General features: G+C 39.3%; 4 protein-coding genes and 1 pseudogene across 5 annotated transcripts in view; 2 read left to right on the forward strand and 3 right to left on the reverse strand.

The window, feature by feature from the left end:
- The window catches only part of LOC123791073 (butyrophilin-like protein 1), an 8,461-nt gene extending 6,228 nt beyond the window's left edge, over positions 1–2,233 (reverse strand). The window contains exons 1-2 of the mRNA XM_045795738.2: positions 2,153–2,233; positions 1–91 (exon numbers count right to left, since the gene is read on the reverse strand). The exon at positions 1–91 is cut by the window's left edge and continues 260 nt beyond it. Of these exons, the coding sequence (XP_045651694.2) occupies positions 1–53 (53 nt within the window). The 5' untranslated portion in view covers positions 54–91; positions 2,153–2,233. The remainder of the gene's footprint in view (positions 92–2,152) is intronic.
- Positions 2,234–8,564: 6,331 nt separating this feature from the next.
- On the forward strand, positions 8,565–26,181 carry LOC123791072 (butyrophilin subfamily 1 member A1-like). Its single transcript, XM_045795737.1, is given in 11 exon segments — positions 8,565–8,643; positions 9,159–9,449; positions 9,452–9,493; positions 22,010–22,214; positions 22,216–22,289; positions 22,407–22,574; positions 22,906–22,926; positions 23,020–23,046; positions 23,845–23,871; positions 24,079–24,105; positions 25,529–26,181. Coding segments are annotated over 11 exon segments (1,614 nt in total).
- A 2,895-nt stretch (positions 26,182–29,076) lies between these two features.
- On the reverse strand, positions 29,077–31,953 carry LOC123791056 (peptidyl-prolyl cis-trans isomerase FKBP1A-like; annotated as a pseudogene).
- On the reverse strand, positions 31,844–50,512 carry BTNL2 (butyrophilin like 2). 2 transcript variants are annotated; one of them, XM_087858118.1, is made up of 9 exons: positions 50,235–50,512; positions 47,374–47,457; positions 45,347–45,694; positions 43,170–43,451; positions 41,794–41,814; positions 36,083–36,430; positions 34,777–35,058; positions 33,975–34,067; positions 31,844–33,413 (listed from the first exon to the last, which is right to left on the reverse strand). In XM_087858118.1, exons 2-9 carry the CDS (start codon positions 47,450–47,452, stop codon positions 33,193–33,195), a joined length of 1,674 nt encoding a protein of 557 aa, XP_087714244.1. In that variant the 5' UTR covers positions 47,453–47,457; positions 50,235–50,512; the 3' UTR covers positions 31,844–33,192. The 2 variants fall into 2 exon arrangements, with proteins under 2 accessions (XP_087714244.1, XP_087714245.1); XM_087858119.1 differs by lacking the exons at positions 31,844–33,413; positions 33,975–34,067 and having other exon boundaries at positions 34,769–35,058.
- A 21,176-nt stretch (positions 50,513–71,688) lies between these two features.
- Positions 71,689–72,089, forward strand: part of LOC123790954 (HLA class II histocompatibility antigen, DR alpha chain) — a 4,545-nt gene continuing 4,144 nt past the window's right edge. The window contains exon 1 of the mRNA XM_045795562.2: positions 71,689–71,848. Coding sequence (XP_045651518.2) covers positions 71,767–71,848 — 82 coding nt within the window. The 5' untranslated portion in view covers positions 71,689–71,766. The remainder of the gene's footprint in view (positions 71,849–72,089) is intronic.

Here is a 72,089-nt window from a genome sequence, read left to right on the forward strand (position 1 = left end):
TGCTCAGGGGACAGCTGGCAGGGCAGAGTGGCATCTGCCCCTAGCAGAACCATGATGGGCTCAGCCGGTCCCTTCACAGAAAACCCGGACACTGCATGAAAATCAAAGACAGATTGGGGAAATGAGTGAGGGAGGATGAAACAAGAGACCCATCTGCATTTCTTTCTTATTTGCATTGTTTTCCAAAAAAATTGTATATGCCTTAAAATATGTATCTATGTAATCTAACTTCTTCAACTATATTCTCCAGAGGTAACAACTGCTGATAATTTGGAATTTGAAATGACAGTTTTTCTATGCATTTACAAATAATATTTATGTGTAAATTATGTAAAACCTAAATAAAAGAGACTTACTTAGAATTAAATGTGGCAAAGGAACTTATTAAGCAATTATCCCTTCTTTTGGTAGGAGAGGAGTAGAAGGTGTTTCTCTCCACACTCATCCATTTCTCTCCCAACGAACTGCTCCTAAGAGGATAAGTAGCCATTTCTGGTTTAAAGATTTAGTTTACTCTGTGTTGAGGGGTGAGGGAAAAGATTAACAGTGTTTTATATCAAAGTGAAATGTAAAATTTATAAGGTTTGGTTGCCTTTTTTTTTTTTTTAGTAACACTGAATGCTTGGAATCATAAAGAAAAGTTTTTCATAATAATTATTTTCTTGAGAGGACTTGGAAGCCAGTGGTTCCAGGTGGCAAGAGCAGGGCAGTCTTTACCAGAGAGGATGGTTGGATTCCCTGGGGCAGGGAAGGAGGCTGCTGCAAACAAAAAATGGGGACTTTGCTTAATTATGAAATAAGCTCCTTTGTCAAGTCACTTAAGCCATCTACTTGAAACTTACTTTAGTATAAAAATCAATGATAACTAAAAGGAGACTGATGCCCCCTGGGCAAAACTCGCACTGGCAGAGGCCAAGGGTATTGTGGCTCTTTTGAATGGTTAAAGTTTAAGCGCCCACAAATGTAGTGACCCTGGAGTGGGAAGAATTCAAAAAGGCATGGCTGTGAGGGGGCCCAGGAGTGTTAACACAAATGACAAGGCCACATGGGCTTAAAGGAAATATCCCATGGCCAGACTGTCCCAGAGAATGTGGATCAGGCAGTCTTGGGCAAGGAGCATGACACTGGCCATTAGGCTGGATGAGAGCCGTGGTCTCCCTTCCTTTCCATTCCTGTGTAAAACCCAGAGTACGCAACAGATAGGTTTTCTTAGTTAACCGAAACAGGACTACTGGCTATACATGTTATATGAGTCATTTTAATTTAGGAAAAGATATTTGACATTACTTATATCCACAGTGTAGTGTAAAAGTTATTCTATTTCACATAAATGGAATCATTATACATCAATTTCTACAATAAGGAACATCCAACCATTTTAGTACATATAATTTAACTCTACCTCTTGTTTTTGACATTGCCTATAACATCGTGTTTAAGCTTTTCCTGTATCAGGGTAAATATTTATATTGCTTCCAATTTATTATTACTACAAACAGTCCCACAATAGACATTTAATATATTATACATATACATGAGAGAGATTTTCTTTATGATAAATTCTTGCAGAATTGCTGAGTCAACATGTATAGAAAGCAAACATTTTAATATTCCCTGACTAACTGACATCAAATTAAAGAGATTTTAATTTAAAAAATGTAATCTCAGAGTTGAGGTCCCATTATTGAGATCTCATCCTGAGGCCCCTTTCTATTTTATGAAAGAAGGACTCAAGTCCCAGAGGGGGGGAAAAAAAGATTTGTCAAAGATCATAACCAGGGATTCCAAATACTTTGTACTCGGGCTTAGGTTATCTTGGCAATGTGATCATTATAAAGTATATTTTCACTGATACTGTTACATTGAAATTAATCAGGATAAAACCACTCATACTCAATTTAGCTAAACATTAGAGCTATGAGTTTTATGAAATCTATCCAAAGTAATAATGGGAGTTGATATAAAGATCAGTCCTTCTTGGCCAGAACCTTCCAGTCTTCAGTTGGCATGAACACAATCACAGTTCCTCCCCAGTATAACTGCCTTTAGAGGAGGTATAACGACGACTGATGGATGATCGAGTTTTTTCATCATCTGAGAAGAGCCATTAAAAACAAGCCAATAAATAAAGAGAAGGAGAGAGAACACTGACCTGCTGAGTACCATGTAGACGCCTGGAGAAGAAGGAGAAGGAGGAGGAAGCCAGCAGGAGAATAGTCAGGAGAACCCACCATCTTCTTCAGAGCAGAAAGTGAAAGCATGAAATGTTCACCCTGACAAGGAAGTACTCTGTAAGAGAAGGTGGTGAGAAAGCCACCAGAGTGAAAACTTTCAGGAAAAAAAAAAATCCCCTGTTCAAAGATTTACTTTTATACACAGTTTTTTGACTGTTCTTCCTCACAGACTGCCACCAACTCCAACCCCTCCCCAGTGGATTTTCCTTCCCTCTCTTCTTTCTGAAAACCAACTGTTTCCCCAGCAGGTGTAGAAAGCTGTAAACCACTCTCTTGTGTCCTGTGGGCTTTCTTGAAATTGAAAAACCCTGAGTTCATTTTAAGAAGTGAAGGCAGACACAAAATTAGTCCACTCCTATTGGCCAATCTTATTCCCTCCTTCTTGCCTTCATGTATTGATGCATTCATACTTTTACATATTTATTTTTACTGCAAGCACTCTTGTGGCTTAACTCCAGAAGGAGAAGGGAGTTTTCTCACTAGTGACCCAGAGCTCAACCCCTTTTGTTTTTAGGACCCACATCTCCCCCAGACACACCTCCACATCACCACATATTTCTCTCTCACCATCCAGATTGAGCCAGGAGGCTACCTGGAAGCTCCTGATCTCCTCAAACTACAAGGCCCAGCTCCAGAGACAGTTGGTACCTGTTTATTCTTGTGGTCCGCATCCAAAGGTGTGGCTGCAGGGGCTGGGAAGAGTAGGTTTCTAATCCATCCCCAGACTGGAAACATATTCTTAGGAAGGGGGACAAACAGGGCTACCAAAAGGCACTGACATGTGAATGCCTCTCCTAGAACGGGTCCAATAAGAAAGTCACAGCCTGCCTGCAGCGCTTGCAGCTACTTTGAAAATAGAGATAATAAAAGTCATCCTGGGGGACTTTGGATTGGGTGCAGCTCTGGAACAGGAACTCTAAAGTGTGCTTTGGTCAAAAATGCTCAGTGTAGCTTCCTCCTTTTACCTGCAAAAAGCTGAAATACCATTATTTAGGGAGGGAGAATCCTCTTCCTGTGTGATATTCAAGAATACTGGTCATCCCAATGTTTAACCTAAAAAGTTAACTGATTTGGAGAACAAGAACAAGAGATTCAGGCTTCCTCCTACCACACTCTAACTGGTATTGGAAGCTGTGCAGGGGAAAATGAGAGGTCAGAAAAGAAGGGCTCTGTGCTCTGAGAAGCATAGGGCTGTATTTCCAAAACCTTAGGGCTCCCAAAAGTAAAGTGGGAATAATAACACAATTTTAATTTATTTAAATTTGAGCATATTTAGAATATGCTCAAAAGGCATTGCTTTCCACTTCACATTCTTTTCAAGTCCAAGTCATGTTTTTTCATGTCACACAAGATTTACGGATAAGTACACAAATACCAATTGCATAAATATTAGTATGTAAGCCACTAACAGTCTGGCCAAAAGGATACCAAGATCTTAAATAAATATTCTCTAGAGACAGTGTGGTACATTCGACTTTTTAGAAATCAAATTTATGAAGATATAATTTGCATACAATGGAATGCATGGCTTTGAAATGTACATTTAAATGAAGTTTACAAATCTTTACACTCATGTAACTACCACCTCCCTCAAAATATGGACTATGTCTGTCTCTTGAAAAGTTCCTTCATCTCCATTGCCAGTCAATTCATTCCAGGAAAAACAAACAGTATTCTGATATAAATCATGATAGCTTAATCTTGCCTATTCTAAAACTTCAAAAACAATAAAAAAGAAATTTTATAGTATGTCCACTTCTGTGTTTGACTTCTTTGGATAAACAAAATGTTTTTTGAGATTCAACCATGTTGTGTTTATCAGTACATTTTAAATTTTTTATTGTTGCATAATATGGCATTGTTTGACTATAGTACAATATATTCTTCTGCAGTTCTCTTCAGGGCTGCCTCCCCACCTCACTCATACCCTGCTCGCCCACTCAAGCCCTCTCCCACCATGGTGGTGGGCTGCCCTCCCCACTGAGGTCCTTTAGTCTCACTTGGGCTCTGACATCCACCTGATAGTTTTGGTCTGAAGTATTTGGGAATGGGAGGGAAACACTGAAAGAGAAATGTAAAGGTTAATGTTACTACTTGCCTCTTGTTTACTTTGAAACTTGTGAATAGGCTTGTGTGTGTGTTCTATTTGAAAATGTAAATAAATATACATTTCCAACAAAGCTAGAAAAATACATGTGAAAGAGTCACATAAATATCTTAGATATTTTTCCCAACAATAGAGAATTGTTTGAGGAAAGTCAGTTAATCTATGGAGAATATTTTAAGGGAATTACATCGTAAGAGTGTTCATGTGTTTAAGGAGAAAGGTGAGGGGGAAGGGAAAAGGAGCACTACAAGATCTTACTGACTTCAAAAAGCAGTTTTAAAACAGCATGAATAGTGTAATCTTATTTGCTTAAGAAATATGGTAGGTTAGATTCAAAATCACACAAAAAAATGATAAGGTATTTATGTCTGAGTGATACAAATAGGGGTATTTCTATCTGTTGTTTTTGCTTATCTCGAATTTTCAGATTTCTCTCACATGAAAAAGTAAAGAATAAAACATATATAAAGATTTTTTAAATTCAAATGTGAAGCACAATAAGAAGGACTCATTTGTAGGAAATTTAAGACTAAAGAAATAATTCACATTCTTGGGAGTGGAAAGCTGACTTAAAATAGAAACCAGCTAGAAGGGTCAGATACCAGAGTAGACACCTCTACAGGTCAAAATATTGGGCTAGAGCACTGGGTGTTGCATGAAAGTGTTGAATCACTAAATTGTACACCTGAAACTCATATTACACTGTATGTTAACTAAGTGGACTGTAAATTAAAACTTAAAAATATATATTGGGCTAGAAAAATGGGTTTACTGGATTCTTCCAGAATATGATACTTTAAATCAAAGAGATAAAACCTAAGAGACATAAGTTAAATTGAGGACAATGGATCCAGACCTTCAATATTCATCTAATAGGTTTTCTAAACTGGGAAGCAGATTAGGGGCCAGAATCAGAAGAAAGGGCACTTCATAAAGCGTTAAATTATTGGAGGAAAAAAATGTCATTTATACAACAAATTTTTTTAAAGTTTTAAAACTACATTATCTCCTCCAGTGGTGTTATATGCCAACTAATGAATCATCGAACTTTACATCAAAAACCAGGGATGTACTGTATGGTGACTAACATAATATAATTTAAAAAATATTATTATAATAAAAAAAATAAATAAAAATGTAGATAATAATTGTACCCATTAAAAAATAAATAAATAAATAAAGTTTTAAAACTACAAACAAGTGAAAACCTTAAAGCTTCTACAGTCCAGAAAACCCATTATGCACAAAAGAGAAAGAATCAGCTTCCATCATACATCTGTCATGTTGAATTCATTGCTAGAAAACAAATGTAGTCTTTACATTCCTGAGTAGAAATTAAAATTATCTAAGCTACAAAATGAACATCTAAATGTAAGGGCAAAAGAAAGAAGTTCCTAGACAAAGAATCAGAAGTTTCTGCATCACAAAACTCTTATGTAAAGAGTGAAAGCTACAGGGGCGCCTGGGTGGCACAGCGGTTGGGCGTCTGCCTTCGGCTCAGGGCGTGATCCCGGCGTTATGGGATTGAGCCCCACATTGGGCTCCTCCGCTGTGAGCCTGCTTCTTCCTCTCCCACTCCCACTGCTTGTGTTCCCTCCCTCGCTGGCTGTCTCTATCTCTGTCAAATAAATAAATAAATAAATAAATAAATAAATAAATAAATAAATCTTAAAAAAAAAAGAGTGAAAGCTATAGGGTTTGAACACAGGGGCTTGGAGCAGGGAGAAGGTTTGGAGATACACCCCAAGTTCCGTTTATTCCACTTTGGGTGGCCGCTGTTACTTGAGTTGGAGTAAGATGGAAGGATAAGAGATTTGGTACATGTTGTCTGTTGAAGTTAGCTACCTAGGAATGGAGGAGCTACATGAAGACTCTATCTGTGTTTTTCTTTTTCTGGTAGACTCTCCCAATAGAGTAGGTGCCTGCAAGGGAGACTGTGGCCTTCATGTTTATGTGGTAGTGACTTATTTCATAAATTTAAATTCAAGTATCATTCACATGCATGTCAAATCCCTGACTGTTTAGAAAATGTAAATCCAAATTTCTATTGAGATTGGATACTTAAGCAAGTTCCAAAAATAATCCTTGAAATAAGCAGATATTTTGGTGTTTGTTTAGATAAGAACACCTGGGAAAGATCTGGCACTCCCAGCACAGTGGAGGAAGGGGTTAGATAAATGTCACACTGGGTCATTTCTACTAATCCACCGTAATAGCCTGCAGTGGATTTATATTAATCAAAAATTAAGAGAAATTAGTGGATCTTACAAAGTCAGAAAGATTTGTTACAGCATAGTTTATATAATTTAAAACTTCCGTAACTTCATTAAATGTTCTATAATGGTTCTGTTCTTTTCTATGACTATAAATTCCTTTTTGAGTTCCAAACTGTTTTCGCTTTTTTAAATCCAGCTGTATGTTATTAGCACCATGCAATACTTGAAAGTCCATGTTATTAATAAATGTATCTATTTGAAAGGGCAATTTTGTTTCTTTGAATGATTTCTCTCTGAATGTCATTTTTATTTTAAAATTAATAGTGCCATATCTATAATTGTGTTAGAACATGTCTGGTTTGTATTCATTCATTTCTTGTTTTGCTATGTCTCTTATAAACCATATATAGATGTTCAATCTTAGATATAGAATTTCAAAAATGTAGATTCGCATTTAAAAAATTTTTTTAGTCTCTAACTCAGAATTTCTTTCTGTGATTCTAAGCAAGAAACAATTGTTCTAGAATTCATAGAACTTGAAGGATCTTCAAAACTAAAATGATTGATATAGGTAGGGGACAGTAATATCCTTATCACTTCCATTATTTATAGCATTGAAGAAGATGAAAGTCTCAGAGAATCGGTTGGGGAATTTTATACTGTTTTTCTTTTACCCTGGTTGAGATGGATAAAATCCAGATGTCAGTGGAGAACATTTCTGTCTGGGAGAAGAGTCAGAGAGTGTGAATGTGCCCATGTCTTCTCAATTTCCTGCCTAATATAATGAAGGGTCCCACTGGAAGATGAAAATTCGTCGCCAGAATGGCAGATATACTGTGGTGAGTGAGCAAGACGTTAAAATAAAAATTGCTAACAATCTACACATAATTTATAAGCTATTGACACTCTTCTAAATGTTTAAATACATTCATGTACTCTTCACCCAAAACTTAGCATAGATACTATTATTTAACACACTATCACATGAGGAAACTGAGGCATGGAGAGGTTGTATAACTAACTCACTCAAAATCATAAGTTGCAAATAGTCTCACCAGCATTTTAACTCAGGTCATCAAGTTCTAATATCTATGCTACTAACCTAGACAATATACTTCTCAGAAAGAAAGAAATCACTTGCTTTTGATCCCCTCTATACTTTGTAAGTATGTAATCATTAGATAGACTCATTATACATGACAGGTCAAAGTTTGCTTTCTTTATCTTATTTTACTTTCAGTTTTGAGTGTGTTAGTGTGGCCAAAGAGAAGTGTACTTCTGAGAGATCCCCTGCAGGGGCCTTCTTTCTCTCAGTTGTCTGAACCCCCTTAAAAAACCTGGCCCCATGTTTTATAAAGTCTGATATCCTCTTGGCATTTTGGGGAAAGTCTCACAGGAGAGACCTGTGGGCAGCCAAGAGCAGGTAACTAGGAGGAATGGCAGAGAGCGCCTGTGGCCATGAGTCTGAGAAGTTTCTGGATGCCTTCATCTCTGTAAGAAGAACTTAAAAGATGTGAGTGTTGCCTCTTGTGGGTGATGGGCAAGAGAGAGGAAACTGAGAGCATTTGGGCAAGGATCCTAGGGGTTGGTAGGGGACAGGCCAAGTTATATATGCTCCTCTGTCCTATAGGAATGTGGGGAGGGGGTGGAATTCATTGAGGCGTAATTAATGTGTGTGCTAAAGCCATTTCTTTCTGTGGTTGCTCATTGCCTCCTCTCCGTCTCTTTGTCCACTGGACAAGATGCAGAACATGGTTGTTGAGATGAAAACTGTTTCCTTGGAAAAGGGAAAAAGGGTCTTTTTTGTGAGTGTTAAAGGCTTCCCTGATGTTCCCTGAGAGAAAAAACGCTCTGCAGCTGTTGGAGAGCTTCTGGAGGCCATTTCTTAGAATTTCTGTGAACTGCCTTAGCTTTGATTATTTTTACCTTATGGAATCCATTTTTATCTTTACTCCAGCTATTTTCAGGACCTTACTCTGTGTGATACTGTTGTTTGCTCTGAGAAAGATGGTGGGTGCCCTGAACTTCTCTCTGCTAAGAGGCCTCTTCTCTATTCTACTTCACCAGATGTCCATGTGGGGCTCAGGTAACAATACTTTGTATTTTATATTCTTAGATGCTCTTATTCTCTGAACGGAAGTATTGAATTACTCCATCACTACTCAATATATACCTGGGCGAATTCTAAATCCTTTATTTTGATATAATGATTTATCTGCCCATACATAAGGGCAAATAAGTCATCATATTATTAGAGAGAAGAATCAGTTCGAATTATTTCACTAATTTTTTATCTTGATGCCCAAGACCTAATTAAAAACTCTGGTTTCATGATTTCCCAGCATTCTTCCCTCCTTCTTCATAGAATTTATCACCATTGCTATCAAAAAATCATTTGCTTAATAAGAGATTACCCTGTTGATTGGGTAGAGATCCTCTTTGTCTTGTTCACTACCATCTTCAGCCTGAATGTGTGCTGCAGAGAACTGGTGTATGAATGACAGAATGTCTATGGGGTTCTACTGGGTCAGTAATGACACTGTGTTCCAAAATGCCCAGGTAAGTCATTGATACTCTTTTCACTATGGCTCTATTCCACAGATTCATTCTTGGTTATCAGCCCCTCAGAGCCAATTGTGGCCATGCTGGGCACAGACACAGTGCTGCCCTGTCGTGTGTCCCCACCCATGAATGTGGAGAGCACGGAGCTGAGGTGGTTCTCAGAGGCTGTGTATGTGTATAAGGATGGAATGGAGCAGGTGGGAGAACAGCTGGTAGATTTCAAAGGGAGAGCAGAGTTGGTGAATGATTACATCACTGAGGGAAGAGTAGCTGTGAGAATCTACAGTCTCTGGATCTCAGACAATGGAATGTACAAGTGTTTTTTAAAAAAGTCAGTGACTTTGAGGAAGCCACTTTGGAGCTGAAGGTGATCGGTGAGTAATTATCTGAGAATACAGATCACTCTTTGGGAATGTAAGTGTGTTGTATTCGATTTCGGGGGAGGATGAAGAAAAGGACAGAGACAAAAAGGCAGATATTCTTGGAGCTGGTCAACATCCTAGACACTGGATTTAACCCAAAATCCTCTTAATCTATTTATACATTTATTGTGCTGTACTTTAAAATTCAACGACTTCCATAAATATCTACAATACAAATAGATCATTTATTTCCCTGATATGTGTCTCGTCACACATTTTGAAGGTAGGCACCATGATTACCAAAATGTACCATTACTGGCAGAGACCGGAATCCCAGTTGGCTGTTGTGATGGACAAAGGCTCAGCTGGGAATGTCAGTGGTTGAGTCTTGAATGCACTGTTTGGAGGAAATGACTGTGGGGGTTGTGACAGGGTGGATTAGTATTGCAAAGAATAAAAGTTGTCATCACAGGATTGAGGCCAGAAAATAATTAATGTTTAGTGACTAAGTGAAGTAGGAGTAGTTTTTGGGGAATAAAAAGGTCCTGAAGAGAGAGGCCAGTGTGAAAAGCTGGGATGGACTGAGGTTGGTCCATAGGACGTTGAACTGGCCGCTGTAAGTTTTATCATCTTCAGTGCTGTTTCATTTTAATTATAATAAAATTAAAACTCATTGTATTAAACTCAAACAATTCAGAACAATGTAAAATACAAATTGATAATCCTTCCTTTCCCTTCAATATTCCTTTTTCTCCTCCAAAGTAACTATTAATACCAGATTGTTCTATGTCCTTTCAGTTATCTCTTGTTTATATATTTATATAAAGATATCAATATTATATACAATATAATAAAGTATATAATATATAATTATATATATATATATATATATAGAGAGAGAGAGAGAGAGAGAGAGAGAAGACCTTAATCTCTGTTCCTAAACTAATCTTTAAAATGTTTATGTTAACTCATTTAAAAACAAAATTGAATCTTTGAGCCCTCAGCCAATCAGGCTAGTGTGTTTTGTCTTAGTTCTTACTGGAGCTTCTGTCCCTCTTTCCCTTGAGTAATAATTATGCAAGGTCCTATGTGGCCCAAAGTATTCAGGATGCAGCTCCAGTCTTGGGCCCTCACTGGTTAGTGCAAGGATGCTCATCCTCCCAGGTTCTGTTACATCTCTCCCCTTGACTCCAAAGATTAAGTCACAGATATTATTAAAGACTTTTTTATTAAAGATCTTATTTATTTATTCAGAGAGAGAGTGTAAGTGGGGGAAGGGCAGAGGGAGAAAGAGAATCTCAAGCAGACTCTGCTGAGCACAGAGCCCCATGCAGAACTCATCGTGGAGCTTGATCTCATGACCTGAGACCATGACCTAAGCTGAAATCAACAATCATATGCCTAACTGACTGAGCCACTCAAGTGTTCTTATTAAAGACTTTTGATGCAACACTTTAAGAAGCACCTGAAGATCTCTCTTTGTAGTTTTGGGAAACCTCCCAATCACTCTATCAAGGCTTCCTTCATTGATCTTCTTTTTCCCACCTGTATTACACAATTGCTTTCATTAATTTGTGCACTCAACAATGTAGCAAGAGTCTTTTTCATGCAGTCCTACTTTAAGCCATATATCCCTGAAGCTGAAATATTCCAATTGGAATCAGAGAGGGGAAAGTTTAGAGGAAAACTCAAGCAATAGCTAATTCAGCATAGTTAACAACACATTAAAATGTCAAGTAATTTTCTCCCCATATACACATACAAATATTATTTAAAATCTCACATTTTTTCTATAATTTGCCTTTTTCTTGTTTACAACATATGAGACAGGTTACAAAAAATTATATTCTTTAATGATTACAAATGTTTTCATTAGCTAGAAATTCCATAATTTATGTCAAAATTAACTTTCTAATGAACATTGACAATTTTCAATTTAATATTATGGCAAAAATAATGAAATACATATATTTGCACATAAACTATGCAGCAATATAAGTTGATATAAGATAAAGTCCTCAAACAATTAAGTTTACAACTCATCTTTTAATTCTTTTATCTTCTACTTTAATAATTCCAGTTTCAGAATAACCATAATTATCTTGCCACTCTGATACTCTAATAATTGCTCCAGTTTAAAGTCTTAACAGCATTTATTTATACTTTTGATGACATTGACTTTTTTTCATTCATATAGAGTTGCTTAATTTATTTTTTTTAAGTTTTTATTTTAATTTCACTGTATGTTAACTAACATACAGTGTAATATTAGTTTCAGGTGGACAGCATAGTGAGTCAACAATTTCATACATCATCCAGTGCTCATCACAAGTGTGCTCCTTTATCCCCATCACCTATTTAACCCATTCCCTAACCCCATCCCCTCTGGTAACCATCAGGTTGTTCTTCATAATTAAGAGTCCATTTATTGATTTGTCTCTCTCTCTCTCTCTCTTTTTCCACTTTGCTCCTTTGTTTTGTTTCTTAAATTCCACATGTGGGTGAAATCATATGATATTTTTCTTTCTTTGACTAACTTATTTTGCTTAGCATTGTACTCTCTAGGTCTACCCATGGCATTGCAAGTAGCAAGATTTCATTATTTTTGATGGTTGAATAATATTCCACTATATATAGATAATTTATCAGTTGATGGCTACTTGGGCTTCTTCCATAATTTGGTTTGCTACCATGGGGACCTTGCCCGGCTTAAAGGTGCCCAGGTGGTGAAGAGGGGCAGAATCCCAGAGCAACAGGGTGGTCTGAGGATCTCCTGGGTTGCAGGAAGAATGGATGGCACCAAGATGCTGTGCTGTTCCCAGGCACAGGAGCTGGGAATCCAGTGGAGAGCAGCAGGTCCTGGTGCCAACTTTCTGCTATAAACTGCAAACCACCAGGCAGTTTTCTGACCGCTTTCCTAGGATGGGCCAGCAAACCTAACAAAAACCTCCTCTAGAGAAAGAGCATGGGTCCCTGTCTGAGAGTCCCTGAAATTTAGAGTTTGGAAACTCTGAGGCACACCTGAGATAAAAAGGCTCAAACACAGGCAGGGTGAATGCAGGGTTCAGATGGAAACCAGGGACACAAATAGAGTGATTGATTGCTCTTCTGTGAAGGCTCACTGAAGAGTAGGGGTCCGAACTTTCAGCTCTGAGGCTAGAGAGCAGGGCACAGCCATTTCCATCTGCCCAACAGTACGGAAAGCCTTCAGGGGGCAAAATAGCAACTATTGGAGGCTGAAGCTGCGTACACCAAGCCCCGCCCCCCTTGCACCCTGGAGATGCATTTCTACTGAAGCAAGAGCCTGAGAATCAGTGCAGCTGGTCCCTCCCTGAGAAGACCAGCACAAATAACTAGTTCACACCAAGTTTATTGATCATAGACTGCTGCAAAGTTTCAGCTCTAGGGGAAATAAGATCTAGCTTCTGTTTTACTTTTATTCTTTATTTTTAAATTATTATTTTTTTCACTTATTTTCTTATATTTCCAATTTCTTTTTAATTTTTTATTATTCTTTAAATTTTAATTTATATATATAGTTTACTTTCATTTTATTTTGATGTATTTTACATTTTTATTTATTTATTTATTTATTTATTTATTTATTTATTTATTTATTTATTTATTTATTCTGGGATCTAGATTCTTTTAACAAGCAGACCAAAAAACACCCAGGATCTAGTTTTGTTTTGGTTTGGTTTGGTTTTCTTGTTTTTTATTTTTGTTTTTCTTGTTTATTGTGTATGTTTTTTATTTTTCTTTGATTTTTGTTTTTTGTTGTTGGTTTTCTTTTTTCTTTCTTCTTTTCTTCTCTGAACAAAATGATGAAACAGAGGGATTCATCCCAAAAGAAAGAACATGAGGCAGAACTTACAGCCAGGGATTTAATTAATACAGATATAAGTAAGGTGTCTAAACTAGAATTTAAAACAACAATTAGAAGGATACTAGCTGGGCTCAAAAAAAGCACAGAAGAAACTAGAGAATCCCTTACTACAGAAATAAGAGAACTAAAATCTAGTCAGGCTGAAATTAACCAAGATGCAAACACAAATGGAGACCATAAAAACAAGGATAGAGCAGAGGTTCAAATAGGTGATATAGAAGATAAAATTATGGAAAATAATGAAGCTGAAAGGCAAAGGGAAAGAAAGGTAATGGACCATGAAGGTAGACTTAGAGAACACAGTGAATTAGTAAAGCATAATAATATTTGTATCATAGCAGTTCCAGAAGATGAAGAGAGACATAAAGGGGCAGAAGGTTTATTCAAACAAATTATAGCCAAAAACTTCCCTAATCTGGGGAAGAACACAGACATCAAAATCTAAGAAGCGCAGAGAACACCCATTAAATTCAACAAAAGCTGGCCATTGCCAATGCATATCATAGTCAAATTCACAAAATACACAGACAAAAAAAAAGAAGTCTGAAAGCAGCAAGGGAAAAAAGGTCCTTAACTTACAAGGGAAGGCAGATGATGTAGGCAGCTAATCCTCCACAGAGACATCGCAGGCCAGAAAAGAGTAGAAGGAAATATTCAATGTCTTGAATGGGAAAAATATGCAACCAAGAATTCTTTATCCAGCAAGACCGTCATTCAGAATAGAAGGAGAGATAAGGAGTTTTCCAGACAAACAAAAACTAAAAGAGTTCATGACCACTAAATCAGTCTTGCAACAAATTTTAAGGAGGACTCTGACTGGAGGGGAAAACAAAAAACAAAAAACAAAAGCAACAAAGAATAGAAAGGACCAGACAACATCATTAGAAACACTAATTCTACAGGTAACACAATGGCACTAAATTCATATCTTTCAATAATCACTCTGAATGTAAATGGCCTAAATGTGCCAATCAAAAGACATAGGGTATCAGAATGGATAAAAAAATAAGATCCATCTATATGCTGCCTACATGAGACTCATTTTAGAACTAAAGACTCCTGCAGATTGAAAGTGAGGGGATGGAGAACCATCTACCACACTAATGGACATTAAAAGAAAGCCTGAGTAGCCATACTTATATCAGGCAAACTAGATTTTAAAATGAAGACTGTAACAAGAGATGAAGAAGGGCATTATATCATAATCTTGCTATTCAGCAAGAAGATCTAACAATTGTAAATATTTATGCTCCAACTTGGGAGCAATCAAATATATAAATCTATTAATAACAAACATAAAGAAACTCATTGATAATACTACAATAACAGTAGGGGACTTTAACACCCCATTTACAGCAATGGAAAGATCATCTAAGCAGAAAATCAATAAGGAAACAATGACTTTGAATTTGAATGACACACTGAGCCAGATGGACTTAACAGATATATTCAGAACATGTCATCCTAAAGCAGCAGAATATACATTCTTCTCAAGTGCACATGGAACATTCTCCTGAATAGATCACATATTGGGTCACAAATTAGCCCTCAACAAGTACAAAAAGATCGAGATTATGCCATGCTTATTTTCAGACCACAACACTATGAAACAGGAAGTCAATCACAAGAAAAAATTTAGAAAGACCTCGAATACGTGGAGATTAAAGAATATCCTGCTAAAGGATGAATGTGTTAATCAGGAAATTAAAGAAGAATTTAAAAAAATAAATGGAAGTAAATGAAAATGAAAGCATGACAGTCAAAACCTTTGGGATGCAGCAAAGGTAGTCCTAAGAGGGAAGTGTATAGCAATATAGGACTACCTCAAGAAGCGAAAAACTCTTAAATACAAAATCTAACCTTACACCTAGAGGAGCTAGAAAAGAACAGCAATGAAGCCTAAAACCAGCTGAAGAAGGGAAATAATAAAGATTAGAACAGAAATAAATGATAGACACAAACAAAAAGAAAAAAAGAGTAGAACAGATAAATGAAACTAAGAGCTACTTCTTCAAAGACTTAATAAAATTGATAAACCTCTATACAGACTTAACAAAAAGAAAAGAGAAAGAACCCAAAGAGACAAAATCATGAATGAAAGAGGAGAGATCACAACCAACACCACAGAAATACAAACAAATATAAGAGAATACTATGAAAAATTATATTCCAACTAAATGGGCAATCTGGAAGAAATGGACAACTTCCTAGAAACTTACAAACTACCGAAATGGAAACAGGGAGAAATAGAAAATTTGAACAGACCAACAACCAGCAAAGAAATTGAGTCAGTAATATAAAATCTCCCAACAAAAAAAGTCCTGGGCCAGATGGCTTCCCAGGAGAATTCTCCCAAACATTTAAAGAAGAATTATACCAATTCTTCTGAAACTTTTCCAAAAAATAGAAATAGAAGGAAGACTTCCAAACTCATTTTATGAAGCTAGCATTACCCTGATCCCCAAACCAGGCAAAGAACCCACTAAAAAGAAGTACAGACCAATATCCCTGATGAACATGGATGCAAAAATTCTCACCAAGATACTAGCTAATCAAATTTAACAGTACATAAAAAAGATTATTCACCACGACCAAGTGGGATTTATTCCTGGGCTGCAGGGGTGGTTCAACATTCAGAAATCAATGTGAATTGATTGCTATTAACATGATAGAGCACATTAATAAAAGAAAAGACAAGAACTATATGATCCTCCCAATTGTTGCAGAAAAAACATTTGACAAAGTACGGTATCCTTTCCTGATTAAAACTTTTCAAGGTATAGGAATAGAGGGAACATATCTCAATATCATAAAAACCTTCTATGGAAAGCCCACAGTGAATATCATTCTCAATGGGGAAAAGCTGAGACCTTTTCCCTTAAGGTCAGGAATACCACAGGGATGCCCACTCACCATTATTGTTCAACATAGTACCAGAAGTCCTAGCCTCAGCAATCAGAAAAAAAAAAAAAAAAGAAAAAGAAATAAAAGGCATCCAAATTGGCAAAGAAGAAGTCAAACTCTCTTCACAGAGAACATGATACTTTATGTGGCAAACCCAAAAAACTCCACCCCCAAATTACTAGAACTCATACAGCAATTCAGCAATGTGGCAGGATACAAAATCAATGCAAAGAAATCAGTGGCACTTCTACACACTAACAATGTAAGTGAAGAAAGAGAAATTAAGGAATCAATTCTATTTACAATAGCACCAGAAACCATAAGATACCTAGGAATAAACCTACCAAAGGGGTAAAGGATCTATACTCTAGAAACCACAGAACACTAATGAAAGAAATTGAGGAAGACACAAAAAGATGGAAAAACATTCCATGCTCATGGATTGGAAGAATAAGCATTGTTAAAATGTCTATGCTGCCCAGAGCAATCTACAATTTCAGTGCCCTCCCTATCAAAATACCATCAACATTTTTCACAGAACTGGAACAAATAATCCTAAAATTTGTTTGGAACCAGAAAAAAACCTCAATAGCCAAAGAAATGTTGAAAAAGAAAACCAAAGCTGGAGGCATCACAATGCCTGACTTCACGCTCTATTACTAAGCTGTAGTCATCAAGACAGTATAGTGGAGGTGTAAAAATAGACACATAGATCAATGGAACAGAATAGAAAACCCAGAAATGGACCTATAACTATATGGTCAACCAATCTTTGACAAAGCAGGAAAGAATATCCAATGGAAAAAAGACAGTCTCTTCAACAAATTGTGTTGGGAAAACTGGACAGCAACATGCAGAAGAATGAAACTGGACCACTTTCTCACACCATACACAAAACTAAATTTAAAATGGATGAAAGACCTAAATGTGAGACAGGAAACCATGAAAATCCTAGAGGAGAGCACAGCAGAAACATCTTTGACCTCGGCCCGAGCAACTTCTTATCAGACACATCACCACAGGCAAGGGAAACAAAAGCAAAAATGAACTATTGGGACTTCATTAAGATAAACAGCCTCTGAATAACAATGGAAACAATCAACAAAACTAAAAGGCAGCCTACAAAAAGGGAGAAGATATTTACAAACAACATATCTGATAAAGGGTTAGTATCCAAAATCTACAAAGAACTTATTAAACTCAACCCTCAAAAAAAAAAAAAAGAAAAAAAACCCAGTTAAGAAATGGGCAGAAGACATAGACAATTTCCCCAAGAAGACATCCAGATGATCAACACACATGTGAAAGGATACCCAACATCACTCATCATCAGTGATATACAAATCAAAACCACAATGAGATACCATTTTAAACCTGTCAGGATGCCTAAAATTAACAACACAAGAAGCAACAGGTATTGGTGAGGATGTGGAGAAAAGAGAGAGAGGATCTGAAGCAGGCTCCACACCCAGTGCAGGGCTTGATCTCATGACCCTGAGATCATGACCCGAACCGAAATCAAGAGTTGCACACTTACCCCACTGAGCCACCCACGCACCCCTGCTCTACTCTTTATTATTGTCCTCCTCTTACTGTCTTTAGGCCCCATTTGTTCTTTTTTTCTAGCTCCTTAATGTGTTTGGTTAGGTTGTTTGAGATTTTTCTTCCTTCTTGAGATAGGCCCGTGTTGCTCTATACTTCCCTTTTAGTACGGCTTTTACTGCATCCCAAAGGTTTTAAACCATTGTGTTTTCGTTTTCATTTGTTTCCATGTGTTTTTTTATCCTCTGATTTCCTGGCTTACCCATTCATTGTTTAGTAGCGTGTTGTTTAACCTCCATGGATTTGTGGTCTTTCCAGATTTTTTCTTGTGATTGACTTCATGTTTCATAGCATTGTGATCAGAAAAGTTGCATGGAATGATTTCAATCTTTTTGTATTCATTGAGGCCGGATTTTGTGACCTAATAAGTGATCTATTCTTGAGAATGTTCCATGTCCACTTGAAAAGAACATGTATTCTGCTGTTTTAGAATGGAGTGTTCTGAATATATCTGTAAAGTCCATCTGGTCCTGTGTGTCAATCAAAGCCATTGTTTTCTTGTTGATTTTCTGTTTAGATGATCTGTCCCCTACTATTATTGTGCTATTATCAATTAGCTCCTTTATGTTAGTTATTGTTTTATATATTTGAGTGCTCTCATGTTGGGTGCATAGATATTTACAATTGTTAGATCTTCTGGTTGGATTGTCCCCTTTCTTATGATATAATATCTTTCTTTTTTTAAAGTCTAGTTTGTCCCATGTAAGTATTGCTACTGTGGCTTTCTTTTGACATCCAATTGCATGATAAATGTTTCTCCATTCTGTCACTTCCAATTCATAGGATTGAAAGAACTAATGAAATTCAGCCATTCTTGTTTTCTAAGCCAATGGCTTTGGGGAAATGTTCTCCTTGTGTATTGCCCTGTGTGCTTCTCCCTGTCTCCTGCCCTTTTCCATGACTATGACTCCCGCCCCATCATAGCACCCACAATCCCTTTCTCCCTTAAACCACGTCTCCCCACCTCCTACATTTTTCTATGTGGCTTTTCTCTCCCTTTAGTTATGGAATTTGTTCTTTTGGTCTTCAGGTCAATTTCTGGGGCATTTAGGATGATTTGATAGTTATCTAGTTGTGTTCATGGGATGAGGTGTGCCTAGGGTCCTCCTACTCTGCCACCTTCTTCTTTTCAATGGAAGTTCCTACCTCTTAATCCCCTTTACCTATTTCTCCCATCTCACACTCCCTTCCCCTCTGGCAACTGCCAGTTTGTTCTCTGTATTTATGAATTTGTTTTTGGTGTTTTGTTTGTTTATTTGTTTTGTTTTCAGGTTCTATATATAAGTGAAATCATATATCTTCCAGTTATAGAAGTTTAGAAGTATTACATAGTCTGAACTGTCAACATTATCTTTTATGTCTTTTTAGTTTTTTAGTGCTCTTAGATATACATCTTTATACCAACATCACAAAAATATTTCACCTTCCTTTCTCCTAATATCTTTTCTGTAAAATATGTTGAAATGTAATATACACAGAGAATTTACTACCGATTTTAAATGTACCACATAACAAATAGTCACAAAGTGAATACATCTGAGAAATCAGCACCCAAATCAAGAAACGGAGCTTAATTAGAACACAGGAAAATCCATTTTTCCCTTTCAGTTATGATTTCCTCAAAGGTAATCACTATTATGATTTCTAACCTCATAGATTAGTTTTTGTCTGTTTATGAATTTCACATACATGGATGGACTATTTTGTCTGTTTTTTGTTTGTTGTTTGTTTGTTTTTGCTTACCATTATGTTTGTGAGATTTTTCTATGTGGTTAAGAGCATGTGATTGTAGTTCATTCTTCTCTCCTTTTTATTGCTTTGCTTTTTACATTTAGATCTTTAATCTATATACGTATTATTTTGGTATTAGAGTTTATAGAATGTTCAAAATATTTGTTCCTAATTATATCATTTATTTCTATACTAATAGCAAATGATGTAGAAAATCTGTACCAATTTATAAATGTGTATTTTCCATAAACTCATAGATACCAGGGCAAATTATAAATACTCTGTGTTCATAAAGATTTATCTGTCCATTTCTTTCACAATATCATAGTGTTTCCATTTCTAAACCTTATTCTCTGCCCAAATTTCTTAATTATAATGTTTTTCTTCATTTTTTGCATGTGTTAAGCCTATCCTAAATTAATACTTCTCATTTGATTTTTCTGATATCTACAGGCTTATTTTATCCATCTTCTTTATGTATAACTTTATTAAGAAGAATCCAAATCTATTAGGTCCTGAAGGAAAGAGTGACAAACTCTCCTGAGCCATTCTACTGTGATCCCACTCTAGTATTTTCTAAGTAGGAAGTCAAAGTTTTTCACAGTCTCACACATAACCTCACATAAGTCATGTCATTTTTTTCAGTGCCTTTCCCATATCCATTCATTGACTGAAATATGTAAAGTCCAACCTTTAGAAGCAGTTGATCAATTATACATCTACACTTACCTTCTGCTGAGTTAAACTTTGCCTAGTAAAGCTGCTTCTATGCTCAGGAATGGGCATCCCTTCTGTTCCTCTCTCTCTCTCTTTTAAAGAATTATTTATTCATTTGTCAGAGAGAGAGCACAAACAGGGGGAGCAACAGGCAGAGGAAGAAGCAGTCTCCCCACTGAGCAAGGAACCTGATGCAGGACTCCATCCCAGGACCTTGGGATTATGATCTGAACTGAAGGCAGACACTGACTGAGCCACCCAGGTGCCCTTTTCCTCTTTCTCAACATAGGTATGGTTCTTGCTTATTTCAACTTGGAGCTTCATTGGTTATATTTTTCCAGGAGACACAAGATCTATTTTTGTCTATTAGTATTTGCTTCGTAGGCCTTAGCTGTTGCATTTTGCTCGTGACCAGCTTCTTTTTTTTCTCTCTTTGATATCTTTTTCCCCCCTATTTCCTCTTAACTTCCTTTTTTATTGTTTTTTAATTTTAATTCAAGTATAGTTAACATATAGTGTTATATTAGTTTCAGGTGTACAATATAGTGATTCAACAATTCTATACATTATTCAGTGTGCATTATGGTAATCCCCTTCATCTATTTCAATGACCCCCCCAACACACACAACCATCTGGTAACCATCAGTTCGTTCTCTATAGTTAAGAGTCTGTTCTGCTCATGACCGATTTTACTCACTTCTATTCATTTCCTTTGTTCAAGAGAGTTGGTAATTCCCTCCAGCAATTCTGAAGATTGTCTTTCAGATTGCTTTCTGGTTTTTAGAAGTGTGCCCCTCCCAGGCAGGTCAGAATCTGATAGTAAAAATTATTAGCTGCATTATAATTTTTAGCCAAAAAAGACAAGATCTCTAAGGTTTCTAATATATTTCCTATATCTGAGGAATCAGAGTAAAACTGAGCTAGACCCAAGAGGATCCATACATACCATGATATATTAAGTTTTAAAAGGACCAAATAATATATAGCCTTAGAAGCCAGGATAGCCATTATTCGCAAAAAGACAATGGATTCTTCAAGCATCCTAGTAATGTAATGTTTTAATGTGGGAGCTGGTGACATGGATCCACTAGTAGACCCAACCTGTGCAAAGTTGTAGAGGAGGGGTGGTGGAGAGAAAAGAAATAAATGAGAGTGGAAAAGTTAAAAAAAGAAAAAAGAAGATCAACTCCTTCGTGGAATAACTTCACCTGGCTACCTTCATCTTTTAGATATTCTCTACTCAGGGGAAGAAAGAAAATTTGGAAAACATTACAAAATGAGATTGTTTAAGGAAGTGACTACAAGAAGACTCAGTTTCATCACAGAAAGTAGTCTTCCTTAAGACTTCAATAAGTGGAATGGATAGATATAGAAATATTGGTGTTTCCTGAAAGAACTTAACATTGGTAAAATTTACTCTGCTCTTTTCCTTCTATGGCCAATTGCAGATATGCCTGGGCAGAACAGATGTGGTAGGCGTCATTATGGAGTCTTAGTATCAGCTTCAAATCTCTTGAGATTTAGCCACAGTTACCCATTTATCTCATGAGAGAAGGAAAAAACCCTCTCTTCCCACCAAGAATGATGGTTCTTTGTCCATATTCCCCACACTGGTGTTACTGTGTAAAATTAGGGACTCTGGATCAAGGGCATCCAGGTCCCAAATGAATAACTTTCTCCTCTCCAGGTCTGGGTTCTGGTCCTCATGTTTTCATGGTGGGTCCAGAGGATAAAGGAATAAGGCTGACATGCACAGGCAAGGGGTGGTTTCCCCAGCCTGAGGTACAATGGACAGATGCCAGGGGAGAGAAGATACCAACTCTCTCTGAGGATGAGACCCAAGATGATGATGGCTTGTTTCAAATAGAGGCATCCCTTATTGTGAGAGACAGTTCAAAAACAAGTGTCCTGCTCCATGAAGAATCCCTTCTTTGAACAAGAGCAGGTGGAAACCATTTCTATCCCAGGTCAGTGTTGCTCATTTGGGGGACAGGATAGGTGTGAGGAGGGGATATTTAGGAACTGGGATGGGATAGGATTGCATGGTAATGTTTTTAATCAGGTTTAGGGGGCCTCTGTATCAGAATCCTTCTTCCCCAGGACCTCTCCTTGGAAGGTAGCATTTGCTGGGACTTTCTTCATACTTGGGATTTTCCTGGGTGCTGTTGTGTTTTTGGCCTGGAAAGAACAACAGGAGAAGAAAAGAGTATGGGAACTCCAGGAGGAAAAAGAGGAAGAAAGCAAAGTCAAAGGTAAAACTGTGAATCGGACTGGGTGGGATCTGTGTACTTATGGGTTTGTTAGCTGGGCATATGGATGGAATCTGTTGGAACAGAGAGACATGAGTGTACTTAGAAACTCAAGACCTCCAGTAAGACATGGATAAAATATTATAATAGAGTACAATGGAGAGAGAAAATTCATTGGTATAAACATGAAGTTAGAAAAAATGGTTGTAGTAATTCTCAGGGTGAATTTCTTGATCTAGGTATATTCAGGATCTGGGCTTAGGTAACATAATCTAGAAAATAAACCTTGGACTTGTTTTCTATAAAATGTTTTGTTATTTTCTTTCCTTTTTAGAACTGCTTGAGAAAGAGCTTGGTAAGTGTTCCAATTTTCTTTATTCTAGTAGATGAAATAGTCCTTACTCCATGCTACATACTTTGCATCTCACAGATTGTTATTCCTTTTCAGTCAGAAGAAAGCAGTTATATCAGCAAGGTGAGTAATATCGATGTTATAGTTGGACCAATCATCTCATCTGTCCCTCTGTTCTGATCATCTCCTGTTCACCTTGCTAGTGAAGGAGGGCTTCCCCACCCTAAATAGGATAAGACTGACACCCAACACTGAACATATGAGCTTGACAGCAGTTTATTAATCACCTATTTTCACATCCTGGGGGAGGAGGACACCACAAGCCATGCAGGACCACATGTTGCACTTGGGAGCAGAGTGAAGCAGCAGGGGCTGAGGGAGGCAAGCTTTTTAGTAACCACAAGATGAGGTGCTACTGGTTTCTATGAAAGTATGTAATTGGCTTGTCTGAGTAATTTTGCAGGCTGATAGGGAGCAGAAGGCCATTAGGTTGAGGACCAGGTGGGGTTCAGCTGCCTCAACTGATGGGAAAATTAGTTGAGTGTGGAGTTTCTCCTGCTGGGTGGAGGCATATCTGGTGAGAGCAGGAGAGTTTACAGGTGGTTAGAGCCCTTTGAAGCTCAAAGATGTCAGGCAGCACATGAAATTTTAAGCTTTACAGTACACTCTAGAAAAATTTATCTTCTCCTCTCCCAAAAGAATCAGAACCTCATATTTTATCACAGATATATTAGTGGAATGTGGAAAACGTGAGAAATAGGAGATTAAAGAAGGCAAATATTCCAGAATTATCTTTGAAGTGACAAATACAGAAATATAGCACTACCACAAATCTTCATATTTCACGTGGTTGTAGCAATTTAATACTCTGGAGTGAAGGTCCTGTGAATGGGAAAATCTAATTCCTTTGTTTTATTTCAGCCTGGAGAAAAGCAAAGTTATATGCTGGTGAGTAACTGATGTTGTCTTGTGACTTCAGGCACCCCAGGATTTCATGAGGCATTTCCAGAGCATTTTTCAGAAATGTGCAATGTTCTGGAAATTTTATTTTGAATGTGGGAGTCCAAAAGAAAAAGGGGACAAGGGTAAAGCATCCCACTAGTTGAGAAGATATGTTCTTGATATGTTTTCCCATATGATTTCTTTTCTTTTTAGACTGGAGAAAGGAACATTTCAAAGCAGGTGAGTGACTTGATTGTTTTGTCCCACATAATCTCTTTTATACAAGTGAGAAAGTCTTACATTTGTATAAACTCCCAATAAAACTTGGTTGGTTATTAATGTCATGGCTTTCAGTTCAGTCTCAATCTCATGCTGAAATGTGAACAGATTTCTTACTTTTCTGGTATCATTCATTCATTCAGCGTTAATTTATAGAACTATTTATTCAAGGCCAAATAAAGCAGATCTGATCTCTGACTTCATGGGAAAGTACATGTACAAACTGTGATGAAGGTTATGAGGAATAAGAGATTTCCATGAGAAAAAAATGGTGGATTTCAGGAATTTCCCTGAGGAACTGATTTTTAATCTGAGACTTAAGTGATATGGTGGATTTATTCATGTGAATAACGTTGCAAGAGCAGTGGTCAGAAGGAAGTCTGTTGCACTGGCTGAGACAGAGAAGAGCTTGGTGTGTCTTAAGTAGAAAACCATCTTAGAATCTTTCTAGAATTATTAGTTGATTATCAGTTTCTAGTGCATGCTGCTTTACTCTGAATATCCCTGCATCCACAATTATTTCCTAGTTAATTAAGCCTCCAAAAACTAAAGCACATTCTAATATCCCCACATACAAATTCTTATAAGAAAAATTCAAACTATTGAACATGTTTGATTTGAGAAGAAACATTAATTATTGCTGGTATTAGTATTACTATAATATTGGAAGCTAAAAAAATTTGCCAAATGTTCACCATGGGCAAGACATAGTTGTAAGTTCTCTACGCATTATCTTGTTTATTTCTCACAATAGTCCTATGCCAAGGTATCATAATTGAATATATTATCATGAAGGTAAAGTGAGGATGAGAGAAGAAAAGTAACCTCAAGATCGCACTTACTAAGGATAAAGTAATTATCGAGATTCATATCTTTCTGACTACAGAGCCTAGGGTTTCAACCATTAGAAATCTAATAAAAGTACATGAGAAGTGGGTGACTTAATAATTACATAATAAATGATACCAAATGATAATGATACCAAAGAAACTTAAATGAAAGTAGATACACTGTGATTGGATTCTGACAGGGCTTTATTATTAAGAGCAAGCATTAAAGTGACAGACATTAGAGGGAGGCTAGAGGGATGCCATCCTGAAATACCTGACTTGGGATCTTCAGATCAGGCAGACAGCCCTCTTGGCTAGATGGTCTCAGCCCATCTGGAACAAATGGTTATTGAAGGTCATCCAGCCTTGGCCTTCTATGATATACACACATATCTCCTGTGGATGGACACAGAACAAAACATAAATTGTTTTACCTCCTCTTCTGTGGCTCTCCCTCTTATTTTCCTTCATTCTTCTTTCCCTATATTTGCTTCTTTCCTAAGGCCAACCAGTCTCCACTGTGGAATGATCTATTTTTCCCCCTATACCTGCAGTTGCTGTTACTCTGGATCCAGACAGTGCTCATCCCAATCTCATCATATCTAAGAATAGAAAACAAGTTTCTTTAATGGAAAATGTTCCTCAGATCTGTGATGCCTCAGTATACCAAGGACAAGAGGAATCTGAAGCTGTCTTCAGTGTTCTGGGCCAGAATTACTTTAATACAGGGACACATTACTGGGAGGTAGAAGTCAATATTGGGACAGAAGCTGGACCTGGAATTAAACGGGCTGTGGGAGTTTGCTCAAATACAGTAATAAGAGATGGGTGGTTTGTAGAAAGTCCAGAGAAGAATTTCTGGGTGGTAGCATATGAGGAAGGAGAAGTCAAGATTCCCACTTCCTCAGAATCACTGTCACTGAGGCAGCATCCTCAAAGGATAGGAGTTTTCTTGGACTGGGAGGGCGGAGATGTGTCATTTTACAACATGGTTGATGGGTCCCACATCTCTTCCTTTACTAGAATCACCTCCTGTGGGACCCTCAGTCCTTATTTTAGCCTTCAGGGCGCTGGCACATCTGTGACCATCTGCTCAACTTCAGATTACACTGAAAATTGTCCTGATTCTTCTCCAAATACTGTAACTCATTTAAGGGGTTGTGATATGGGTGTCCCCCAAGAAGCTAACCGTCTATTACCTCCATAGGAAGTGAAGTGTCAGCACCTCCACTGCTCCTGCTCAGGCTTCTTATTGGTATTTTCTCCAAGAAAGCTATCCCTGTGTGGAGAGTAGGCCAGCTTCACTACGTATGATTTCAGCCCCTTTCAAAGAGGCAAAGGCAGAAAGAGAAATGGGACAACTGAAAAATGCCTGGGGGAACTTTCTCTTGTGTTATTTTGGGGGAGATACAGTGTCTTTTTGGGCAGCAACAATTTGTCACAAGAAAATTCCAAATGAATGCATGGTCCCTCTCCTGTTCTGGTACTCAGTGTGTATTGAAGTAAATATTTTTAAAAACCATATTTAAAAAAAAAATCTCTCTTCCTATTGTTTTCATTATCAAATATGAAGGAGGTGTGGTATTTGAAGGGAAGAATCACAGTTGAGTGAATTCTTAATACCTGTTACTACTGTTGTAGATACACAAATTTTTTCAAGTCTTGTGAAAGTTAATAGTTCAGCTAGTCCTTTCTTTAAGTTCATGTCCATCAACCTCTAACCCTGGAGTTTGCCATGCAGTGGGGAGGACTGACGTAGAACTATAGACCATTTGAGGAGGAGCCTAAGCCTCCTTCCCTCTGCGAGGGAAGCCTCACACACACACACACACACACACACACACACACACACACACACACACTTTTTTTTTTACTTAAACAAATTCTTACTGGTTAGCAAGTCCTGAATTGTGTCCTATGTGAATATGTGAATGAAAAAGGAATTGATGTTGCAGTTTATACTTTCAGAGAAAAATATTCAAATAAGAATGAAGAAACATCTGGAGGCTTCATGGAGAAAGTCACTGCTAACACTGGCATATTTTTTTCCCCTTTCTGACCATCTTCTTCCCACTATTGAAGGTTTCTTTGCCTTTAGTGCAACTAAGGCTTCACTAAGCTTATGTCTTCAAGGATATAAAATTTGAGCTTCTCCTGTTAAATGAGTCCCCTCTTCCCGGAGAGAGATTAATCCACTTAGATTTTTCTACACTATTAACAGATCTTTAAACCATAAGTCTCATTATCAACCTCTCTTGTAAGATGTATCTTCTTAGCAAAATTTTACTGACACACTAACTGGTAAAACCAGTGTTGGAACCCAGGAAGAATGAAACCAGAGTCCAGAATATCAACTTTGCTGACAGTAAAGAGAATACTTACATAAAAAGCAAGCAAAAATAAAGGCAGAAGAGAGGTAAGTGAATGGTGGACAAATGTTAATAGCTATAATCAAATGGACATGATGGGTGAGAAGGGATTTCTGGACATGACAACCCTTTACGTGGAGATAACCACAAAATACAAATAAATGGGATTGGAACTATAATATAGAGCAGGAAGGATAATGGGCTCAGTTTTGGATATTTTACTTTTGTTATATACTCAGAATAATCAGCATGAGGTTTCCAAATGAGTTTTTAAGTATTTTACCTTAAGAAACTAAATTCATATTTTGTTCTATAATGGGATTCCTCCACCTGTCACTCCTCCACTCATTTTTTTTTGAGAAAAGCCAGCATAAAGCACTTCCATTGCAGTCAGAAAACTCAAAATGCTTATGTAGTGTGGGGAGGTGGGGGTGGGGTAGGCAACAATAATTTCTCTCATTAAATCACTATACAGGACAGCAAAGGGGTGACAGCCGGAGGAAAAGCCAGGAAACTTTCAGCAGAGGGAGCTGAACATCAAAACCAGGAGAGGCTGAAGCTGTGATGAACAGCATCATTTTCTCAAGACAAGACCCAAGGAAGGGTTTGTCATGATGGCTGGACTTTCATTGGGTGTCTATGAACAGCACCTTCAATTTAAACTTTTGATTAAAGTTCTTAAAATTTGGAAAGTGGAGCTTGGATAGCTATGAAATTACAAAAGTCCTGAATATCCATTAGAAAAACCACAGAGTGGAAAAGAAGAAGAAGAAGAAGAAGCAGCAGCAGCAGCAGCCAGGTCACAAAGAAGGCTTCGGAGGTCCCTGCTGGCCTGGGGACAGATACCTGTAGTGTCCAACATCTCAGTCAGAATGATCTGCTTTCATAAGGCAGAGAGTTTAAGGTGAGGCTGGGGCGGGGCGCTGGAGGCAAAGGTTCTTCCCCTCGCACACTTCAGTTTCAGGTAGGGCTTTTAATTTGGCCCAGGGACATCTCTCAATTTGGAGAGTAATTCAGACCTCAACAGCGCCTCTAATCTGTTATGGCTTTGCAGTGCAGCAGCAAAAATGTTTAATATACAATGGATAAAAATTTCATCAAAGAAAAAAAAAACCAAAAAAAAAAAAAAAAACCAAAAATAAAGATTCTTGCATCCCCTGCCACACACTTATTCCTACTTTAAAGTTAACCCACGGAGCACCTGGGTGGTTCAGTTGATAAAGTGTCTCCCTTTGGCTCAGGACATGATCTCAGGGTCCTGGGATCCAGCCCCACATCAGGCTCCCTGCTCAGCGGGAAGTCTGCTTCTCCCTCTCTCTCTGCCCCTCCTCACTGTTTGTGTGTGCTCTCTCTCTCTCTCTCAAATAAATAAAATCTTTTTTAAAAATTAAAAAAAATAAAGTTAACCAATTACTTGTCTATTTATACCTTACTAATACTTAAGTGGAAACCTAGATCCAAAAGACTGAAACTGAACCTTCACCCCAAAGCAAAAATGAAATAAAATGAGTAACTTGAGATTTATGGCCTATAGTTTAAGCCAACACACATAGGAGGAGAGAGGGAAAGAGCAAAGCTGAATGCCAGAACACATTCGTTCAGGGTCATGTTTTTACAAAGAGTGTAGTGGAAAGTCAGGAAAAGCTCCATAGGATTCACGTGTGCATCTGGACACGCCAGATCCCTCCCTGACACATCTAAGAATGGGGAGCTCAGGGAGAAGGCCATTCCTGTCATTCCAGTTTCAGAAGCTCCATGTCAAAGAGAAGAGTGGCGTTTGGTGGTATGATGGCTGGGTGCCTGGTGGCACCGTACCATAGATGTAGTCTGGAGAGATAGTCAGTTTGGCTCTCTGACCCACATTCATGTGGACAACCCCTTCTTCTCAGCCTCATTGATCACCTCCTGCTGCCTAGCATAAACCTAAAGAGCTTGTTTCTGTCCCCAGAAGAATCAAATTTCTTTCCATCTGCAAGTATCCCCAGGTAGTGCACCACGTAGGTCTGACCATGCTTGGGGAAAGTGAACCCAACCCCTGGGATATTGTCTCCCCTGCACTCCCATGGCAGCCACCTTGGCACATGCTGGTCAGGCAGGCTGACCGACAGGTGACCTGGGGCAGCTCCCTGGCTCTTAAACGTTGTTGTTGTTGTTGTTAAGTAAGCTCAATGCCCAATGTGGCCCTGAAGTCAGGACTCAGAGCTCAAGAGTCGCATGCTCCACCGACTGAGCCAGCGAGGTGCCCCTGCTGCACCACTCATTTTAATGGGTTTTGTCCTTCTCAACTTAGAGATTGGGGATCAAAGGCTAGAGGTGGGTAATGAAAATGTGAAGGTTGATGTTCTATTGGAATCACAGTTGTAGAAATGTCAGGGATAACATCCTCCATCATATCCTCATCTCTAAGAATGGGTAAATCAACACACAGTGAAGGGTCCCCAAGTAGCCCACAGCTCCTGACAAAGTAGTGACCTTGAATTCACCATCTGACTCCCTCAATTAAATATTTATTGCTGGACTGCTCTGGCAATCCCATTCTGAGTAGACTCTATGAGGGAATGATAAGACATTAAAAAAACAAAGACTTTACTAGAATAAAGAGCTATCTCAGGGCAGGAATTATGCTTTACTCAGCATTTTATCCCTACAGCCCAGTACAGTGTATTCTACAGATAAAATATTAAATAAATATCCTATTTGTGAATCTATGAAACTAATATATGCCACTTTTCTACTTTGTGAGGATACACAAAAAAGAAAAATATTACTGCCCTTATGGAACTTTAAGTCTACTGACAGTGAGGAAAAAGTCCTGTGGAGGGGTTAACAAATTTGGTTTCTGATTTCCTTTAGTCTTTTCTCTTAAACTGAGATCTATCCAATCTATACATCTCTTCTGAGAGTCACCATGCTTTGCATGACTACAACCAGCTCTCTAAGCCTCAGGAGGGACAGGGAACTGGATCCTTGATGGGCCAATCCAGTCACTCATCCATCAGCCACAGTGACCGTATCAGTGATTGAGGTGTCTTAATCAAGTCACCAATCATTCTCTTTCCCCATGGTTTTTCAAACTGGCATTGGAACTGAGAGAGTAAATTTGGTAAGCTAAAGAAAAACATGTTTCTTAATACACAGTGAAAGAATTTGACTGATAAAAACACATTTTCTTGAGCTCTTCCTAGGAAAAATCTATATATTATATATTGGACCTGTACTAGTGCACAAAACTAACAAGCAGAAAGTTAGACTGATCAGGAAGGAAAACAAAAAAAAGGGGGGGATAGTTAACCTTCAGACTTTATTAAATAAAATATTTTTAATTACATTAAGTTAAAATAGAGTAACATTAGACATTTTAAGCAAAGCTAGCATATCTACTAATAAATTTGACTTCAAAAATATAAAGGATACATAAGAGTATATTAATGTACCAAAAGTGGTAAAACATTTGTCAAACCCCACAGAGTGCAACACAAAAAGTGAACCATAATGTGGACCCCACCTAGAGACTGTAGCTGAAAATAATGCATCATTATTGGTTCATCCGTTGTAACAAATGTACCATATCAATGCAAATTTTTAATAGGAAATTATGGGGACAGTGAAGAGAGATATGGGAATGCTCTGGATTTTTCACTCAATTTTGCAATAAACCTAAAACAGCTCTTAAAAAATGAAAATTGTTAATAAAAAAAAAAGAATGAAGTACTGGTACATGTTACAACATGGATGAACCCTAAAAATACTATGTTAAGTTAAAAATAAAAAGCCAGACACTAAAAAATCTGTACATTTTGTGATTCTATTTATATGAAATATCTAGTATAGGCAAATTCATAGAGACAGAAAACAGATTAGTGGTTGCCAGGGGCTGGGGAAAAGAGAAAATGGGTAGTGACTGCTTAATAGTTATGGAGTTTTCCTCTAGAGTAATAATCTAAAACTGGATGTTGATGATGGCTGGACAATATTGTGAAGGTATAAATACCACCGAATTGTATTCTTTAAAATGGCTAAAACGATGAGTTTTATGTTATGTGTATTTCACTATTGAAACATTTAAAAATTAAGTAAAATAAATGTGTGAATGCTGGTGGGAGAATAATACATAGTTTCAAACATAAACATATGAGTTTAAAAAACAGAGAAAAAATACTATGAGCCAAAAGAGACACTCCAGGATGTGATAGATGAGTGATGGCTATGATGGCTGCCACCCTAGAAAACAGCAGGGTATCACTGGTAGGTATTACTCATTCTCACTTCGGAAGATTTCAAGACTTTTTCCAAGTCTTTTTTTTCCATATTCTTTCTTCTTCCACTTACAGTTTCTCTTCTTTAATTCATTATAGCTTTAAAATATTTTTACCATGTATTTATTACTTATGTTTATTTATTTTGTAATTATTGATTTTAATTATGCACTTTTTTGTTCTAAAAATAAAATTGATATCTTCATTTACACAGTATAAAATTAATTTTTCTCTTTTTTCCAGTTTTATTGTGAAATAATTGACATATATCACTATATAAGTTTAAGGTGTACAGCATGATGGTTCAATTTGTATATATTGTGAATTGATTACCTCAATAGATTTAGTTAACATCTATCATCTCGTATAGATACAATGAAAAGAAATTAATTTTCTCTTGGACTAGGATTTCTTTTTCTTTAATTGTTTTTAATGTGAGTAAAGTCAACACGCAATGTTACACTAGTTTCAGGTGTACAACATAGTGATTTGACAAGTCTATAGGTTATGTAGTGCTCACAAGAGTAGCTACCACCTGTTACCATACAACACTATTACAATATTATTGACTATATTCCCTATGCTGTACCTTTTATTCTTGTGACTTATTCATTCCATAACTGGAAGCCTGTACCTCCCACTCCCCTTCACCCATTTTGCCCATACCCCTACCCTCTCCCTTCTGGCAACCATCAATTTGTTCTCTGTATTTATAGGTCTGATTCTGCTTTTTGTTTATTCATTTGTTTTGTTTTTAGATTCCACATATAAATGAAATCATATGGAATTTGTCTTGGAATAGAATTTCTAAATTTTTTTTCCACTCCAATTTTCCACTTTCTGAAGAAGTCTGGAATAGGAATTCCACGTTTCATATGATATTCAAGATTATATCTCAGTGATCAGATTTCCTCCTAGTCAGCTGTATTTTCTCTTACTCTTTTTAACTATATTTTCAATTTCCTCAGCCCCACTTGGAAAATCGTCACCTTCATAAAGAAACCCATAAATAATCTTTCCTTGCATTTCCTTCTCTAGGCCTAATTGTATTTCCCACTGGATTTTCTACATCTTTGGGCGTCACATATCAGGATGTGATCAGTGGCAGGATATCAGAGAGCTTGGGATAGGATAGTTCTCTGAAGGGATCAGTCTCCAGATCAAATTTGAAGCCAGAATGACATTAAATCATTTTGATTTAGTAGCTCATGGTATGAGCCCCTTGAAGCAGCTGGTGAAAGAAGACTGGGACTTGGAATATAATCCTTGTTTCTGGAATCCAAGGTTGTTTCCCCCCGCCCCCCTTGGAGGTGATGCAAAATCTCCTGGGTGTAGGAAAGATGTCAGGAGAAAGGGGTCAAAGAATGAAGAAGATGTATAGAGTTTCAGAGAAGAAAAGTGTAAATAGAGCACTAGTTGGTCATGTTATAAGAAGAGGTGTCCAGAGGCTAGACAAGGAAGATTTTAACCCTTCCCGGAGCTATCTTTGAGGAGAGGAGGCTTGGAGGAAAGGTAATGGCCCAGTACTGGTTTCTATAGCAACTGATTGTATGAACACATTCTCAGGTGACAGAGGGATGACTCCTACCCTCCCTATATTGCCCTTGACAATACCTGGGACCTATACTGTCTTGTCCCCAACCTCCATTTCTCAGTACCATTTCCTGACATCAGCCCCTCCTGGCCTGGCACATTGGGCAAGCTGTTGAATCTCTCGGATGTATGGCTGCATGAATGTTCATGGGTCACATGCTTGTATCCCTCAGAAAGGATCAGTCCTGCGTGAGCTGTATTTGGATCCAATGTCACATTCACTGTAGAGAAAGAAAATCCATTCTGATGATAACCAATGTGGGGAGTATTTTAAAATATAAATTACATGATAACAACATCCAAAGAGACAAACCAAAGTTATAGAGACAAGAAATTTGAAGTGAAGGAAATTTATAGGGCACACAAAACAACCTATCAACACGTAGAAGTCCTTCATCCAGAAAGCAAGAATCATCAATAAGCAAGTCACCATATTTTTAAAGATCTTATTGAAATGTTCATGCCAACAGAATCTCAGTCAGGTCTCAGCTCTCAGCCTTGAAAGCATGGATGGCTATGCTACTTTTTTCTTCTTCTCCCTTAACTAGATCACTTGGGAAAGTTCACCGGGGGATCAAATTATTGTCTTTTAATCCTTTTGTTTCTATTATCACTGTAAACTCTGATATCATTCTGCGCGGATCCTCCACAACATGAATGTAAGCCATGGATTCTCATGTTTCACTAATTGCTGAATGTTCACTGAACACCTCCCCCATGTAAGTGCACAGCAAGGCCCCCCTACAAAGGATGCTCCATACCTGACTATTTACCCGACTTACCTTTTTTACAGCTCTTCCTCTTGAGCAGGCCTACAGCTACAAGAAGTAATATCCAAATAAGCACTATCTTCCATGAAAAACTCATCATGGGCTCTAAAATGGAAAACCCAGAATCCCATTAAATCATGAACCTGGGAAAATTCCAAGATCATTCTTTTTATCTGAGCAGCTCCTGAGCTAGAGAGGAGGGTGAGAAGTGGGTCTCTCAAGGAGGAAGCTGATCTGTTCCTCTCTACTCTGCAGAAGCTGAGGGGAGACCCAAAGTTTATGCTAGCTTTACTGTTTGCTCCTGTCAGAAACACACACACACACACACACACACACACACACACACACACACACACACATATTTCTTTCTTGTCTCTTTTCCAATTGTATCACCACCATCACTGGACTAACAAGGGTATGAAAAGGATAAAATTACCTAATCCATAGGCATAAAGAGTGTGTTACGGAAAACTAGTTTCTAATCCCAAAGACAATCCACAGTAAAGGAGAAACAAAAAACAAAAAACAAAGTGATATTGGTTTCACATCAGAAGAAGAGAGTTTGTCCTTACAGGGATGATAAAGTTAAGTCTTAGAAGTTAGTGTATATGCAACAATATAACCTTAGGGCTTTAGTTAAGGGATGTCAGTAGGATCTCCAGGTATCTTGAAGACCAGTTTTGTAGGAGATAGGTAATTTTATCAGAGAGAAGAAAATAAAAATTTAAAAATAGTAGAGGAATAAAATAAGTAAGTCTGGGTTTGCCTTCATATGTATTTCCCAAAGTTGAGAGGAACACATGGAGTCACCAACCTAACAGAGAAAAAGTTGCTATTTTCTCCTCATCAAGAAGGGGGTTGCTTATGGAACAAGTTACGTTCACAATAGAGCTGTTTGTGACCAATAGAGATGTCTCCACATGGAACAGCCCATGGCTGCCTTCAGTCAGAACCTCTGAAAATGATGGTATTATCTTTCCTTCCATATCCTTCCATTGCACATGGGGCTCTGGGAACCACCCTTCTGAACTGCATATCAGCTCTATTTCTCCATCCTTCTGTTCCTTTATGGTGATCAATGGGGAAGAACCTAGACCTGGGGAATAGAGATCAAGGAATAAAACTTAGAGTGTCTGCAGTAGTTATGTGGTCAATAACTTCACTGAGAGGAAAGAGGGGAAAGGCTTGGCTGAGAGAACAAAGTTTATAGTGGAATTATACTCCACTTAGGGATGAGACTAGCTGGAATGGCTTCTAGTTTTGTTATGTTTGGTTTATTTTTATTTTTTGTGTTCCTAAAGTCATCCTCTCAGATAGAGTCACAGGAACAATAAATTTTAAATCCAATCTCTTCTCTTCTGTAACTGAAAACAGAATAGCTTTGACCAATACATGAATCACATGGAAATGATTAAAGAAAATGAGTAAAAGAATATCATCAAATATCAAGATTTTATAAACATGTACATCCAGTGACAGAAAAAATACAGTCCATTTAACTTCTTAGTGTGTGCCCCTGTAGATATTTCATGAATATGTCTATGAAATGAGATCCAAAATCAATGGGAGAAACAAACCAATTATCCAAGGTGTTGGCCTATGTCTTCAATGGCATTAGCTAACCTTGAAAAATCAATACTTATTCACAAATATAAACAGTGGGAAATTATGATGCAGGGAATTATTTTGTCTTTCTTCTTCCATCCTGCCAGTTCTTTTGATACTTATTATTTTTGCTTTTATTTGGACATAGTTTAGTCTTCACATAATTATACTTCCTAGTAACTACACATTGTTCAGAATTTTAAGAACATTCTGTGAAATAATGAGTTTTATGTAGATTTATGGAGTAAAATTCTCAAATTTCACTAAATGTGTGGTCATTTTACAGAGATCCTGGGAAGTGTATGAATTCTATTATACCAGAGAATTAAATCTGGTCCTCTTGGGTTTGTGAGCTTTAAGTATGTACTACAGTTCTTATGCATCAGAGTGTTCAATATAAATTTGACAAGTGAATGGACATTCCAAAAATTTCAGGTACCAGGGAAAATTTCCAGGAACTAGCATGTTAAAGCAGTAGGAACAGAGGTTGAATCCAAAACATCTGGAATCCTTACCTACTATCTTCAGATCCAAACTGGCCTCCTGATAGACACCATCTTTTCCAAAAAGGCACCGGTACTGCCCATTATCTGACGTTGTGGCATTGTGTATCTGCAGGGTCAGTCTCCCCTCATCAATGGCATCACTCACCAACATTGTCCTCCCTCTATATTCTGCCATCTGCTCTTCAGTCACATGTTCCCCATCCGCATACACGTAAACAGCAGGATAACGGTGTGATTGGACCCACCTCACCTCCATGCTCTGTGCATTAGTCTTGGGGGACAGGTAACAGGTTAATTGTATGTCTTCACCCACTCTGATGAGGATGGGCTGGGAAGGTCCAATCACTTTTAAAGAAGCTATGAAATACAACAGACAAAACTCAATGAAAGACACAAAACAGACTAATTAATATCAGTAAGAAAATCTCCAGTGGGCTTTAGAACCCATGGGCATCCCAGGGGAGATATAAGGCCCAAGGTCATCCTTTAGAGAGGGGGAGGTTTGGTGGAATCAGGATAGAGCTTGTCCCTGGAAAAAAGAACCATTAATGGAATCCACACCTGCCTCGACCTATTTCATTCAGATTATAGCCCAACAAAATAATTTTACAATTAATACTTCTAGAATAAAAATAATATTTTATCACTTCACATCTGTATGACCTCCTTAAGCTACTTCTCAATCTGTGTATGCCTCACTTTCTTAAACTGTAAAATAAATATATCACTATCAAAATCGTAAGACTCTTCTGGAGTTAAACAAAATCATCTATATAAAGCTCTTGGATGACTATGCAACGTGAGTGGAGGAATGTAGACTGTTAAACTTGAGGACACTGAAGCCAATCCTTCTGCCTTGATAATGATAAGGGATAAAAATGAGTTTCAGGTGGATTTTTAGTAATGAACTGTGAAGAAACCTTCCCCTGGTTAGATTTTTATAACATGTTATAAGTAAGATCCAGCCACCATATTTTAGTTCTGTGAGGTCCCACATATGTGGAGCTCTAAACACACACCAGGTTCCATGTCCTCAGATTATTTTGAGAACCATTATAAGACCAAGAATTGGGGAGGTTGGCAAAATACAAAACACAAAACAACAATGAATATACAAAAAGTCTAATCCTCCCATTGTGAAAATTGGAGATTTTCTCTGATGGCTTTCCTGGACACAAGCTATGTTATATATGGACACCAGTTCATTAGGCTCTGGTCATGCCAGTTTTTCTCCTTTCTAAATTGAGAGTCATCCTTTCTTATCAAATGATAAAAATGCTATCATAACATAGGTTATGATCATCTATAATAGAAATACAAGCATAAATTTGTATATTGTTGCATGAGAGTCAATGACCAAAGGCAAAATGTCCTCATTATGTAATTAGCTAAAATCTGCTAGGTACTTCTCTAGAAAGGAAACTTACTGTTAATCAACACAGTCCCAATTTTCAGATTATTCCCTTCTATTCTAGCTAAAATTTGACTCCCAATTATTTCCAGCATTATTGTTTGTTTTATCTTTCAATTTTACCTAAAACAATATCTCCATTGCATATGTATCTGTTAAAATCTGAAGACAAAAGTAGGAGTCAGAAAAAATGAACTAGGGATTACTCTGCTGCTATTTCTCCTTCCACGTATTTTATAGTAAATTAATTAATAAAACAGAGAATTTCCTTATCTCCATTACCCATATGAGTAGGTGCATTATAGATATATGAAATGCCTGTTATTCCAGAATCCAAGTAAAAAATAAAGTTGAAAGTATGGGGGAAAATTATTCATCCCAATCTGTTAATAAGTGATATTCTTCTAGAATACAAGCTCCTTGAGAGAAGCTCTGCATAATTTCCTTTCTTTATATACTTTTGTATATATTGTTTCCCTTCCACACAATTTGTGCTCACATTTACTATTTTGTTCTATTTTGGGGGTATTGTATGTATGTTACTGAAACGCCCTCTGAATATCCACTGAAAATTAAATCCTCTCTGGAGTGTGTAGTTTACTCAATAATACACCAATTCTTTGAAACATGATAATCCTATCATCATGTCATATAATCCTCTTTCAATCAGCATATTCAATTAAGTGGGCTATCTCATTTCCTCAATATGCTATATTTTATATCGTATAATATTATATTAATTATATCATATCATATTCAGACTCTTAGAGCTTGACACTACATCAGAGATTAAATTCAACATGTTCATTTTGAAGATGAGGAAAATAGAGACCAATGATTTATAAAAATCACAATAAGTGATTAAGAACTTTCACTCTTAAGTCAGATTAGAGGGCAAATATCACAATTTCTCAATGGTTTTCCACAAACCACATATGTCTATAAGATTGTTGCCAGCTGTAAAATGAGGATAAATCTATTAACTTTTACAATTATTGTAAGAAAAAGAAATAATCTCTGTCAAGCATTTAGCATCACATCTGGTATATAATTAATATTCTTTAAAACTAGTCATTATTTTTATAAGATTATTTGATGAAGGGGGATGGTGGGGGATGGGCAAGATGACTGATGAGTATTAAAGAGGGCACTTGGTGTGATGAGCACTGGGTGTTGTATGTAAGTGATGAATCACTGAATTCTACTCCAGAAACTAATATTGCACTGTATGTTAATGAACTAAAATTTAACTTAAAAAAAAAGATTTGCTAGAGTGAGAACTGGTATTCCAGTCCTAGGACTTCCACAGCAAACTCAGATTGCCAGCAGCCAACTGCAATGGGTCCTTGTCTCCAAGTTCTAATTCATGAGGATAATACAGAGGTGGCTGTCAAACTCCTGGTATCCTCAATCAACAACTCTCGAAGCTCCTGAGGGGGCAGCCCTGTAACCCCTACCTAACAGGGAGCCAGGCGGAGCTCCATATTTTCATCATGTTTTACTGTGGCCACAGAAGGCCAGCACAACTAGGAAAAACACAACACCAGATTGTATTGTATGTGCTGGGTTACCAATGGACATGTCAAAGTGGTTCAAATAACTCAGAGGAGTGACTCTTCACCTAAAGTCTTCCTGAGGATGATAGTCACTGTGGGTTTTTCATAGATGGCTTTTATGGTATTGAGGTATGTACCCTCTATCCCCATACTGTGAAGAGTTTTAATCAAGAAAAATGCTGTACTTTGTCAAATGCTTTTTCTGCATCTATTGAGAGGATTATATAGTTCTTGTCCTTTCTTTTATTAATGTAGTGCATCACATTGATTGATTTGTGGATGTCGAACCACCCCTGCAGTCCAGGAATAAATCCCACTTGGCTGTGGTGAATAATCCTTTTAATGTACTGTTGGATCCTATTGGCTAGTTGCATCTATGTTCAACAGGATGGTCTGTAATTCTCCTTTTTGGTGGGGAGATTTTGAACAGCAAAGGAAACAGTCAACAAAACCAAAAGACAGCCAATAGGTGGGAGAAGATATTTGCAAATGACATATCAGATAAAGGGCTAGTATCCAAAGTCTATAAAGAACTTACCAAACTCAACACCCAAAGAATAAATAATCCAATCAAGAAATGGGCAGAAGACATGAACAGACATTTCTCCAAAGAAGACATCCAAATGGCCAACAGACACATGAAAAAGTGCTCAACATCACTCGGCATCAGGGAAATACTAATCAAAACCACAATGAGATACCACCTCACACCAGTCAGAATGGCTAAAATTAAGAAGTCAGGAAATGACAGATGTTGGTGAGGATGTGGAGAAAGGGGAACCTTCCTACACTGTTGGTGAGAATGCAAGCTGGTGCAGACACTCTGGAAAACAGTATCGAGGTTCCTCAAAAAGTTGAAAATAAAGCTATCCTATGACTCAGCAATTGTACTACTGGGTATTTACCCCAAAGATACAAATGTAGTGATCTGAAGGGGCACATGCCCCCCAATGTTTATAGCAGCAATGTCCACAATAGCCAAACTATGGAAAGAGCTCAGATGTCCATCAACAGATGAATGGATTAAGAAGATGTGGTACACATATGCAATGGAATATTACTCAGCCATCAAAAAACTGAAATCTTGCCATTTGAAACGACATAGATGGAACTAGAGGGTATTATGCTAAGTGAAATAAGTCACTCAGAGAAAGACAATTATCATATGATCTCACTGACATGTGGAATTTAAGAAACAAGGCAGAGGATCATAGGAGAAGAGAGGAAAAAAGGAAACGAGATGAAACCAAAGAGGGAGACAAACCAGAAGAGACTCTTAATCTCAGGAAACTGAGGTTGCTGGAGGGGGGTGGGACAGATGGGTTGGCTGGGTGATGGGCATTGGGGAGGGTGTGTGTTGTGGTGAGCACTGTGTATTGTGTAAAACTGATGAATCACAGACCTGTACTCCTGACCAAATAATACATTTTATGTTAATAATTTTTAAAAAATAGGGGAGATATTTTGCATGAAAAGCAAAACAAAAAATAAATTAAGGGATTTTAAAAGTAAAAAAAAAGAGCAACCAAAAATAAAAATAAAAAAAAAAAATAAAGTCTTCCTGAGGAACAGAGATGTGTCAACCTGCCCCAAACACTGGCTTGACTTTCTGATCCATAACTGGCACGTTCTGCTGGTTAAGGTTTCTGTCTGATCATAAGCAGATGCTGCCCAGGCAGAAGGGGATCTGACTTGGAAATTACGGCTCACAGGGGTGCAGCTTTCCTCAGATTGTGGAGTTACCTTTGACCTTCCCGAGGCCTTCCCTTTATCTTTATGGCCTGATGGGGTCGAAAGTGTCACACTAGACCCTGGCAGAGATTGGGGGTGTGTTTGCCACCTTGATTTTCCTCAAAAATCCCTACACGGGCTGAAAAGTATGCTCAACCTCACCTAATTTGCAATTGGCATGTGTGCACACACACATTCCTGTAACCAGTGACCTGAGGGTGAGCAGGATATTGATGGAAAATGAGTGATACAAGGTCATATGCATCTGGGCAAGGAGCAGAGTGGTTATTATGGGCTGGGAGCAGAGGTCACAGAAAGGAGGAAGATGATAAGGGGATAAAGGAGAAACTGAAAGAAGCTCAAATATCAGTTACTTTTTAAACCACTTATCTTTATCTTAGGTGCAGTAAAATAATACTACAGTCCAACTGTTAAGTAAAAAGAAAAGAAGAAGAAGAAGAAGATGGAGAGAAACAGGAAAATGAATGATCAACCCAGGCAGTGTCCCAGGCTACATCTGGGAAAGTAATGGCTCCCGCCCAATAGCGATGAGGTTAGGATCCGTTGGGGTGAGGAGAAGGTGCAGAAACCACACAAGGCCAGAGTGTTGAGGTGATGGGTGGTGACCTCCAGTTACCATGATGACACTGCCCTCACACTAGAAAGAGACTCACCATCTGTCCTATACCATCCCTTACACACAAAGGCAGCACCCTTTCCCCCAGCCAAACAGAGCAGAGATTATGTCTGTGCCCCTTACACGCATCCATCTGAGGCTCAATGGGGTCCCCGTGAACACTTGAGGTCATAGGTTACGCAGTGCAAAGGTGCCCGAAGGAGGCTGTGTTTTGCCAGTCCCCTCTGGTACTAACTGAACTTGAGACTTGGTAAAGTCATGCCTCTGATTCTCATCTGAATTACAAATTGTCACGGTAGCTCCCACTGGCTTTGTCCAGGGATTATCAATTCCCTTTGGGGCAAGCAGCGTCTCCTTTATACTAGTGCATCCAAGGTCTACTTACCTAGCTCATTCTGGAGTTTCTCTGGAAAAAGAACAAGAATAATATATTAAGGAATTTGATCTAAGGGAAAGGAGAGAAAATATTTAAAAAGAAAAGAAACCTCTACATTTCATTAAAAATCTCAATTCATAAAAAAGAAATTAAATACAGAAAAATGTTCTTTCCTGTAGATCACCTAGTGATCCAGCTGTTTTTCCTTTTGTTTGCACGAGAAAAAGTCTCTCAGTTCTATTCATGCTGATATGTAACATATTGATATTTAATATCTTGTAAAAATGATACATATTCTTCTTATAAGTGCATGGAAAGTATAAAAATATATGGACATAGACAATTATCACCTATAATTCCAAACTGAGAGATAAAACATATATAAATCATTTATATAATATGTATTCAGATATATATTATATATATATATTACATAATATATATTCAGCTGCTTTTGACATTCACATGTGATGTTTAAATTCTTTCATATACCATTTATATGAATAAGAATAACTGTATCGTTATATCTAAATATAGAAGGTGTCCCAAAAATCTTAGTGCAGTTTTAAGTTTTTTAAAGCCATTATTCTTTACGTGACTGGAAATGTTTATAGATAGATACATAGGTAGGTAGATAGTTGTAATCTTTCATAAATTGTCCATCGTAAGAATTTTTTTCAACCTCATTTGAAAATATCATCTTTCATCAATGCTATAATTATAGTTACATTAGATACTTAACGAGTGTTTTTTTTTTTACTGTTGTTTTTATTGCTATTTATAAATGGGGCTATAATTAAGATGCTGTTATGTGGGGCGCCTGGGTGGCTCAGTCATTAAGCATCTGCCTTTGGGTCCCTGGGATTGAGCCCTGCATCGGGCTCCATGCTCTGCCAGGAGCCTGCTTCTTCCTCTCCCACTCCCCCTGCTTGTGTATGCTCTCTCGCTGGCTGTCTCTCTCTGTCAAATAAATAAATAAAATCTTAAAAAAAAAAGAAGCAATTATGTAAATAATTGTCTCCATCTGTATTTATCTTCACATGACAGGTTCCTAGAAGCAACTGGCACAATGTGTATAGGAAAACATTTTAATTGAAAGAATATAGTTTTATTTTCTTCATCATGTGATGCATACTTGTGAGTATAGACAATTCAGAAAGAAGAAAAGGTGTCACTTGAAAATAACTGGAATACCATTAACAATAGCTATTTAATCAAAATATAGTTTTGATTAATATAGGCATAAATAGTTTATACCTTTTAATACATATTACTAAATTTTAGATATTTTCCTTAATAAAAAAAATATTAGGTGCTATGGAACAGTCCTTTCCTGTTAATCACATTGCACACTAACCCATTCATCATAGAGGTAGAGCTCTGACCTGGAATGGAGATGATTGAGCTCTTCTCCTCATTGAGGATGGGGTTGTGGATGAAGCAGGACACGGTCTCCACAGAATCATTCCTGACCACAAGAGTGGTTTCCACATAGAATAGGCCATTTTCATCTTGGATGGAATGTTCAGAGATAGCCAGCAACTTCTCTCCTGTGATATCTGCCCAATAAACCTGGGGCTCTGGGAACCAGCCTTTTGCAGTGCACACGAGCTGGACTCCACTTTCCGCAGGTCCCTCCACGTGGATGTAAGGGGCAGACCCCAGACCTGTGGAGGGAAGACACAGCCCTAAGAACTGGAGCCCATGGAAAATCACAGAAACCAAGATCCCAGTGACATTGCTCATAGGGAGAGGGCAGGAGTTCATGGGTCCAAAGGCCTCTTCCCATTCAAATTGGACTTCATCCACACTTTGCTTGTTCTCCATTCTGGGTCTTTAAACTTTAGCACATGAGCAGTATTTTTCTTCAGATCCAGACAGGAGGAGAATAAGAGAAAGGGACACAATGACATTTTGCTTATGTCACTAGTACTGCCAACAAAGCTGTGTTATGATGTATTCATTGAGCTTCCCCATGCCAAAACTCTGTCTGACATTTTAGATGATATCTTGACTCTGATTAATTAGAATGTTTAATATAAAGCCAGAAATCATCTCCAGGGACTATTCTTCACGTTCTTTTGTTGGTGGTTGTGATCTCGGGGAGCAAGTAGATAACCTGGTATGTAGAATGGGATGTCCCATGAGGAGCTCTGGTTTCTAAACATTCCTTACAGTCAATGGGAAAATGTTTTTGAGAAATCTTAGTTTTATATAGTCATGAATTTCTTTCTTTACCCGACACTGCTCTCAAGCCCAAACAAAGGGACTCTATTTCCTATAGATGATAATTCTCTATCATTTGGTGGGGAAAGAGACTCACTCCTTTCACCTACAGCCTTAGAAAATGTGTGGCTTATTTTCAAAGGTTCCTGATAGTGAACAGCTGCCTTCCTGTCTCCATATCTCAGAAACACATAGATTCTTTCATCCATCTTTGATCACCTATAACATAACAATAATGATCGTAGTCATGGGTGTTAAAAAAAAATGGTGTTAGGAAACAGCCTTAGTGTGAGTCAGAGATGGTAACATCTCCAGAGAACTATTTCCCTGAGAGGGTGAGTGGGTTTGCCTGATTTTCTTTTTAGCATATGGGGGAGTTATTCTTGCCAGGGAACTAGATGATTATTTATTTTTCAGATATGTGTTTTTCCCCTAGGACGGATCCTTTTTCTCAACTGTTTCCCACTGTGCTAATACAAAGGCTTCAGGTAAAACCCTGTCATTCACAGTGGGTATGTCCAAATGCATCTGGAGTCCCCAATTCATTGAACACTAATATTTAATAATCTCCCTAAAAGCACAGTTCTTAATCTCTTTGTTCCCAGCACTAGCTTTCTAACTAGAGGCATTCCACAAAGAAACGTAATTTTCACATTCAGTTATTGCATATTGGAGGTTGGGTAAAGAGCAATGCATTCCATTGAGATACGGTTGCTGGGCAGTCACTCACTCAGTGATCGACTTGCCCTAACACACCAGCCTGATACAGCACAAATCTGTGCCTCAATAAAATTGCCAATGACCAGATGTCATGGATTGCAATTAGTGGTCAAGAATAGTCAAAACTCCCATCCAAGTACTAACCAGGCCCGACCCTGCTTAGCTTCCGAGATCAGACGAGATTGGGCGCGTTCAGGGTGGTATGGCCATAGACTCTGGGAAACAAACTGAGGGCTTCAGAGGGGAGGAATAGGCTGGTGATGGGTATTAAGGAGGGCACGTATTGCATGGTGCACTGGGTGTTATACGCAAGTAAAGAATCATGGAACTTTACATCAAAAACTAGGGATGTACTGTATGGTGACTAACATAATATAATAAAAAATATTTAAAAAAAAAAGAATAGTCAAAACTGTGTAAGTAAAATTTGAGAAGATTGTTCAAGTGAGCTTGCTTTGAAGACTTCAGGATTACTTGCCTTCAAATGAATCAGGACAGAGGACTGGCCATTAGGAATTGCCTTGAGGATTAAAAGGGAATTTTTCAACTGGCTGTAGGCTTACCACAAATTAATATATTTCTCCCTCCAAGACTCTGTCTTTTCCAAAATATTCACCTGCTACTTTAACCAGCAAGCTTGTTTCTCCACAATAGTTATTCTCCTGGAAATGGCACCAGTATTGCCCATTATCAGATGGTTGGATGTTGTTTATCTTCAGAGCCACATTCCCCTCATGAATGCCATCTTTTATGAACTCTACCCGGCCTCTGTACTCCTCCATCTGCATCTCGGTCACATCAGCTCCATCCCAGGATGCAAACACAGGTGTGCTGGGCTCCGAGCGGTACCATGTCACCTTCATATGCATTGCGGTCTTCTTGGGGAGGAGCTGACAGGTTAGTAGGGCATCTTCCCCAATCCTGGCCAGGATAGGATGTGTAGAACTAATCACTCTCCAGTTATCTACAAAACAGAGTGAAAAGGGGGAACCAGGAAATGCCAACTGGAGATTAATGTACTTGCTTCGGGATGTCCAACCTACCAAAATGGAGGCACCTGGAGGAGGGAGGGCTTTATTTTCAATGATTTAGAGAAATCTAGCATGATGGTTTGCACATTTGGCTGTTTAAAAAAAGACAATTCTGTGTACTGAAAATAACATGCAGATCAAAAATTCGAGTGTTCTAGCTAAATCTGTCACCATCTTTGTGATTTGGGGGGCAAATCCATTATTTTCAGTGAAATTTGAGATTTGGAATCTCGATTTCTTCATCTTTAAGATGCTCAAGCCACCCTCTCTGGGTTGTTTTTATTTTCAAATAAGTTAATGTGTAAATTGATTTTTTACACTGGAAACTTTGTTAGTGACTTGTTTTATATTTTATAGTGATTTATTTTGTAGTTAGTGATTCCACTTTATATTGTTAGTGACTGATTTCATAATCATTTTTCCTAAAATTTAGGTAATAAATTCATTCATTAGATTTTTCAGCTCTTCAGGATTGCACTGGTTCTAGGTAAGGAACTGCGATTATTTTCTAACTTTAAAAATTTTTTGGTCTGGAGTAAGCAAGACTGCAGTTACTGGAGCTTTGTATGTACAATGCCATTTGTGGTGGATTAAGGGCAGTGGTTTGTCTAAGAGTTTGAGCCTTTTAATCAAATTGTGAGATCTTGTTCGACCTCTTGTCATTATCTGCAAATTGAAGGGATATTCAATGATTCCACGTGTTATTATGTTTAATAGTCTCATAAGTCATATATATTATATTCTTTCTTATCCTAAAATGCTCCAGGGCCATTTGCACTTTCTCTGCCTCATCCAATCATCCTAAGAAGGAAGGAACCCTCAACTGGCTCACTTGCTGATGAATATCAAATAGATGCTGGTCAAAAGGTCCCTACAGAGCTTAAGTGGAGATCTGCTTGCATTCTTCATTTATGGAATCCAAATATGAAGCGAGATCTGAAGTCATTCCATGTGGCTGACTTCTTTTACAGGCTAGGAAATTGCATTATACAGAGGTCAGGACAGCCTCATGTCACATCACACGGTTTCTGGCAGCCCTCAGTCTGGAGCCTGAGCCTTCTGGTGCCCTATTCAATGTTTTTCCCACTTCTGCATGCTGTATTTTCCTTGGGACTCTGGTATTTCCCCTTGACACTGAATTTTCATAATCCTTCTTAAAGGTACAATTCAGCCACCAAGATTTCCAAATCCATTTCTTGGAAATCTAATTTCTTGTTTCCAAGTATTTTTATGCCATTTAATTTGTGGTAAGAAGCAGCTATTTTTCCTGCCCCCAACGTGCTGTCCTGTATGAAAGCAGGAAAATGGATGAATAACTTAATGTGTTCCAGGTACTATTTCATGTGCAGCCTCATTTAATCCTAACGCCTGTCCTAGCCTTCAAGACATAGGCATGTTGTTATTCTTATCATAAAGTTGAGGAAACTGAGGCAGAAGTAGCTTATCAAAGGTAACCCAGCTGGAAGTGCAGGACCCTTTCTGGAACACAGATGCATTGGTTCCTGGACCCCCAGTCCTAATATTGTCCTAGCCCTTTTAATTTGGAACTCTGCATGTGGACTGTATTGCTGGGACATTTGGGTATATGGTAAAGGGAAGAAGGGCATCCCACCTGGCTGCCTCATGCTGAGCAGTATGAAGAAGAAAGAGGCAACTGCGCCAGACACACTGTATCCTGGAAAATCCACCATTCTCCCTGCAGCAAACACAAGAGAAAAATATGAGCACACCCAAATGATACTGTAATGGAGCCAGGTCACTCTGGTTGTGGTTTCCAATAGTTACATAGTCACAATGAGGAATCAACATCAACCCCTCCACAATCAAACAAGGAAATGGACTTGGCTCAATTTCTCTGCATTACTGATCATTTCTGGCCCTTTACCTTGTGTGTTGTACTTTAAGCTATGCTTTTAGGCCTGAGGGAAGATCTCTGATTGAAATGAAAAGCCCTCCTGAGTTAAAGGGACAATAATACTTACATGTTTTTAAAAATCTCCTAAGGTCCATTTATTCTGAGCACGCAGAAATTAAATAGTAGGATTCAAATATTTTTTAGTTTGAGCCTTTTAATCAAATTCTTGCCCTCCTGCCAGCCCCTCCTGCCCCTCTTCCTCACCACCCTCTCCTAGGTGTACAGGAAAGAGCAGGAAGGCTCTGAATCCTCACTCTTCAGCCAGGAAACCATTGCTAGTGCCTTGGGAGAACCCAAAGGCTGGGGCACACCTTGAAAAGTGAAGGAAAGAGTTGTGAAAATGGTGCTACAGGAAGACACTAGTAAGGAAACCACCCTAAATGGCCTTTCAGTGTCATCTTGAATAAGGAATGAATAAAAGAAATGGCCCTGCTGCAGAGATTGGCAAATGCAACATGCCCATTATACCAGCATTATAAAAATGCTTCCACACAGCTAAAAAGTTTTAAAACTACCAGGACAAAAATCGAATGCCAGCTTTAGTTTTGAAAACTGAAAAAATCAGAGTGAAAGGAGCCGAAGACTCATTCCATCTGACGGGTCCATCATCTTATTGCTTCACAGTAACTAGAAGAACGTGTTCAGGAGCAATGATAAGGTGGTGGTTGCTTCTCTTTCCCCAGAAACTAATGCCAGTAAGATGCTATAGGGCAGAGGAAAGCAACAGTTACTGAAATAGAGATTATAAACCAAGTGGTTCAGGAGATTATTTATACTCTATTATGACTGCTTTTTAAAATGATGCATCCTATCATCTGAAATGCCTCTAGGGAAACCGATACAAGCCCAGACACAATACGTAGATATATAAGAATGTTCGAATATCAATGTGAAAATGGGGTCGAGCATTAGGAGACAGCATAGACCATCCGTAGCTCGCCACTGGAGATATATCAGCCACTTCCTCTCTGAACAAAGGAGATTGCAGGTGCCTCCTCTTGTGAAAAACAGAAACGTTTTGTTCTACCCAAGAAGAGCAAATACAGCTTGCAAAACTCATGCCAAGCACCATTCCTTAGTCATGTGAACTAAGAAGGACCCATATTTGCTACAAACCGGTTTATAGACATGCATGCCTCTAGGTCTTTCATGTTAAAGCAGGGGGAGAACATACAAATGCAACTAGAACAAAATTGCTCAAATTAATGCAGCTTTTGAAGAAAGTTGTGAAGATGCATCTTAACCTTCCCTGGTGCTCAGAGAGAAATTGATGAGTGAGTATAAAGAGAGAGAATAGCTGCCTTAGACTAGGGTTCTGAATGGGAAAAGGGACAGTCTTGCCTTTGGAGGGTTTTTGGCAATGTCTGCAGACACACTGGGTGGTCACAGCTGGAGAAAGGGGACATCCAATGAGCTGCTAGCCATCCTACAATTCACAGGAAAGCCCCTAGAGCAAAGAATTATCCAGCTTTAAGTATCATTAGTGCCAAGGAAAAAGGCTGCCGTAGACCATCTCCTGTCAGAATGCTGAAAATCTTTGGCAGATTTTTAGTAAATAAACAACTGGACTTAACATTGCAAACTTTAAGTTAAAACATGTTCATTATTTGACATCTCTGTTTTACCATTTGAACATAGGCCAAGAATCTTCTGAAACTGCCAGTGCAACTAAATATGGTAAACTTTGGTATTGTCAAGAGATGTGATCTAATATGTGTATGTACCATCGAATGTTCAAAAACTCACATTTCATTTAATTTTCTGGATAAAGTGTAAGTGTTAAGGTGGGATGATAAGTGAGTGGTAAGTGATGGTTTGTGCTGAGGCATTAGGTGAACAACAATTCTGAATTCCAAAGTCTATGCATGCACTGTTAAAATTCACACCAAAGAAAACTGCAAATTACTACATGTCATGGGTCATTAGAGGTGGGTTGTTGGTTTTTTTTTTTTTTCAGTAAAAAACCTCCTTGTTAAATTCTCAAAATGCCTAGTGACCATAGTATTTAACTGGTGAGAATAAAATTTATTCAGTTCACAAAGTTTGAAGTTTATAGATCTATATTAATTTTAAAAATAGATATAATGGATCCTATGTTAACACATTTTTATAGACAGAAAGCAAAGTAAAATAAGAATTCTAAGAGACAAGGTGACTTTGTGTTTCTTTCTGTGACCCCGAGAATCTCACTTTATTTTCTTGAGCCTCTCCTGTCTCTCCTCTCTGATGGAGACACTCATTCCTAACATTTTTTCAGCTGTTTCATTACCACAATGACAGACGAGCGAGGCCCAGAGACACAAGCACGATATCATGCATGACCGATGAACGCTGTGACCCTGCTGTCCTGAGCTGCCCGCTGCACAGCAATACTCTGAGGATCACATAAGCTACAGTTGACTTTGAAAAACACAGAGCGGGGTATGAGTGGATGCATTATGGTAAGTGGCAGAGTTTCCCTGTGGGTGCTGACTGTCCCCATGCCCCACTTCCTCATCTTAGTCGACGGCCCCAACTTCCCTGGTCATCCTCCACCAGGGACTCATCAAGCCACTCACGTGTCTCCTCTCTCCTTCAGGGTAAAACCGGGGGCTACTGGGTCTTCTCCTCAGTGGGTCTCAGGTGTGCCCTTCATCCACGCAGCAGGTGTCCGAAGGCAGGTCAGGGTCCTGGGGTGCCGACTGGAGTGAGAACTGTGGGACAGCCAGACCACATGGAGGTAGTCCCCTGGGGCCCCCGGCTTTGGGTGAAGGGAGATTGTGCTGCTTCGCCCAAGCTGAAGGTGGAGGCCCACCCTGAAAATGAGATTCCAATAAGAATAGCATGCTCACCTCCTACCTGCCGTAATCCTCAGAAAGTGAAACTCAGACAAGTGGACTTTGACTGGGTTTAGTTATGAGTTCTTCAGGCTTGCAGACAAAATTGTGACACTGGCACTCCTCACCAACCTCAGAAATCCAAGGCACTACTGCTGGCCCCATTTGACACCCAGTCTGTGCCATCTCCAGTCAGGTCTTCGCCAGCACCTGGTACTGCAGGTCTGTCCTCACCCTTCTCTCCACCTCCCACACATCAAGGGTCCCCCCCACCTAGTGTCAAGTTTGCCCTGCATGCAGTTTGCTGGGTCTTAGAGTTAGAAGCAAGACTGAAAAGCAAATGCCCCATCCCTGCTTTTACTGGTGAGAAAACAGAGGCCAGAGAAAGAGATTGTCCATCCAGGACCACGGCACCCAGCCAAGGTCTCCTATGTCCAAGTTTACCGCTCTTTTTATCTTGGTTCTTTATCCCCCTTTGCTGAGTCAGATATTGACTCTCAGATACTATGGAAATCTAATAAGCTTCTCAACCAAATGTTTGGGCACAAAAACTATAATCATTAAGGCTACAGGCACTTTTTTGGTGTGTGTTCTTGTTTAAGTTAGATTTTCCCTTAAATTCCCCTTAAGTCAATTTTCTTGAATCAGAGTGCAAGTCCCCTTGGGGTTCTGCAGAGATATTCTCAGGGATTCAAGAGTTCCAGAATAATTTAAAATTAAATGTTAGGGTGCCTGGGTGGCTTAGTCGCTTAAGTGTCTGCTTTCAGCTCAGGTCATGATCCCAGGGTGCTGGGATAGAGTCCTGAGTCAGGCTCCTTGCTCAGAGGGGAGTCTACTTCTCCCTCTGCCCCTCCCTCCACTCTTGCTCTCTCTCTCTCTCAAATAAATAAATAAAATCCTTAAAAAATGAAATAAAATTTAATTTAGATGTTCATTTCATTATAAAATATAACCATTTGTGATCTTATGATGTGATATGGCTTGAGCTGATTTTTTTCCTGAAGTGTCTTCCCTCCCCTGTTATGATAAGCCCATATTTGGGCACCTAACTTGAAGCTGCTCTTCTTAATGTAAGATTTTTTCCCTTCATCCTTCAATGTAGATGAAGACCCTTCCCACTGTGGAGAAAGAGGACTTTGTCTCTATATGCTTTCTGTCAGTTAGGTAGATGGGAGAAGTGCCCACTTTACCTCTGGTTCCCAGAACGGCTGCAGTGCCGCATACTTCCCTCTCCCACAAGAACATGGAAGCAGCAAAGGAAAGTTACCCAAGGCAAGAAGAGGTTGACCTTGTAAGGCTCAAATACGGAGGGAAAGTTTGCTACTTAGAACACTGGTGTGGAATGATACGGCAAGAGGGGAATGATGTTGTGAAAAGAACAGTCATCATCACCGATGTGGGAAGGACAGTGACCACCAGGAGGCAAGATGTGAGCAAGACATATGGAGTCACGGTGGAAATATGAGGACAGCCTTCCATACCAACCCTGCATCATCTCTACCTCAGGACTTAGAAATAAACCTAGGCAGAGGACTGGTTTTAAATTATTAATTGTTGTGAACGCGACCAAGTTTCCCCAGCAAATACTAGCTTAATTCCTTGGCTATAAGACATTATAGTGCTTGATATAAAAATTAGGATCAGTAATAGGAAAACACGGAGATTTTTTTTACACCTAAATTTGTGGTGTGAAAATATTCTACCCCTTGCAGATGTTCTGTATCACCTCCATCACATAGCATGTTGGAATTCTCCCAGGAGTCTTTAGTGCCCATTTTTGCATTTTGTTTATGGTCAGTCACACTAGTAGCAACTGCCCACTTAAGGAAGCTCCTTTAAATTTTTGTACATCTCTTCTCAAAAAGCCCTTACATATACTTTCTCAAGGGTCTTCCACTTTGGAAATAAGAACTGTGTCCTGAATTACGCTATGAATTAAGGATGTCCGTTTTTTTGTAGGGACATGTGGACAGTTGGGAGAATAAAGCAGGAAACGCTGAGGAGACCAGGCAGAACAGGGATCCCAGAGAAGGCAGAAGGGAGGACAGGAGGGAAGGAGAGTCATGCACCTACATGGTCACCAGAGGGCAGCAGAGACATTCTCACCATTCTGCCTTCGAGGGCTTTTCTTCAAGACCTGATTGACTCTGATGTTTCCTCCTTAAAATGCTGCTGTCATGTGTGACCCACATTCATGACTTCCTCAGCCAGAATGACAAAAGGAATCCTGAGCTTACAATGTCTGAGATTTTAATTCTACTTTTGCTATAAATTTGGATAAGCTTTACTTTAGATAAGTCTATTTCTGGGGCTTCAATTTCCTTAGCTTTAAAATAAGGGTAAGGATAATATGTGCCCTACTCATATTACAGTATTCCTGAAATGGTGGTGTGAGAATATAGCCACGACACAAAATTCCTATTTAGGTATAGGTTTCATTATCGGGAGAGGAGTTGTGAAAAGAAGGGAGAAAAAACAGCAGAGGAGGTAAGAAATGACAAGAAAACAGTAATGCAAGAGGAGTCTGAAGGCTTGCTAAAAATTTGGAGAGATTAAGGTGACGGCCATCAGCTCCTATTCTTCGGGACCTGATAGAAACCTTTTTTGAGAAGTGTCAGGTCAACTCACCAGAAAGGTAATAATTATTTCATGGAGTCCCATAGCAATGGGTCTTATAAATGTAGAGTTCTCTCAGGGAAAAGAAAGAAAAATGATCAACTCTCATATCCTGTTGATAGAGCAATATGTCATTTCACAGTCTTCTTGGTTTGCTTTCTGACAGGAGGGGAGCCCTGGCAGAGCCCTGAGATCCCACCCAGATGCTGGGTTCCCTGAGGGAGCACTTGGGAGCATTGAGGGAGGGCTGCTGCTGGGAAGTGGATGACGGCCTCTCTTCACAAGTACCACCACAGTTCAGTGGGCACTTTGGGAAGGCGATCATGGCCCTTCTCTTTCTCCCTCCTCCATCATCCTTTATACTCTGGAACAACAACAGACAAGAAAGCCTGACTCTCATTGTTTCTATTTAGAAGCCTGAGGCTTTGAAATACTGTTTAAAAATAGTATTTCTTGTATTTGTTCCTCTTGGGAATGTATTTTTCTGACACAGGATAGAAGACAGTTGGCTTTGAGAAAGGGAATGATTCCCTCACTTTAAAGTAATATTTGAGGCTTAAATGATGAGTTCAGGCTGACCATTACAGGGTCAGCAAGGACGGAGGTCAGTCCTACAGGGGGCTACGGGTGCAGGAGGAAGCTGACTGAATAGGAGCCAGTCAGCACCCCTGACCTCTGGGATGCTTGCTCCCCGAAGTGCTGTGTTCCAAGATATAAATAGCCTGAAGATTAACTCAAGCCCTGCTGGGATAGAAACAAGTTATTTTGTGTCCATAACCCTATTGGAGGCCCTCTGTGATATCTCAAGGCCATCAAGATGGAGGTGATATGAGAATAAACTCTCGGGAAACAGCTATGAGGGTTCCTTGGTGTGTATGCCTCCTCGTCCTTCCTACCTTACCCAGCATCACCTTGGCCTCATCAGGGGACACAGTGGACATGAAACTGGGCTTCCCCTCCCGAGACCTCCAGGGCTTAGGACTATGACAATGTTCATTTAAATCAAAGGGCAGCACAGCATTGCCATCTTGCCAAGGAAGACAAAGAATCAGTGACAAAGTGACATCCTATGGACTGAGGAGTCCTTGAGAGGGGAATGAAGATTGTGATTCTAAAGTTCATGCCAGAAGAATAAGGTAACTACAATGGACTCAAGGACAGTCCTCCAGATTTAGCTTTCTTAGCAAAATCTCTCCACATTATAGATTTGCTACCAGAAGTCAGTAGAATTCTTTTTAAATTTTTTATTTAAATTCAATTTAATTAACAAATAGTGTATTATTACTTTCAGAGGTAGAATTTAGTGATTCATCAGTTGCATATGACACCCAGTGCTCATCACATCACATGCCCTCCTTAATGCCCAGGTACCCCATCCCCCCACCCCCCTCCCCTCCAGCAACCCTTAGTTTGTTTCCTAGAGTTAAGAGTCTCTTATGGTTTTTCTCCCTCTCTGATTTCATCTTATTTTATTTTTTCTTCCCTTCCCCTCTCTTCATCTGTTTCGTTTCTTAAATTCCACATATGAGTGAAATCACATGGTATTTGTCTTTCTCTGACTGACTTATTTCACTTAACATTATACCCTCTAGTCCCATCCATGTTGCTGTAAGTGACAAAATTTCATTCTTTATAATGCCTGAGTAATATTCCATTGTATATATGTACCACATCTTTTTTGTCCATTTATCTGTCAAGAGACATCTTTTATGACGTTGAGAACTGTTCCTTTTATCCCTACATGGTGGAGAGTTTTTATTTAAAAAGGATTCCATATTTTGTCAAATGCTTTTTCTGCATCTATTAAGAGGATTATATGGTTCTTGTCCTTTCTTTTATTAATGTGGTATATCATATTGATTGATTTGTAAATGTTGAATTACTGTTACAGCCAGGAATAAATCCCACTTGGTTGTAGTGAATCATCATTATAGTTTTTAAAAATATTTTTAAATTTATTTGACAGAGAGAGAGAGCACAAGCAGGGGGAGCAGCACAGGCAGAGGGAGAGGGAGAAGCAGGCTCCCCACTGAGCAGGGAGACCAACGCAGAGCTTGACCCCAGGACCATGGGATCATGACCTGAGCTGAAGGCAGATGCTTAACTGAATGAGCCACCCAGGCGCCCCAATAATCCTTTTAATGTACTGTTGGATCCTATTGGCTAGTATCTTGGTGAGAATTTTGGCATTCATTTTCATCAGGGATATTGGCCTGTACTTCTTTTTAGTGGGGTCTTTGCCTGGTTTTGGGATCAAGGTAATGCTTGTTTCATAGAAAGAATATGGAAGTTTTCCTTCCGTTTTTATTTTTTGGAACAGTTTCAGAAGAATTCCGGTATTAATTCTTCTTTAAATATTTGGTAAAATTCTCTGGGAAGCCATCCAGCCCTGGACTCTTGTTCGTTAGGAGATTTTTGATTACTGAGTCAATTTCTTTGCTGGTTATGGGTCTGTTCAGCTTTTCTATTTCTCCCTGTTTCAGTTTTGGTAGTTTATACGTCTCTAGGAATGCATCCATTTCTTCCAGATTGCCTCATTTGTTGGCATGTAATTCTCATAATATTCTCTGAATAATTGTTTGTATTTCTTCAGTGTTGATTGTGATCTCTCTTCTTTCATTCATGATTTTATTTATCTGGGTCCTTTCTTTTTGATAAGTCTGGGTAGGGGTTTATCAATTTTATTAATTATTTCAAAGAACCGGCTGCTAGTTTCATTGACCTGTTCTACTGTTTTGTTTTTTAATTTCTATGTCATTGATTTCTGCTCTAGTCTTTATTATTTCTCTTATCCTACTGGATTGAGGCTTTATTTGCTGTTGTTTTTCCAGCTCTTCTAGGTGTAAGGTTAGCTTGTGTATTTGAGACCTTACTTGTTTCTTGAGGAAGGCCTGTATTGCTATATACTCCCCTCTGAGGACTGTCTTTGCTGCATTCCAAAGGTTTTGAACTGTCATGTTTTCATTTTCATTTGAGAAGTCAGTCGAATTTTTTAAAAAGGCAATAGAACTTCTGCATGGTGATACTGGAAATACCCAAACATTTAGGGATGGGGGGCTGGGGTATATCCTAGTTCTGACAGACCTATAGTCTGAAAGGAAGAGGTCTTTGTACTGTCAGATCCATCACTGTCTCAGAATCCAAAACATGTCTGACAAACCAATTCCTCTCAAATTTTAAAAAATTTTAATGCACTTTTAATGTTAAATTTTTACTTTTGAATTTACTTTTATGAAAAAGTTATAGAAGTTTAAAAGCAATCACTAGTATCAACCATGATTTTTTGAAAATGGCAAAATTAAAATAAATGGATTCCACTGTTGGTTTTAGCCTGTAGGAGTCAAGTCCTGAGAAGAGATACAAGCACGGATGAAACTCACACCAGTCAAGTAGCAGATGCCTCACTTGGGGAATTAGGAAAATCACGAATGCGTGTTAAAGCCTTTCCACTCCTCCCAGGACCCCAGAGAGTGCACTCAACAGAGATCGGTTCTTATACTCCACTCTTCACAGCACAGTCCTCCAAGAGGACTATTGCAGTTCCACAAGTGACCAGTAGATGGCGGGCTTCTCAAGAACACGCACTGGGTTTCAAGCAGGCACAAGGACTTCAGAGTGAGGGAGGGGGACCGAGCTGTGTCCTAAAACGTCCCAGATCTTCACTTCCAACCTCTTCTTTTCATGAATTGTGGAGAATGCAGCAAGTATAGGAAAACTGCTGCTGTCTAATATGCTTCAGTCTCCTCAGGGCCTCAGCAGAATTGGTGACCTGGAGATGAGGGGAGGGGATTGTGAAGAAACCTCTAAATTAGCAGAGATTAACAATGGAGGGAAATCCAAGAATGGTTGGAGAAATTAGGCAGCTCTCCACGGTAACATGTATTTTGCTCCAGTGTTCAGTCACACTTTCTTTCCGAAACCATTTCTAGCTTCTGACTTCTGTCGCAGCTGCTGCTGCTACAGTTACCAGTAGCTGCAGAGCCTGGCCCAAATCCTCTCTTTGAAGACCTCTCTGCTTCACCTCCCTTCCTTGGTTGGTTACTTCACCAGCTGGACTGTGCTGCATTGTGCGGCCGTACTCCGTTTGTTCGGTCAGTCACTTGTAATGGGCATCCGGACTGTTTTCAGTCTTTTCCTATCACACACAATTTTGCATGAATAGCTCCACATGCACCATGGGCAACCTTCCCTGTGGTAGGCTGAGAAGCAATAAAACAAAATAAGGAAGAAGTCCGGCAGGAACGTTTGTCAAGAAAATCCTGGAGCCCCGTCAAACCCCAGCATGCACCCTAGCACACTGGAGCCAATCTTAGAGCCAATTATTTTGTGGATTTATGGACTGACTTTCTGCACCAATATTGCTCCAGCTTGCCAAAGCCATTCACCTTACTGTTTGCTGAGCGTGTGGGAAATGCCACCTTCCTTCTCAGACTTTCAAGAGTGAGAGATGCCTCTAAAACTTGAATACTATCCAAAGAACAGGCTTCTCTCTCAGGCAAACTCTCCACAAGCTACCAAATCCTTCACAAAAGGAAAAAAGAATGTATGTCTGAGTCTCCTACCTCTTCTCCAGTGCCTCTTGCATTGTGGAACTGAACCTCTGGTAGGAATGGGGGCTGTCGGCAATCCTATCACCTGCCCTCCATCCTAATTTCACCACCAGTCACTGCACATTCATCCTGGCTCGAAACCTTGTCTTTACACCTTCACTAGGAGGGAGCCAGCATAAAGCAGACACTCTGACTCTGTGCAGTTTGATTGAGTATCTGATTATCACTGTTGGCTTTCCTTTTTGGTCTCCAGACACAGATACAAAGCTCTGCGTAAAAGCAGTATGGCTTTCTAGGTGGTGGCCGTGACCATCCATTGGTTTGCTGTCTCATCCATTGCAAAGCACGGTGCTGTAGCTGGATATGTTGACTTATTTTCCCACACATGACATCAGTTGCACAGAAGCCTGACAGAAATTCTACCCAACTGCAACAGGAAAGGAGTGTCATTATAACCAACCTGGCACACATGGGGACAGTGTCATCATCCAATGTCTGATTGTTCAATGATGCACTGGTTGTTTAATGAGTACACTTTTGCATGTTCCACATGTGGCATGATCCAAGCAGAAATGAATGGAACATGCCTCCACCATTCATGCGAGGTCACCATCAGGGACCCCTGATGCTACTGGAGTTCCTACTCAAGACTAGATCCTCCATATGGTGGGCAATACATGCCCAAGGGGATAAGGTGGTAACCCTTCTCTAACTTTTTCATAGAAGACTACCTGCTCAGTGGATCCCCACCTCTTTCTCCAGAATCTCAGGGATAGCCACAGAGCCCAAGTGAGGGTCAAGCCATGTAAGGGATGGAGGGCCCTTTTGCCCATGTCTTGATAGCTGAGGTCTAGAGGGCCCTTTAGGGAAACTCACAGCTTTGTATGGGGTAAGAGGCTGCAGTAGCACATCTCCCTGGCCCTGGACATCAAAACGTTATAGACAGGACAGCACCAGAGGAACAGGTGAGCACTTTCAGAGTAAAGATAATCAATGTTTCCTCAATCCAGATATACTGAAAACCTAAATCACCCATCCAGGTAGGAGCAAAGCAAAGTGGTAGGATTTCTTGATTCCAAAAGCAACATTGATGGCCAGTAGGAGTGACTTGCAGCAAAGAAATAAAATTTATAAGAGAGTTTAAAGACTAGAAGTATCACCCTAAGGACATTCAAACACTGATTTTAAAAACTAGGGGTGCCTGGGTGGCGCAGTCATTAAGCGTCTGCCTTTGGCTCAGGGTGTGATCCCAGCGTTCTGGGATCGAGCCCCACATCAGGCTCCTCCACTAGGAGCCTGCTTCTTCCTCTCCCACTCCCCCTGCTTGTGTTCTCTCTCTCACCGGCTGTCTCTGTCAAATAAATAAATAAAATCTTTTAAAAATAAATAAATAAAAAATAAAAAATAAAAACTAATAATTCCTTCCTTCCTTCCTCCCTTCCTTCCTTCTCTCTCTTTTTCTCTTTTTCTTTCTTTCTTTCTTTCTTTCTTTCTTTCTTTCTTTCTTTCTTTCTTCTTTCTCTTTCTTTCTCTTTCTTTCTTTCTTTCTTTCTTTCTTCTTTCTCTTTCTTTCTCTTTCTTTCTTTCTTTCTTTCTTTCTTTTTTCTTCTTTCTTCTTTTAGTGTTTTCTATGATAGAGATTGCGATAAATCAAAAGAAATACAAATATTAAATGTCACATGGAAGTTAAATCCATTGATTGTTGGACTTAGTTGTAAACATATGGGGGAAATACCCACCCCTAAAGTTACTACCACTTTGATGAATCACCAAATGGTGGTGATAAGGAGACTAGGCTTGGGTTATGATCTTACTGTGGGAAAGTGAGGAAAAAGGGATCAAAGCAAGAAGGAACATTATTAAACCCTTTATTAGTGTAAATGTGGAAACAGACACTTTAGGGAGTCTTTTAATAACACTGACAATCTAGACAGTGAGATAAGTAGCCATTTGAAAGCCGTGACAGAGCCAATCCATTCAGAGACAGCACAGGGGAAGTTTAGAGCTGGAGACACAGACATGGCTGTCTTCAAGTGACGCACAGATGTCACAGCACTTGCAACCCCTCCACTAAAGGGGAGCAAGGGACTTTCTTATACCACTGGCCTCAGATGTTACTAATTTTCCTTTACTAGTGCGTGTGGGGGTGTGGGAGGTGGATAATTTAGTTGGTTGAAATCACTGAAGGATGGCAGGATGGGGATTTACAGCTTGAAAGAAAGTTAACTTCCTGTCCCTCCAGCTGACATGACCATTATAGTTCTAGGTCCCCTGGACTCCAGGCTGCGAGCCCCTAGATCTTAGGCCCTGAGTGTAGTTGTCTGCACATATGGATACCCTGAGAGGTGATCTGCTTCTGGAACTGAGAACTGCCCAGTAAGTGTCTCTTAATGCCTGAGTCCAGAAACGAATACTAGAGAAAAAGTTTCCATTAGGAATAGATGGTGACATAGAAAATGACATTGACTGTTGAGGCAGTGAATAGATTTTGGGAAAGCCCTGCAGTAAATCAGGTATTTTGGGGTGCCTGTGTGGCTCAGTCGTTAAGCGGGAAGCCTGCTTCTCCCTCTCACACTCCCCTTGCTTGTGTTTCCACTCTCGCAGTCTCTCTCTGTCAAATAAATAAATAAAATCTTTAAAAAAAATCAGGTATTTTTGCTCTAGAAATATGAGAGTAACATGGTCATTTCTGAGACCTCCTCCAATTCCCCTTCAATCAAAACACTTGTAACTTGTTTAAGATCAGCCTTCCCCCCCCCCCATTTAGCTGAAGTTTTTGGTTTGTTCTATACCCTACTGCATGTCTCCACCCCTCCCCCTCTCTTTCCTGTTCCTTCTGATACTAAGGCAATTTAAGGATGGTCCTCTCTTCCATAGGTCTAAGAGCTTTGCTTCTTAGTCCGCGCTATCCATCGCTGGGCCATTTCGATTCTCTGGTGGCCAGGATAAAGATGGGGTAGGGGAGAGGACCTGTGGGGATCCCCAGATGTGACCCAGGTGGTGGTCTGTGCCCACAGTTGGTGCCATCCCCAGGCTGCCATGCATGAGTCCACAACAAGAGTCATCTGCCGGCTCTGAGCCCTGCCTGGGAAGTGAGCTTAAACTTTCCTTGCCCGTAGAAAAAATTTCCATTCCATGACAGCAAACAAATTTGTGTGGCTCGGTTTTAATTATAGTTAACAAAAATTCATCCTGTGTGAATTGTGTTATCCACAATATTTTCCACCTGCTATTTATTTATAGGTAATGAAGTAAAGAGAAGGAAATTTTAGGAAAAGTAGGCTATGGAATAAAGAGGTCACTGACCTCTGGAGGGAATATTCACTTTTTATAGCAAGTTGCTCTGGATTTAGGCTGACTGCTTCCCTGCTTGTTCCCACACTGAATCGATGGGTGATTGCAGCTTTTTCAGTATTGTGTTCACTGACTAGTTTCTAGGTATCATGTACATTCCCCCTGCCTTCTGAAATGCTCATCTGGACAAGACCTTTAATAAAAAAAAAAATTGAAGCAGATATAGAAAAGAATGTATAGAGTAAAAGAAAGTAGAGAGGAGGGAAAAGGAAGGCAGGGAAGTAGGGAAGGAGGAAGTGATGGAGGGAGGGAGTAAGGAAGGAAGGTAGGAAAGGAGGGAAAGGGAGGGAGGGAGGAAAGAAGGGAGGGAGGGAGGGAGGGAGAAAAGGAGGGAAGGCAGGAGAGAGGAAGGGAGGAAAAGTAAAAGGAGTCAAAAATAGAAAAAAAGGGAATGGGGAATAAAATAAAACAATTCTCATGTTTAATGATTTACAAAAAGATTCTTATAATGCTGCCTATTTTCCTACACAACATAAAATCATACCAATTCCTTATAAACCCCCACTCCTATGACATCAAAAACAGTATCATTCATATCTGGTCACCAGATGAATGTGTCCTTTACCTTTTGTTGTCTGATCATTTGCCATCTTCCACATCCTAGCTATCTGATCAGGAGTGGATTGTGCAGTATGACCCTCTTATAATAGAGAATCCGAGGGCACAAACCCCTCCCAAATTTGTTGGAGATCATGATCATATAGATTTATTAGCCCAGATGATGGCCCAGTGCCAGTCATGAAGATAAGGCCACTGGGTTTGCCTCACTATTCAGGTTATAAACGCTGGTTAATTAAACCAAATTCATTGGAAATTTTGCAGAAGACTGAAATTATAGTTCCAGGACACACTAGTGGAACTGTATGGATCTCAGAGCTAGGAAAAGAAGCACCTAGTGCATGCAAGCCCCATTAGAAAGTGAACTTGATGTAAGAACCTCGGGATTTAGCAGCTGCTCTCGGCAGAGGTGGGCCAGACCCCTAGGGCTCCCTAGAGGAAGGGGTAAAGGAGCTCTTGCTCCAAAGGAGACATGCCTTGCCCTCATTCGGTATCCACACTGTTCACCCTGAAGGAGGCCCCCACAAGCTACTCAAGTGCAAGTACACTCTTTGGCCGTGGTTATTACTCTTATTGTGTAGTGCACGGTAATAAGATTGCTAGTAGACCCCGTGGGCCTCATGCTGTCTCAGGAGGTATGCTGGAACAAATTCAGCTAGGGATACAGTTGCACTGCAGGATGGCTGAGCACCAGGCACTCACAGGCCTGGTTAGAAGGGTTTCAGCCAGTGTGTCACTGGCCATGAATTCTGACCAAGAGTTCACCTCCCACTACATTAAATGGTACCAACAGAAGTGATGCTCGAATGAACCACTTTGTCCTTATAGCAGTCTCAAATTATATCCCAAGCAGAAAGGCTCTCCCAAGTGACCAAATCAGACCCATCTGGCTGGTAGGTTTGTGCCCTAATGTTCTTACTGTAATTTAGCCTTACTGTAATTTAATTAGCCTCTCAACGTGTCCAGAATCTATATGCATTATTAACGGAGTCTCCACAGAGCTTGGTCATGGACACTGCATATTCCTTTGCAAGGCGTACCTCTCACGATCCGACGGAGCTCACTGAGACTGCTCACCTAGCAGTAGAGCCCATACTTGTAGTTCCAACCCGAGCCAGACCTCTGGCGCATATACTCAGAATTAAACACCAGCCAGACTCCCATACCCTTCACGGATCTCTTCCTGGAAAGGCCACCATCCCCAGGTTGGCCTCTGCCACCCCCAAGCACACCAACTCTACAGACAACATCACCCCAGCCTGAGAGCTTACTGTTGGAGATGGTGTTACCTCAGACGGTGACACCACAACCCAAGAGAACAATAAGGAAGACAATGTGCCCCAACTTCGTGGGACATTGGGCTTTTTTTCTGATTGTCTCAGATTGTCTCCACACCAGGAGGGAAACGACTATATTGACTGTCAACCTGGAGGCTGATTTGCCAACATGCCTCTAGGTGATTGACACTGAGGACCCTATAGAGCACTGTTGTTGTTGTTGTTTTTCTTTGTTTGTTTTCTGAAAGAGCTAAGCACTTGCCTCAGAAAGCTAACCTTTAGTAAGATGCTTGTAAACCATCTGCCTTCTGCCTGGCAGGACTAGACAGCATTTCACCTTTATGACAATGAAGCCAAACAATGTATTCTAAACCACACTATTTACATAAGCACTTCCTCACAACACCTCTCCCTTGATTTGCTCAATTCCATGATCAGTGACCTCTCCATGCTGTTTTCGCTGCTCCATGTACAACATTACAGCTTTGCTTTCCACCTAACACCTCCACAACATACTCTACTCCCCTTTTGGTTTTCACCACCACCACTAGCACCTCCTCCATACCTGAAATTGCCACCTGCACTTCTCTCCACATCTTATCCATAAGCCCCTCCCCATTGTCTGACACAACCCTCCCCACACCACAACCAAGTGGGCCACATCCAACCTGGTAAATACATTCGTATAAAACCCCAAGATAGCAGCCCAGGCCTTGCAAGTAAAATGATGCTAGGTCTGTCACCACACAGGTCCTAGTGATCTGCACCTTGTGCTAATTCCCTCCAACACCAGGAGTCTCATTTGGACTAGACAAACCCCTAACCTGGACCCCAAACAGGGCAACTTGTGCTCTGCTTAACAAGTATTAACTTGACAGATTTCATGACAGTCCATTTTCGCTCTTGTTCAGATTGGGTAATTTCTGTTGTTCAGTCTTCGAATTCACTGATACTTTTCTCTCTTATCTTCATCCAGCTGTTTAACCCATCCAGTGAGATTTTCACTTTCAATCATTATTTTAAGTTCAAAATTTTCCATTTGGTCTTTGTATTTTCTAGTTCTTTGTTTGGCCTTCTAGTTTTTCCACTCTTTTAAAGCTTGGTCATAACTATTCATCCAAACGCTTTTATAATGATAGGCTTAAAATCTTTGTAAAATAATTCTGACACACATGTCATCTCAGCATTGCTGTCTGTTGATTGACTTTTCCTATTTTTGTTAAGATTTTTCTGGTTCTTGATATGATGAATGTTTTTTTAGCATGTCTTGGACATTTTGCTTATTATGTTAAAAGACTCCAGATCTTATTTAAATCTCATTTTACCCTGACTCCCCAGATACCAGACCAGGAGGAGAAGGGGTGCCACCTCATTACTGGAAGATGGATGTGAAATTCCAAGTTCTCCATCCGGCTCTATCGACTCCTGAGGTGGTAGGAGTGACTTGTGACATCACAGTTGGGATAAAAATTCAGGTTCCCCATGAGGCCTCTGCTTATACTACCCAGGCTGGCAGTTGAGGGGCATCTTGTCACTGTCCTCACACAGCTTCCACTGACACCAGGACAGTAGGAGTACTGCATTACAGATGGGTGGTGATAAAAGTCCAAGATTTCCACTTGACTTCTTGTGACAATATCCTGGAGAAGGCAAGGACTGCTTCATTATCAATGGGTTGGGTAGAAGTCCAGGCCTCCTGCAGAGACTTCACTAGCACCACAGTGTGGAGGTGGCCTATTACTAATGGGCAGTGGTGAAAGTCCTGGATCCCAAGTAGGCTTCCTCCGACACAGTCCCAATGGGTAAGGCCAGGATGGGTGGTAGTCTAGGCTCCCCACTCAGCCTTTGCTACCTGAAATTAGAGGGCGGGACTCAGATTTTTCTGTAGTAGAGTAGCATGGTTATTGCCCACATGTTCTGCCTTGCTAGGCTGCCCTTTCGTATATTTTGGGGGGTGGAGAAAGATCATTTCCGGAGGACATTTTTGTCTGTATCCATTGGTGTTTCTTAGTTTCCACTTTCTCCAGCATCTGCTCCTGAATATATTAGGCAAAAAAGAACTCACCGTATGTCATTCCTTGGTCCCAAGAACTAGAGCCAATCTGCCTTCTTTTCTCCACCTTTCAGAGTTTCCTTTTGCTTGTCTTTAGCTGTACTTAGTAAAAAGAATAGGAAGAATTGTATCTACTCCATCTTGTCCTAAAACCAGAAATCTCTCACCATAAAATTTTGATATCTTTTATTTTTTTTGCAGCCATAAGTAAGTTTATTTGTTCAGAAAAGGTTGGTAAAGTCATGCTTTTCCCATTATAAACCGTACATGACCCATCAACATGAGGCATAAACACAGCTCCATGTACCAAGAGATAAATACATATGCTAAAATTTCCCCCAAACTCCCTAGAGTACCAGGCTGATGTATCACACACAGAGCAGATGAGCTGAGTTTTTGGATATCACAGTGCAGGGCAGTTTAGAGCAGAGCTAAATAAACTTTTTAGGGCTGGAATGAACGGAACACCAGCCTGGAAAAAAAAAAAGGTAACATTAGAAACAGTCCAACATCATTAGGTGATGCACTTCACAAAAGCAAAAGACATCAGGCAAGCAGCTACCATTTTCAGAAAATTAAGGCAGTGACTTGCAATGCTAAGGGGGAAACTATTGACAAAGAAGAAGGCCTATTATTAAAATGGCCACAGAAAAGAGCGGTAGAGCCATAGTTTTATTCCCATTCATTTCTGTAAAAATTATTTTGATCATCCAGCCAGATAGGAGCTCTCCTTCTTTTGCTATTCTGTAAGATTTCTTTCTTTTTTGTGTGTGGGTGGATGCTTTTAACTTTTTAATTCAATTAATTAACATATAATGTAATATTGGTTTCAGAGGTACAGGTCTGCGACTCATCAGTCTTATACAATATCCAGTGTTCATTCCATCAAGTGTCTTCCTTAATGTCTGTCACCCAGTTACCGCATCCCTCCACCCCTCTCCCCTCCAGCATCCTTCAGTTTGTTTCCTATGGTTAAGAGTCTCTTATGGTTTGTCTCCCTCTCTGGTTTTGTCTTGTTTTATTTTTTCCTCTCTTCCCTGATGATCTTCTGCCTTGTTTCTTAAATTCCACATATCAATGAGATCATTTTCTTTCTCTGATTGACTTATTTCATTTAGCATAATACCCTCTAGTTCCATCCACATCATTGCAAATGGCAAGATTTAATTTTGACATCTTTTAAAACGTACGTTAAAATTCTATGCACTTATCCCTAGATAATTATGTTATGTTTATTTAATGTAAATTGTTTAGTAACAAAAAGAAAGCTATTCCAAAACAGCAGGTATGAGATTAATTATGTCAAAGCTATGAAAATATGCATATTATTTTCAAAAATAAAAGAAACTATATATATTCATTTATAAGATAACACAATTTATATATTATATATACACATTTTCCATAGATACCATGTCACACACACACATATGTGTACAAAAATAAAAGAAATAAACTCAAATCTGTCTATATATCAAAACCCAGGGGATCTTCTTACACTAAATGTTCAGGTCACATGATTATCCACACTTGGCACTCAGTAGGATGACGGACAGGAATCGAGGCATGCCACGGAGGTGACATCGGATGTTTCTCTTCAGTGGGAGATACTCTTGAAAAAGTCCGTAATGCAATCCAGGGGCTAGCCTCTGCCCGCTCCACCCACAAGTGACAGTGTAGGTACAAGGAGATGAATTTACACCTATAGGAGTGAATTCTGCCCTGACTTAGCACACTTACCTCCCTTGGAGCCAGTCCCTCTAATAGCAACCCCATGGGCATAACTTTCAGTCCCCCTGCAAGGACATGCCCAATATGAGAGTCACTGCCCTGTGGGTTCCCACCATTTGTAACAGTCCATCAAGTATTCCTCCCAGGCAAGACACAATTTACCAAGCAAAAGCGATTTTTACCGTGGGCAGTTTTGTCTAGAGATCCAGCTGACACTCATTCTTTATCAGATTTCCAGAAAATGGCTAGAAAATTAGCCTAAGATTAAATTTGTCATGGAGAAGTAGAAAGGGTGTTGAGCATTTATCCAGAAGAATCAAAGTGATTTACAGTTAATTTTTTTCTTTTTTAGACATTGTTTCATTTTTCAAATTCCTTAAAAGCAGCACATTCCATATTTTTGTGTGCTTATAAAAAAAAGCATGGTGATAATTAGTATAAGCAGACTTTAAATGTTTTTAAGTTGCATTTAAGCAACCTAATTAGGTGAAACACACCTGGGTATTTCTGAGTATGTACATGGGGAATACAGTTAAAACATATCCTGAATTCTGATCGCAGACCTTGCATAAATGCCAATATGAAGAATTACATGCCATTGACCACAAGAGCAAAGCCAGCTACCACTTCTACTGAGGATTAGAAAAACCAGGGAAAGATGTTTCCTGAGAACCTTTGAAATAGTCACCTGTAAGTACAGTGTACAAGAGAAAAGAACTGTCATCCCCTCCCAAGACTGCATTGGGGATTGAAGTGGTTTTAGTGTTTTGAACAGACTGTTCTTGGCTCCACGTGTTACTGGCTACATGATTAGAAACTTGATTTATTTTTTACACATTTAATTTTTATCTTTAATTAATCCTTTTTTAGGAGACAAATCACTGTGGAATGTATACTTTGGATCCACTCAAACCCTGAGTTCAATACCACTGTGCCTGCTTCCTAAGTGGGACCTTGAACAAAAGACTAGATTTCTTTAAAACCCAGGTTTCTCAGAATAAATTGGAAATACAATTATTATCTAGTGAATAAAGTAGTAAGATTTAGTACGATAGCTATTATTAGTAGTATTTTCAATTGGTGAGGAAGAGTGTACCAAAAAGAAGAATTCCAGTAAAATCATGAACAATCCTCTGGCCTATTTCTCTCCTTTCTTTCTACCTTAAAAATTTCAAAGTTCAAAAGAAACCTCAGAAATCTAAAATATAAGTTATTCTTTATCATTACTCTTAGTTTTTCAAACACCTTATTCAGCATTAACCGCCTCTCATGTGTTAATCCTAACTCTTAAAATGATCTGCTCTTGAGATGCCATTTACCCACTCTTGCTCCCCTCGTCCTATTGTGTTCACTAACATTTCCCCCCATGCCCCATGCTGGGTCCATGCCACATTCAGTGCAAACAAGAGCCACCTCTTCCTTAGACTTCTACTTTTGTGTAAAAATTTTCTTCATTCATTCACAACATTTAGACTTGAAACTTTAACTAGTTGGGTTTTTGTTTCGTTTTGTTTTGTTTGTTTCTGTTTGGTTTTTGTCATTTTCTACCACCTGCCCCTAAACCAGTTGGTCAGGGGCCTTGTGCTTCATTCTTCATATTTTTTTAAAGATTTTATTAGTTTATTTGACAGAGAGAGAGAGAGAGAGAGAGAATGAGCACAAGCAGGGGGAGCAGCAGGCAGAGGGAGAAGCAGGCTCCCTCCGAGCAGGGCTCATCCCAGGACCCTGGGATCATGACCTGAGCTGAAGGCAGACACTTAACTGGGCCACCCAGGCACCCCTCATTCTTCATATTTCTTAACTTCTCATCTTCACACTCCCTGTCTTCTTAAATTCTCTGTATTTTGCATGTTTAGAACCCAACTCCTTGGCTATGACTGCTGACCAAATTCATTAATAAAACATCTTCAAGAATTAATTGTTAAGCAAAACTTATATAATGATCGATTGAAAATGGAGACTTTTCCAGCTCTCCTCACCCCAAACACATAGATACGATGTAGATGTATGCATGCAACCACATCTGCATTCTATAAAATCATTCAGACCTAGATGAGACTCCACACTTTAGACCTCATGCAGTAGAGTATACTATTTAAGGATACCATTTCTTGACTCTGTCTTACATGGACAGTGGAGTAAAATCACTTCCTACTCCTGGGAGAATAGCTGAAAGGAGGATTCACAGGTGAGGGCAAGCAGATTTTCAGAAGAGTGAAACAACTTTGCATTGCAAATGGAATGGCCTGTATTTCTGGGATTTGTGCTGGATTTGGAGCCCCAAAGATGATAGGCAGAGTTAGAAGTGACTCTGAAAACAAGTTTCCAGAATGTGTAAAATACAGGAGCTGGTGCTGGGTGAGTGAGTCAAACCATTAACTGGCCAGATGGGGGCAGCTATTGGAGGCAACCACTCTTAGGCTACTGTGGTGATTTTTCAACCTAATCTATTCCTTCACAATCTCTCAGTTATTGAATTCAGCTTGTGCCTTTTAGAATAAACAAAAAATTGGGGTAATTATAAAACAACCTGGCTATAGCTGCTCAAATCATAACAATGGAACCCGTGGTTGGCTAACAGGGAAATATTCTGAAATGTGGATTCCATATTACGGACATTCCCCTGCCCCAACACACACACATACACACATGCACACTTGTGGCCTTAGGTTCCATGAGAAAGCTATCTCCTTTCCAAGCCTTAACCTATTATCCCTAAATACCCCTCTGGTTCTAGGTTTGGTACTGCAGGAGGAACAAGAATGAGGTATACATATTTGCATTTAATAATTTTAAAAATTCCCATTAGCTTCTATGTCTTGTCTATACCACAGGGAATAGAAGTAAGAGTATTAAATTTCCCAGCTTCTCCTCATCTCAGGATCTGGACATGGCCTACACACTGCCAGTGAAAGTATTATGAGATTTGGGAGGTGACAAGCATGCTGAAGCCATCTCATGCAGTGGACACGAGGGTGTCACAGACAGAAGTCTTGGCAGCAGCAGCCTTGTGTTGCCAACACAGTCCTTTCCCCGGGGCTCCAGAAGAGCTGTGATGTCCACAGTGCCTTCCCACAGGCTCCTGACCTCTTGGAGTTAAGGGTCTGCCCTGACCTATGCTCCTCCAGGCTTCCTATCACTTTAAAGGTATAATTCCATCTAATACAGAAGAATTGTAATAAACAATTCTGTTTAGAGTGTCTGCAGGAACTTCTATTTCCAGACTGAACTCTGACTAGTACAGTGGCTCCTCACCATTTGACGTCACCGAGAAGACCTCACTCAGGTGCCCTCAGAAATCCCCTCAGACATAGGAAGCCAGAGAGGAGGGACAGGGGACCATGAGTCGTGTCTGCATAGGAACTTCTCTCCTGTCACAGGGAAAGGGAAATGAAAGTATTTTCTTAAGATTCCCAAATTTGGTAATCTCATGAAGAGAACCAATCAGTGTTTTAAAAAGAAGCCATATCATAAGTTGCTGGGCAACACCTTAGGTTGAAGGTGCTGTTATGACAAGTAAAATATTTTTCTGGAAAGAGTCTCTGAGTTAACTGTATATTCATTGAGCAACTTTAAAAAACCAGGAAGTATGATAACCAGCAAAAGGTAGGCATAGAGAAATTATACTTGTCTTTTCCTCTGAAAGAGGAGACAACAAGCCTAAATCATAGGGCCAGATCCTCAGCAGAGACTGATACGGTAGAGCTCTCATCTGGCCCATTCCTTTGCATCCAAGAAGTGTATTCCTTAACAATCTTAGGGCAAAACTGTGCTGTGGGTCTCCTCCAAGTGATCTAGAAGTAAGTGTCAGAGAATCTTCAAAGCCCTTAGATGCAATCAGATAATCCATAATGTATAGGGTTTTTTCCTCCTCATGATTTGTGAGGGCACCTGTGGGGCAGGATAAGATCTCAGCACAACAGTGTAGAAAATCTACCCTGAGCGTATGTGTCATGACTGATATTAAACAGTGAACTCACCATCTGATGAGCTGCCTCACTGCCAGGTCTCTCTTCCCTGGAAGTATTCAGAGTACAGCCCTTTCTATGTGTGGTTTAATTTTTCCTTTCTACTGCACTGTACCTTCAGAAACATGAGGGTCAGAGAATCTTAACGTTCAGTTTTCTTAATGGTGAACATCAGAATAAATTCTTAGGATCAAAACTTCAATAAGTTATGATATGAGGAGAATTTTCAGAATTGTAACATGAGGAAAGTTATGGTAAAGCCCTCCTGCATGCTATTATCTCTATTGCTCCCAGTAAAATAAGCTCTGCCCAATTTAGTCCGCTTTATTCATCGATCTGAGTCCTCACATGAGGTGTGTCCCCAGAAGTCTACTCCAATCTCTGGTCATATTTAAGATGGTAGGGATCACAGTCCACTCTTTCCAATAACCACTACCTCTGGTGTCTCTACAATTCCTCTCCGGCTAGGGGAGTGTTGACACTCAGAGTTTCTCCTCTAATGTTCTCTCGATATAGCACAGTGCCAGGGATGCCCAGCTCTTGGGCTGAGTTTGCCATCTGGGAATCTAGGACACTGGAGGACAAACCTAGAGCAATAAGAATTTTCTGACATGAAGCTCTGTCACCCACTACTGCCAAGATTCAGGCATTCTCCATAGCATGACAATTTACCTTCTCTTTAGATGATTTGTTGTCCCTTAAATAAACTCCCCAGCTGTTGCAGCACAGAGGCATAATTGGTCACTAACTGTCATGTAGGGTGTTTCCATTGATTTTGTTCTCACTAACATGCTTCAGGTACATCCCTTTCTAGAACTTGGATTGGGATGAAACCGTCTGTGGGTGAATATTATTTTCAAAAACTTGATTTTTTGCTGTTTCTGTTTGGTTGTGTGTGGTTTGTTTTTGTTTTGTTGATTGATTGATTAAGAACTTTACTTGTTTGTCTAATGAATGAAGTGTTTCCTTTCCTGACCCTTTACGAGAGCTCTTCCCTTAGCAACAGATGTGTCATTTCAAAACTTTTTCTGATTGGCTTCAGATCAACCTATTTGAATTTTAATCAATCTGACCCTATCATACCCCGCATTCTCTTTTCTTTTATTCTTGTCAGTTCTGCTCCACTCTTAAGCTCTACTGACCTCCATCAAATCACCAAAGGAGAAAATGGCCGTAAGTGGAGTCCCAGTGCTAGGATTTTTCATCATGGCTTTACTGATGGGCCCCCAGGAATCACGGGCTATCAAAGGTAAGTGCTGAGGGAAGCAAAACTTGGGATATAAGCTCTGAGAGCATTGGAGAGATAAACTGTAAATATTTGCAAGACAGTCTTTGGAGTGAAGGAAAAGTGTGGCAGACATCATATAGTTTAAATCTGAAAGTATTTTTTAAAATGTAGTTTGGAGGAGTTTTGTTCTTTTCTTAAATTGAAGTCGGTCACATTTAGTTAAGAGGGAAAAAATGGTATTGATTAATACCATTGACTTTGA

Source organism: Ursus americanus, chromosome 32 (assembly GCF_024610735.1).
Source record: "Ursus americanus isolate L20-20 chromosome 32, mUrsAme1.1.p, whole genome shotgun sequence".
Classification (NCBI taxonomy): Eukaryota; Metazoa; Chordata; class Mammalia; order Carnivora; family Ursidae; genus Ursus; species Ursus americanus.

Bases quoted from the DNA above. Each gene is read 5' to 3' on its own strand.
- BTNL2 (XM_087858118.1), bottom strand. From the start codon at position 47,452: ATGGTGGATTTTCCAGGATACAGTGTGTCTGGCGCAGTTGCCTCTTTC. The intron at 35,059-36,082 runs GTAAGGATTCCA...TCTATTCCCCAG, and splicing joins TTTGGATCTGAAGATAGTAG to GTCTAGGTTCTTCCCCATTG. The intron at 33,414-33,974 runs GTAAGTCGGGTA...CTTTCTCTACAG, and splicing joins GAGGAAGAGCTGTAAAAAAG to TGAATGTGACATTGGATCCA.